We start from the raw sequence: 72,089 nt of genomic DNA on the forward strand, positions 1-72,089 counted from the left end.
TGTGTGTGATAGTGTCAGCTGGATGGGGACGCTTGCCAGGTGGCCATGTTCCTCTGCTCCATCATACCACAGTCAACTCAGAGACGCGTTGATATCCTCTCCACCTTCTCAAGATTCTTGGATACAAAAGGACTGGCAAGTTAGGAATGTTTATTTTATAGAAGTTTTGAATGTTTTTAATTTTACAATAGCTGTTTTTTCATTTCTTAAAGGTGGACCAAGACTTCACTCTCTTATTTGCTGACGACACATCCTCCATGCTGCTTCAGAAATACACCATTTGATATTCAAAGCTCATATTGTGTTTCAGATGACAGTTGGTAGATCATATCTTCATACACAATGTTTTAATGTGCATTGAAAAGAGTATAGTGTATATAGCCTGACACTTTATGGAGTGAAACCAACATTAACCAGGATGGGGATAAAATGTGTCTCAGCAGTGTTACTTGTATAATCCCTTAGTTTTACTCTGTCTTGAGTTAAAGAGTGTGCAGCTATATAAACCCACAAAAAGGTTTGAAATCAACTCCATGGGAGTTAATTCAACATTGGACTTTTTGGTATGTAGCTCAAGATATATTCCTAAGAAGATTGTCAAAATGTCATTGTGGTATAGCTCAGATAATAGTGGCATTGCTAATTGGTATTAGCCTATAGTAAAGTATGCCACTGAAAGTCACAAAAATGTATTTCATGAAAAAGTATGTCATTGGAAATGCTCTAGTTTATTATATCATACAACATTACATAAACAAGTCGTAATTTAGTATGTCATGAAACGTGAGATGTGGATGAAGTGTACATGTATGTACATATGCATGTATATGCCATACAAATATGGTTGTTTACTATGCAATTAAAACAATACATAGCATGCTTTAAATGTCATAAAAGTTATTGTATGTCACAAAAATGTCATAATATACTAATCTATGAAAAGTCATGATGTCATGAAAATGTCCTAGTATAGCATGTCATAGAAAAAGCCATTGGATAGTATGCCATAAATATTAAAAAAGGAATTGGATAGTATTTCATAATAAATGTAATATAAATAAATGAATCATATTTTTACAGCATGGCTTAAAGGATTCTAAGTATGACAAACCAACAGTCACAGTTGAGCCTTCCACAAAACTAAAAAAATAGTATAGTATAGTATGGTATAGTTTACCCCTGATCTCACAGAAGGGCATGCTGTAAAAAAAAAAAAATTGCCATTAAAACTATACTACAAATGTATTGTATGTCCAAAAATCCATAAAATTGTCCTAGCACAACATGTCAAAAAAGTATTTAAAAGGTCATCAAATACTGTGTCATGAAAACTTCTCAGTATAGTACATCAAAAAGATATACTATACAAAAAAAGTCTTATTGACAGGTAGGCCTATATACAGTATATTGAAAAAATCATCATTGGGTTAGTCAAAAAGTCACTAAAAGGATTGCAGATCAATCTCATCAATAACTTTCCAGCTGAAACCCTTCAAATTGGTCATTTCCAGGATGATCCAATGGCTGATGTGATGAACAAATTAAAGGTTGAAATGATGTCCTGGGCATGGGCAACTGCATATTTGGTGGGCCCTGGGCTCATCCTGAGGACGATTCTAGCATTGCCTTTCTTGGACCAGTACGTCTCTCTCTCTCTCTCTGCCTGGGGGATTTCTTCCTCATCATTTGGGGTCATGGAGGGCATTTGCTGCACCTGCACAAGGGTTTCAGAGTTTGTCCTGTTGGGTTGTCTCTGTTTTTCTGTGTATGTTGATCTTGTTGTGTTTTTTGTTGACATTAAAGGGATTTTATAGCTTGACAACATGTAACCTTTTTGTGCACAGCTGTTACGGCAATATAAACAAATATGATTTTGCAGTTTTTCTAATGTTGGAGTCACTTTGGAAAAAGGCATCAAAATGTGCTCCTTTAAAACTATTAAATTATAAAGTAACAAATTTGAGACTTTTTTCTCTGAATATTGCCCACCTCTCTCTGCTCCCGTTTTTTTTTCTCCTACAGTGGCTCTAATTGTATATTACCAGCCCAGTTGATTTGAAAAAAATCAAAATATATTAATACGGGCCTGGAGATGACCACAAACACGACAGATGAGCCTTGCATCAAGATTATTTTAGTTTGAATGTTTTATTAAGTTTCCTCATATTGAAGCCCCAAGACAATATCCAGTTACAGTCTTAGTGTAATTAAGATTCAATAGTCCTGAATGAATGAGCATTTAGAAGGACTGTGGTCTGGGAAATTCCAAACTTTAATCCTTAGATAGCAGTATATCGATTGATGCTTGGAGTCACAAGAGCATACAACCATATGTAGTTGTCTGCAATTAAACAGCGATGATGGAATAGTTTCCTGAAATAAATGTAATGGTGTATCATTAGCTTCCACTGTCTGTCCTTTTTTATTGGAAAACACTGAAAAAGGACATTAAAACCCCATTCCAAAGCACTAATACTTTAAACACCAGTCAGCTCCTGAATGTATGTTCACCATTCTTCTTGTGGAATTAAACACCGTGAGGGAGGTCACATCTGCGAACGACTGTGTATGTTCCACTCTCCGTATCAAACTCCTAACAGCCATTAATTAAGAATCAAGCAAACTAGATTTCACTGAGCCAATGGGAAGCATATAGTCTATCTCTCTAACCACAGGCCAGTGTTGAAGAGACATCAAATTGGCCTCTGAATGTGAATCTGGCTGAGGGGCGGAATGCAACTTCTTATCTAGGAAGTATTAGTACACATCATTTCAAGCACCAATTTATTTGGCTCTGAGCAATGAGGAGGGGGAAAAAAACGCAGCCGGAGCAGCATCTTTTCTGTGGCGAATATGTGAACTATTGTAATGAATGAAGAATTTACCAAAAGCATAATTTTGTGTCTGTGTGTGTGGGTGTTATTTAAAAACCAAAGAATGCAATTGAAAAAACTTTTTTTTTTCTTATCCAGTCATTGTGGAGGTAAACACTGCCATCTTATTTGACAAGGCAAAATTGGTCACACAGATGCTCGAGAGAACACAAATACATCAGGTGCTTGAGGTTATCTCTTGGGAGAAGAAAAAATAAATAAAAGCCATGACGAGCCATTCCTCAAGCAACTCATACAAGAACAAGAGCAAACGTTATTAGTAATTGCTTTTTTATTTGATCTTTTCATCATTTTTTTTTTCAGATAGATCACAATGAACACAGCCTTTAGACAATAGCAGTTGAAATAATCCATACAAATGAATGTCTCTGGTCTTTTCACCAGTTGCCCATTGTAGCGTGGAGCCCTATGCTATCAGTGTGGGCTTGAGGGTGAAGGGACGACACTGACAAACATCAGGTGCTTGTTTTAACTAACCAAAATGGTATGTTGTCTCTATGTGTGTGTGAAGCAGCGGCTGTCTGAGTCTGTGTGCACCTGCATTAGTGAGAAGTCAGAAACCAGAGGCGGTTAGCCACATTCAACAAGACCCTGCCCTATGCACTTGGCAAAACAGTCTCTCGTGGGCAAAAATAACCCACTCCAGATTTGAGTAATGCATTGCCTACAATGTATGATGATAATAATAATGATAATGAGAGGCCTTGCATTATGCTCAATCTCCAACTACATGTTGACCTCAGCAGCAGCCTCTGCTCTGTTAGATAGCAAAAAGCCTGAGAGAGGGGCCATGGCTTTAAAGAATTCCTTCCACCCACTGGACCCAACTCATTTCCTGCCCACAGTTTGTGATGTCAGACCGATGCCAGGCCGGGGGTCGGGGACGACACCATTCGAGGGGAGAGCACTTCAAATGCGCCTTAACAGTGACTGTTTGTGACAGCCAGACTGAGCAAAAGACAGAGTTCTGGGTTAACCTCTGCACTTTGTTTTCATTAATGCCCAAAACTAAAAGAGAGACCACAGCAAGTTCTGTCTGAGTTGGAATTGAATCTACAGTACTCAGGTAACAGAAATTAAATAAGAAGAAAGGAATTGTTTTGTCAAACAATAAAGGGGCATGAAAGTGAATCAAGCGCACACACACAGTAGACAATGCTTAATCCAGCATGAAGACTGAGCACAATAAGATAAAAAGAAAATAAACCATGAAGACAAATGTGGAAGTGTTACATTTGTCTGGGTATTGTTTTGCCCTCTCGTTCAGTCTCCGTGTTACCTTGAAGGGGCTATGCATTTAAATGAAAGGCAGTTTGCTGCTGAAGTGCCCGAGTGTTTGTGTGTATATACACACATGTAACAGCCTTTTTGTCATAGTTGCAGTTCACATTTTCAACGGCACATTTTTACTGCTCGTACGGTGTGAACGTCGGACTGGCTTTATTTATCCAGATATTTGAGAGAGTGACAAAAAAGGTCTAATTTAAAAATAACCATAAATGTTCTTTTCCTTCCTTGTTAAATCTTCCAAGCTGTCTCTAAAAACAGCCGTTGCTATCGCCAAGGAAAGGAGCAAGGGTAAACTGAAACCAAACACTTTGCAGACAAAGAGGAGCAGAAAAGCTCACAGTTGCTTTGCTCCTCTGAGGAAAAAGTAAGCAAATGAATAGTGAACAAAAAGAAAAAGTTGACAAAAGACACCGATATGGCAGAATGATGGAAAGTCCAAACATGTATCCAAAAAAAGGAAAACAAGCAAGAACAAAAATACCAAAATAGTTATATGTGACATGTCTGCAGGATAGAATGTAGGATATGTGTTATTTCTGCTGTCAAGATTCCAACTCAGCTCAGAAACACTTTGCAGCAAACACACTAGGAGCCATGTGAATGCAAGTCCCTGTTTCCTCTCATGGCCGCATCTTACATAGATTTGGTGATTGTGGTCATATTTTCCAAAACACATCTAGTCTAATAGCCTACTGTTCTGCTTATTTTACTGTCAGAGTATATTAGAAAAAGCACATCCCTTATTCCAGAGTGGCCAAAAATGTGCCAAAATTTTCAAAAATAAATGTCTGTATCATTATTTTTTTTTAAGAAAGCCTGAATGTGAAGACACCTGGTTATATAAACCGTGTACCTAAACAGCTAAGACATCTAATCCAAAGTAACTTCCGATAGAATTTCAGATGCCAAGTTTCTCTGCAAAATATGATAAGTCTAACATGTTATCGAGAAGGAGTACACACATAAACAACACAGACTGCTGAAAAAGAACCTCTTTTGGTCCTTAATAGAAAATGCACATTCTGGTGGACCAGGGCTTTATAAGCAGTCACAAGCTCCACAGATACAAGAAGCTCTCCGCAGAGACAGTAAGGCAGTTTTATGATCACCAAGGAAACCACTCCACTTTCAATATGGCAGGTTTCTTTTTTGGAAAGAAAGTAAAAACATAAAGTAACACAAGAGATACGCATACGAGTTATTGTTAAAGAAAATAGCTGCCGTGTAAAAATCTGCTCAGTAAAAATATTCAAACTGTTATCTTGTGGTTGTTGCTTTTTGTTGTAGGTTTGAATTATAATCTAAATCAGCTGGCTCGTTAAGCTTTCAACAGTTATTGTATTTGATCCAGCCGGACCTTCGGGTAAAAAGAGGCGACATCTCAAAAGCACTGAAGCCAGCCTGCAAAGACGCAGAATAGAGAGGAAAAGAACACCAACAAAAACCCAAACTAAAGCAAACTCACAGAGTTCGACAGCTACTAAGGCAACTTTTGCCAAATACAATATAAGCCCATGTATATTGCAACACAACTATATATTAATTTAATAAAATACACAATATAGCTTTTGTACACATAACAATTTGGCTCAAATGCACAGAAATTGCAGTAAAATCAATAAAAATATGTCAGTTTTTTTGATGTAAACACATCTAAATTGAATACATTTACACATATAATGATATTATGTATAGTGATAATGTGAAGGGACATTTTCTTGTTTATTAATATTTTTGGATATGTGTCTTCGAAACAATGGCAGTCTCCTTTGCAGTACTTTGGAGTTAGTACCCCGCACTCAACCTTAACCCGAGGACACTTTCTGCTGAGATTCCTCTTTTTTTTTCTTATAAAATGTATAAATATTTGTTAATATTTGGACACTATACATGGATTCATACATATAGTCATCTATATCATCATATAGATATCATCTTTTCACAGTTGAGGAAAAAATGTCCCTTTTTATACAACTCGTGATTGCCTTAAGGCATAGTCACACACATGATAACTCACTGTACACAAGGGACTGAAAGCTGATGATGTTCATGTATAAGACAGTTACACAGATGGGCAGTAGTGTGTAAGCATTGTGTGTTTGTGTGTGTGTGTGTTTGTGTGTGTGATTGTAGGGGCTATCAGTGCATGTGAGTGTGTCAGTGCGTGTATGCGCAAAGTGTAGCGCGCAGGTGTAAAATGTGTGTACAATTGGTGCATGCAACTACACCAGTCAGCAACATGAATGTTTAAATAGAGGCGTGAGACAGACACAGCTTACACATGTGGCTACAATGACAGGTGACACATGGTTACACTGTTAATAATTCTCCTTCAGCGAAGCAATCAAGCCTTCTCCGTCCACAAGTCCATAACCGACGCCGGCGAACGCACATCTGATTAACCAATCTCTTCACTTTCACATACAGGATCCATCACACATCAAACACCTATGTTAAAGTCAAGAAAGATAAGGTTGTTTTGTGTATTTCGGTCACTCCTTGTTCCAAATAGATCAGAATTGGTTTCACTGTTTCTGCATCGATTGTCATGTCTGACCATTAATAGTCCTCCTTCGTTCAGATTCTATGGCCATCACACAAAACAGATATCCACCTACACACGTAGATAATGTAGGATTTCACGAGAGACCATGAACAACACACTTATGAGCTGGTGGGCACTTAGATAATAGCTTGCAGGGTGCCAGAGGCATAAGCCTCTGTAATTTGCTTAAGAATCCAAAACATTTTTTTTTTTTAGCAGTATTCAGATGTTTGTAACCCAGTTAATTTTTCTTGGTAGGTATCTTAGCACAAAACTGCTGCCAAATGACTGACATTATTGAATGTTCCCATTGTCCGTCCAATGTCCCTACTTTTCAACAACAAATACAGAAAGAGTGGCAGGAGCTCCTATCACAAGAGCCATTTAACCTTTTTGATTTGATTTGGTGACAGTTTTGGCATGAGAGTTTTTTGGAATAGCATTATATTCCCCTCTCTACCCCCATACTTCTTTTTGTTGCGGCCCTTTGTGTCACTTCCTGAGTGTGCCGGTGGCCTCACTTCCTCTGCAGTCCTGCAATAGTTTGTCGATGTCTCTCACCACCTGGTCGGCATCCACTCTGTCGCGATTCGCATCCGGCTCCACCTGTTCCAGAACACGCTCCATTTCGCCCGTCGCCTCTTGGCTGATCCTGGAGCGGGCCTCTGCGAGCACCTTGGCAACTGGGTCTGAGGGAGGCAAGGGTGGGTAGACCCCCTGCTCTCTGGTTTGTTTGGTTGGTGACAGGTACTGGCCATCAGGAGGCCCATAGTGGCCGGAGCAGGTGGCGGGGGGAGGTTTGCCTTCAGCTCCATCAGCTGGGCTTTTGACTGAAGAGCAGGGTGACATGGTTGAGCAGCCCTTGGTAGGACTGCTGGAGGCTGAGGGTACCTCTTGAAGCAGTGGACTGAGGGCTCGTTTTGCTTTCAAGTAGGGCTTGACATTGGCGACCAAGATAGTGTGGTCACGTCTCTCTTTTCCAAATGTACAGAATGTCTTCTTGCCATTGGGGTTGACAGTCTCGTAGGTCTCGGTCTCAGGCACGGTCTCCATGCCCGCTGGCACGAACATGTTGTTGCGGTAGTCGACACCCTCTGCCTGGTTTCCTCCAACCGGGAACTGGGGCATCCAGCAGCGATCAGAATGACCCAGTACTCGGCACTCCTCCGTACAATTCACACAGTCCTCATCTGCACATAGAAATAAGGGGGGGGGCACAGGTGGAAAAGAAAGTGATTTTGGGTCAGTACTGTAGAATAGAATAAAAGCACACAGCGACAAGGTAATAGAATCACAGAACCATGATGAAACTAAACTGTACAAAGAGTCGGAGCCTAAACTTGGTGTCCCATTCAAAACACACACAATGCATAAACATTTGCACACACACACACACACACACACACACACACACACACACACACACACACACACACACACACACACACACACACACACACACACACACACACACACACACCTTTCCAAGGGACTGGAGGACACCTGCTAGCATTTTCCAAAGCTCTGATCAAGGGGATGGCAGAGTATACAGAAGGGTTGGGGAGGGAGTGAGAGAAAAACAACAACAGTTGAGGTTTGGCAAAGGCATAGTGCCGTTATCATAAATTCATGTCAGTGGGCTTTGAAGCCCTCCCTAGACAGAGAGCTTGTGCCAAATGGCTTGTGCTTCCTCCCCGTGTGTTTGTGCCTGTTTATTTGTGTGCTGTTGTTGTGGTGTGTGGGCACATGTGTGTGTATACGTGTAAGTGTGTTCCCTTCTTTCATCTCCATTGAGAGGGATGCACACTCTGGCTGATTATGGAAGTATTCATGATCCAGAACTTGGTTGAGAAATAATAATAAAATAAAAAGGGAGCCCATTTTTTCTCCTCTTGGGCGCAAAGTGAATAATAGAGGAAAGAAACGGAGCATCTGTTGTCCCATAAATGGAATTTTTCCATTGGCCGGGTGGGATGAAACTGAGAAATGTCAACCAAGTTGGGACAGTTGGGACTATATTAATGAAATTGGCCCAACTAGTTCCTTGTTTCCCATCTTTAACTGACTGACAACAAAACATTAAAGGGAGATGGCGAGGGCGGCGCATTGATATGCAGTGCTTGGTAGCTCCCATGCATTTTGCCACATTTTTGTGTTTATTACTGGAGCAAACTCATCAACATTGGAAAAGTAAGTGTGGGGATTGGACAACGTGCAGATGACTTTGGAATGATCACCGCCTACAATGACCGGCCAGCCAGATGAAACGCCAACAAGTTGACTGCCTCGGGGGGAGACCCGAGATGAAAGCTAAGCAAACCCCACAAGAACCTAAGACTCCTCCACTACCTGGTCTAATCCTCACTGTCTGATGTTCAGTCTTCAGAAAGACTTCAGGCCAACCCAGCTATAGGAGGTAGCTGATTGGTGTGTCCAAATCAGAGACCTGGCTCCGTCGTGACATCCCTGATCAAGCTGCACTTGACGGGTGGACCAAAGGACGGATTGCAGGAGAATGAGAGGAAGTGGACTGCGTTTACATCAATGTTTGGTGAGCAAACATAATCAAATTAATATGCAACGTTTTCCCCGGCCATATTATCTGCCAAGATAACTGTTTTTGTCTCTGTTTTTGTTTTGCTGCTGTTTGCATTCTTTTTTTCCCCTTGTTTAGCCAATGGGCTACGAATACTTTTCGTTGTATGTTACCATGTTGCATTATGACAAAGAATGATCCTTGAATCATTGAAAACAGATTGTGTATCATGTTTGGCTCGGCTGACATTTACACATGCTACTCGATTATTTCAGTTTCTGCTTCTATGAAGCTCCATAAATCAAACCATTGGTTAAAGAAGTGTAAACTCAGAAGGTGCAGGCCAGAGAAAGACAAGTATGCAATTAAACCGCAGCATTTAACACGGTTGTCGACTGGAACTCAAAGGTTGCTTGCACAGGCTTCTAAACAAATGCAGCATCTCAGGCCAGTTTGCATATTGGTTTTGAGACATGCAGTGCATCTTTGCCTGTTTGTGAAGTCAAACACTGCAGACAAACACAACACCAATTTCTTATAGCATTGCAACACTTGCTTGTTTGCTAAAATACACTTGGAACATAAACTGGAACAGAACTGAGGCAGCTTTCTTTGTTAAGACGAATTAGGCAAGTCTATTCATAGGAGCTTAATTCCGTCATTGTTGATGATTTTATAGCTCGATGAAAGTGTCACAAGCAGTTGCAGGCAGTAATATTTGAGCTTATACATAGTCAAAGACTTTACAATTACCAGAAAAAACAGCTTGTTTTCATCTCTAACCTTCCCTGCTGAATGTTAACGGTTCAAACCTTAATTCCTCATGATGAATCTTTGTTCTTCTATTTGGAGCGTGGAACAAAAACCACATCATACATCGGTGTGATTTGTCTCCCTGTAACAAGCCTCTTGTGGTTTGAACTCTGACTAAAGTCAAAAGGTGACATTTTGAAGGGTATGTTAATGCAAGGCCTGAACATATTCTCTAAGGCTTTTATGAAGGTCAGGTTAGGAGTATGAATGAGGTGAGTCAAAGCTGTACAGCATATCCACTGTTGTTCTCGACTGAATGTAAGAAGACAACAAGTGTGTTAGGTGTTGCTGTGAAGACCACATACTTGGGACTAATACACTATTTCATTGATGCAAATGAGTGGGCAGAGTGGATGTGAGTCAGTGCACTTGGTTAGGCGGTCTTTGTTGTGTTGTGGGTCAGCAACCCAGATTGCTGAGAGACGGCCCTCCTAAACTGTAGCGATGAGCTTAACACTTCACAAATGTTCGAAGAAGCCACACAGTGCTGGCAAAGAGAGCTTGACATGTCAAGGCAGTCATCTGAAGAGGAAATAAGGTGAGCTGGAAAGCGGAGTCCAGAGCACTTTGAGATGGACTCAAATGTAGTCCATCCGCATCTACACACACTGAGAAGCATTTGTACGTGTGAGTGTTTGTGTGTGTGTGTGCCCTTTGTTTGCGCACGAGTGATTCAAGATTTGAGTGAGAAAATACAAACATGTCAAAAGCACAAAGATCGATGATTTGGACAAAGGCTTGTGCATGAATAATACAAACCAGAATACACTTTCCAACCAGCGCACGCCACTACTGTAATCCATCACCGGGCCACAAACTATAGACCCTACGAGTAACCAACCCAGCATGCATGCATTCCAGACACACACAATTAACTCGGCCCCTACAATGTCTTCATGCTCTCTGAGGTGATTGTCCATTCACCGTGTGCATATTAAAGCATAAATAATCCATGCAGACATATTTCCCTCTATTTAGTTGGAGGAAACCTCTGATAGATTATTTATGTCTCAGCCGCACGTTCAACCTTGAGGCGTTCTCCTCATATCTATGGTTAACAATATGACATATGAGAGCAGGGTTGACATTCATCTTCCCCCCCCCCTCTCTCTCTCTCTTTCCACCATGGCTCTACCAGTTCTCTGGGACTGGCGGTAGAAGCCTCCACCAAGGACACATTTGCCTGTGATGATGTGGCTGCTAGGGGAGGGCTCAGTCGCTCCCTCTCCAGTTTCCCTCTCATCTCTGTCTATGGTCCAAGATGTATTCCACTGATGGACACACTGAAACATGCAATCATTTGTCAGAATTTAATTCACCTACCAGTCGATGATTTGATACGGTACAATGATGAAGCACACTAATGATCAGCTTTATTCAATTTTCTTTTGATTTTGCATAAATCACAACGAAAAATAATCATATTAAAACATGAACTATTACTATATAAGTGATATTTCTCCATCACTTAAGGCATGCATACTGTCCAATCACTTTTATGTTTTATGTTGATATCCTTTTAGTAGATGCCCTCAATTTATTACGGCGTTAGGTTTATTTTTTTAGCAACATTATTTTTTTTAAGGGAAATGATTTGTTATTATTTGTTGTAAAAGCCGAGCCTCAAAATAACTTGAAACCCAATATATCAATCTGCGTTCACGGCAGTTTTTTTTCCCCCAGTGGTCACTCTTATCAAGTTTGCAATCTTGGGCAGAGATATGGTATCGCTGAAGAAAATCTCATCTTCCAAACAAAGCCTGAAAAGGACAGGACATCGTATAGCCACTATGCACTGAACCAAATGGAAACAAATGTAAATGCAACAATATGTATCAAGAATTTTGGATTACTCAATATAAACCGTGAACAAAGCATTTCAGGCATAAGAGAGAAGAGAAGAGGCAAGACTAAGCCTCTTTTACAAGGAAAGTGTCACTCAAATGGATTAAATTGCCCAGTCAGGAGGCATACACCGTTGATGGTTGTATCTTTGCAGCCCTATTGTAGACACTTGACTTGAAACCCTGATTGAAATCAGATATTTATTTCACCTCTATGGCCAACAAAAAGTTTAATTAACTCGACACACTATCACTTTTTTTTGTTTAACAGCGAGCAGAGATATCTTACTACCTCTCTTGCAGTTTAATTGCCTTGCTTTGGGGCAGAATAGCAAGACTGGGTAACAAGTTAGATAGCACTGCTACGTAACAGCTACTTAACTTTACTGCTAAGCCCACTTGAAACAAATATGAAAGTGCCTAAGCTGTTCAGAGAAGCCTGTGAGCAATAGAAGAAGGACACAGTGTCAAAGAAACGATTACGAATTCAGGAAGACCCTGAGTTCAGGGACGTAGCAAAAAGAAGTTGGAAGTTACCTGGGTCACTGTGTTATTTGTCAACATCAGATAATGTTGTGCCTCGTAACCACGGACGTAATTTAGGGGGGGGACACAGGGGACATGTCCCCTGCACTTTTTCAAAAGGCCGTTGTAGTCCCCTGCACTTTTTACAGTCCAAAAACAATGTTACGCTTTAGTAAACAGAGAAGCGTCAAGCACTAGGACCGAGCGGAAAACGACCGCTCAAACTGAAGCCTGTTTCCCTTAGTCTAGACCGCCCACAAGCTCCTCGATTGGCTCTGCCATTTCTTGTGTGATTGGCCGTCCCCGCTGTCACTCCATCTTGCTTGCACACCGACCGGTCTTCTAGTCTGCGGTCAGGAGTCCTACAGGAGTCCGCTACTGGAAGTTGGGAGTTTGTTCTGCCTGGTTCACGTCTGCTAGAAGGATTGTAATATCAGAGGTTTCATTTACATTTACGTTTGAATCGGTGTCCATGTGCGTATGTGCGCGCGTGAGTGTGTGTTTGGTAATTAGACGCAGCCAGGATGTCTAAAAAAAGAAAAGTGGACATAAGAGACTTCTTTAGAAGTCAAAGTGTAAGTTACTCAAAGAAATGCGTTACACCCATCCTGCAACACCTTCACTGGCTCCCAATAAAGCAGCATATCCACTTCAAGATCCTCCTCATCATCTACAAAGCTCTCAATAATCTGATCAATAAAATGTATTATTATTATTACTATTGGATTAGAATTCGGTGATAATGTTTTGCTACATGATTTACAACCAGTCAAACCAAAAAAGGGAACAGTAAACTTAAAATTAGCAATAGAAAACTAGAAGAACTACTAGAAAACACAGTGAACTGAAAGAGTTAGAGTTTTATTAAAAATACTTGTGTCCCCCCCACTTCTGAAATCAAAATTTCGTCCTTGCTCGTAACAGCACACGGGGTGTGATAGATGAGTGAATGAAGGATTTGTTAATTACTTGTGGAACCAATGAGGTGCCTTATCTAAAATGCAAAAGAAAAACAGTCCCTACATGTATCTCTTTAAATTTACTGGGGCTTTTTTAGAGGCAGAATAAATTAAGGAATAATTGGAATGAATAATTCCATTCAAAAGCGGAGTAGAGCATCTAAAATGTAGTGTGTAGTGGCTACCCGGTGTTACAGAAGAAGCAGAAGAATATATATATATATATTAAAAAACAATGCTGTCTTCTCTGCTGTTTGTTGGTGGAACAACCTGATCACTAGCATCTAGCTCTCTGTTGTGTAAGTGGATCTACAGGAACAGGAAATTATTATTGGTATTTTTCAACCGTTTTCTAATTCTCCTTGTATAACTCCTTGAGTTGCAGTCGGATGGGGATGCACACACACACACACACACACACACACACACACACACACACACACACACACACACACACACACACACACACACACACACACACACCACACACACACACACACACACACGCACACACCTGATATGATTCACAACCCTTTTCTCCAATAACCCCGAAGGGGTCAGGAATAAATGCTGAAGGAAAAAAAACAGTGAATACAGTTACACCCAGAGGACCATTAAATTACATGTTCTGCTGTCATTTAGCTCATACACATGTACAAACAGACACATTTTTTTTTATCATCATCTCATATCATGAGAGGTTTCAGTATCAAGGAAAAAAAAGTTTGCATTCCAGAAAAAAATGTCTATCACTTACGAGGGCAACAGGCTACGCTCCAAACACATGTGGGCACCGAAGTCACAAGGCTCCCCTCAACACAGATAAAAAAAAAGTAACCGGTCAACATTCCTAGAATTTTCTTTTCTCCTCTCCTCGATTGCATTTTTCAAACTTTCATGGTGGAAGCTTTCAGCACAGCGCATGAAGGATGTGCACCTGAACCTGTGACTGTAAAAATGTGCCTGTGTATCAGTGTGTGTCATAAAGCATGGTGTGATTTCCCTAAACACCCTTTTCTCCCTCTAGACGCCTGCACCCCCCCCCCCCCGGCCCTGCATGCCCATCCCTCCTCGCTTTATTACCCAGCCCTGTGATTAATGCCCCTCTGTCACACACTGTGGTTCCTGTGGTGGGAGGGAGAGGGCAAGCAAGAGAGAGATGTACACACGAGGGTTACTGCACTGCAAAGCAGCAGTGGCGAGCTGCACATGCAGACTCATAGTCTGGTAGAGTGAAGTTCAAAACGGTGCAGGGAAGTAAAAAGGTAAAAACACGTAATAATAATAGTAAATTAGCATCCACCACAGTGGTGATGAATCATTTCACCATCACGCACACCTGGCTAGACATGACGCAGCTCTATGAGCTCCTACAGCAGCCTATGAGAACAGAGAATGATCCAAAAGAATCTGTGTGTTTGTGCCGTGGTTGTGTTGTGGTGAATGTCCCCCAACCCACCCAAGGTGGACAGGAGGAAAGGCAGCTGACGAATTTGCGCGGAGCATCTGTGACAGACCATGACTGCACCTGTTCACCTGAGGGAGCTCACAGTGTGTGTTTGTGTGTGCATGCGCGCGTGTGTTATTGTGCTTTTAATCTCCTCGCCTACTGCTATCCAGCTCAGCTGATCCATGCAGCTCCCCTCCCCCAATCTCAACCAATCAGAGTGACTAAATATTTGGACTGCACAGATGAGAGAGTCTCCACTCCGACTGAGCCTAATGTTTAGTCAATATCTCCTGACTTCTCAGGTCGCCAGCAAACTTCGGGTCCGTGTGCACAGTGTGGAGATTTGAATATGTGGAAATTACTTTATAAACAAAGTATTATGAAATCCGCTCTATTATTTAGTCTGCTGTGAATTTATTTTTACCATGACCCAAAGAAATCAAAACGCTATATTTCTCATCACTTCAGAGTTATGAAGCAAGTTATTTTGTATTTGTTCTCCTTACACAGCTCTGTTGTGGCAAAAATGAGAACATTACTCAAGTGTATTGCTGAATTGCAATACATTATTATTCGATAGCAGAGTGCTGCTGGGAAAGCAGGTTGTTCTCCACAGTTGGAAAGTCTGTTATGTCAACATGACTTCAGCAGGTTGCAATACAATAGTATTTCCACGAGCATGCTGTTTTGGTGTATTCACCACAGTTTGCTGTGGGACCTGCACCTTAAACTGGCCTGCTGCTCGGAGTCTATAAACAACAGTAAATGGTGCCCATGGTGCAATTTAAAATGGTAATTTGTCATTCGTGCAGTTTTAAATACATTTATACCTTTTTTATTTTGTGGAAGCTCTCCATCCATGGCTTCAGAGCCCACAGACAATATGATGTGCTGAAATAATGTAGCTGTATCCAAATTAAAACCATTTTATGGCATTATGTGATAAATTGTTGGTTAGCGTCCAATTATTGATTCAAAGTTCTACTCTGAGTGTGGCTGTGTGTTGAGGGAATAGGTCTGGATTGTTTTTTTCAGTGGGTGGCTTAACACAATGAGAGGGATACTTCTCTCCAGTGTAATAGCTTTTATCACAGTGGGAGGCAAGAGAATACCGATGCATAGCAGGAAAAAGCTTGGCAGAGGTGGCGGGGGTGCCCGGTGGCTGGCAATGCCGAGACTGAATCAAGGACATGTATCTCAAGATCAAACACGTCCTCTCTTCAGGCGTTCCCTCACAAACTGCAGGCCCCTCCGTCAGTTAATGCCTGGCTAAGTTGTTCAAAGAACACCCTGAGGAGAGAGTATTTATGCATAGGAGAGAGAGAAGGGGATGAAAAAACCAATGAGGTTGAAGAAGAGGAGCATAAGCTCATATTCAAACAAAAACAAGCACACAGACCCTAATTAATGATGAGCAAGAGGGGCTATGTGCTCTGGGTGATGAGAGAGGTCTGTGGGTTGTAGAGATGAGGGGCATCAGGACAGCGGTGCTGCTGTTCTCAAACAGCACTTTACCCTGAACAGAAAACGGCAATGAGGGCCTTGAAATGCACAACACGGCCCTTATAAATGCAAATTAGTTTGCAAGTGACCTAGCTGGTTATATAAAGGCTGCCACGCACGTGTACACCTGTGTATGTATGTTTGCCACATTTGTTTTTGTCTGAAGAGGGTAGAACATAATGTGCACTTAGACTCTGCCAGGGTCTGCAACTAGAAGGAAAACTGATTGTTTTTTTAATGAAGTTCATTTAAAGATACTCCATTAAAATATGAACAGCTTTCATTATGTGTGTTGCCACCGTTCCCGCCTGGAATGAGCTCAATCATAAAGAGTTCTGTTCGCTTTAATTGATAGTGAAGGTTCAGCCTAGAGACAAATGTGTAGAAAAACATTTCTCTCCGTTATCTGTTGACAATCAGATCTCAGAGTAGGAAATAAATTTAAAAAAAACTAGCAACCTCAACAAACAGGTTTAACAGAAAACAACGGCCATGGGAACCTATCCAAGGCCAAAAAGCGCTGAGAACAGGCAAACTGATGTTTATCTGTAACCTCATCTGTGACGTGTGACAGCACTCTTCAGGAAATTCCCACTGCTACGTTTGAGCAGCTTATTCAACCGAGCTCTAAGTGTTCTTCATTTAGCTGCATCCATGCTGCTGGAGACAGAAAGAAACCCCAGAACTAACACGGAGAATAACTTGACTGCATACTTTTTTTTTTTTTACATGCAATCAGAAGCGTGGATAGTTCACTGTTCAAAGCAGTCAGAGGCACTTCATAAATATTGCAAGGTCAGTCAAAGAAGATCCTTGCTTCAGCCAATCAAACCTTCTCCAACCTGAGACTTAAGACCTTGTATAATTCACATTTCCTCTGGCTATAGTTCACTCTTCTACCCCTGTTTCTCTCACTGCGTAAGTGTTCTAATGGTGGGGCAATTGCAGCAGAGCCACAGGCAAGCTATTAGATATAGATGTCTGGAACAAGCCTTACATCATCCTGCTAAAATAAAGCTATTTATACCTATCAAACACTTAACATGAAAAAGCTATAACCTAGATGAAAATAAATATCAAGTGATATGCAATGTACTCTTACCCTAGCTACATATCATAGACAGCACTTTGCCGAAAAGATATGGAGGCAGAACTATACCAGCCAACTACATTATATATACTATATAAAATGTACAAACCTTCACAGATAATCACTCAAAATATAATTATAGAAAGGTTCGAAGTTACAGAAAAACTTTATATAGTTTTAATATACACAAATACAACAGAAGACTGTAAAAAATTACTATATTTACTATACTATAATAGTCTAAATGTAAAAACAAAACTGATTCAAACTTGTTTTTTTGCATTAACATTGATAGTAAATACCATTGGACAAAAGTATATGATATGAAAATGCATATACAGTATGACACATGGTGTGAAAGCCCCACATCTGCATTTTCATCTGGTTTTCTCAGCTTGTCTTTACAAAATATATAAATAAAGTTATTGTGCTGAAAACTAAACCAATGAATAGATGACCAGTAAAAAAAAAGTGCACTAACCCTAACCACAACATGTGCACATGAGAATATTCATGAAAACAATGTTTTACATCCAAATATTGAACACCAAATGATGAGAACAGCTAACAAAAAGCAGCCTACTTTTAAAATGGGATGATTAGGTGGTGTTGTCTGAGGCAGACATGTTAAGGAGAAGGGACAAGCAGAAACAGGAAGTTATAGGTCAATAGTATCTTGCTACCTTTACCTGGAGAGAGACATGGAGGGTGGCACAAAGGATGGCAAGGAGACAAGAAGAGAACTTATTAGAAGATGAGGAGAGCAGCGTGGTGAATCAGACGCTAATCCTCCATTTCCTCTAAGCCTGTGTAATTAGGACATGGGGGATTGCACCGTGACAGGGGATGCTTTTGGACTGCCTTGCGTTTTTTCCCCCACTCTCTTTTGTTTATTTCTTCCCTCTTTAGCCTGGGTTTATGGCAGTTTGTCATCTAAATATAGCATGCTCGGGTCTCGTCTTTACCGTGTGTGCATCGCAGCATGTTCGCTCATAGGCAACATTAACAGAATGCCTGCACCGTGTCTTATTTCTACTCCCTACAACTTATTGTTTGCAGACGTATGAGAGAGCACTCTGCTTTGGTCGCTGTGTGACGCCCCTCAGATTGCATTCCGGCATGTTTGCGGGAGTCAAATGCTGTTTCAGTCAAACAACAGTTTCTCCACCAGACACAAAATACAAACACATCATGCCCCCGAAGGGCCTTAGGAGAGAGCTCGCAGTGTGGATCAGACATGAGACCAGAGACAAGAAAGGCCGATCGGCATCCTTGTGTGCGTTAATAGCCTTAATCTACTCCCTGTCCCCAGTAGACGGCAAAGAAAGTTGCCTTGGCCCATTTAGTGAGCGCAAGAAGTAAAGAGGGAAAGAGAGAGAAAAGGGAGGGGGCAGGAAATAAAAAGAAGAAGATAAAAAAACGGCAAAGAGTGTCTATGACTCACCAGCTCATTACAGAAACCCTGTTTCTATCCAAGGAGAAAACAGGTTTAAAGTAGTCCATTAAGGAAAGAATGAGAGGAAACCTTTTGTTGCTAATTGGGTCGTCTTTTGAAGTGCTTCACTCCAATATTTTTCTTTACATTCCAGCCGTACTACTTCAATGATGCCATTTCAAATTCAACAGATCTCTTCTTCAACTGATTTAGTGCCCAAATTGAGGCACCCTTGCCCTGTTCTGATAATGTGACTAACAAAATGAGGACAAACACGTCCAGCATTGTGAAGGCTTCATTCAGATGATCCATACAATAACAAGATCCACCAGACTTCATGCAATCCTGTCACATTTGCCGAATTAAATCGCTTTCTTTTATTGTCTCCCTCCGTCTCTGTCTGCCTCTCTGTTTGTCGCTCTCTTTTGAACAAAGGGGATTTGAGGAACTCAGGGTGTCATGGCTTTGTGCAAGTAATCATTCCCATGTGTGCTGCTTTAGCAGGATTAGGGAAAGTGCTTCTGATTCTCTGTCTCAACAGAGCCATCACTGTGATACCACAACACATACAGTATATAGCATAGTAGTGTCCTTAGTGTTGTACTGACTATTGGTTCTGCAGTATCAAATGACCTTGACATTTTTTTTTTTTTGCGTTTTGTATTAAGAATGGACCTAAGCTCTGAGACACGTAAATTCATTGAAAAAAGAATAAATGGCAAATTATATGAGCCTAATGCTTATTTGACAGCTCGCTGCCAGTAGCAATAGCTTCCTGCTGGCTGAAACAGGTCAAACACAATAAAAACCGGGTAGCTAGGTGAAACATGTCAAGAGGCTCGACACTCGAGCCAAAAGCCATCCAAGAAGGGGCCAATACCTTGAAGAATGAGTCATAGATGGTGCTGTCTTGCGGTTACATAAAATGTATGATGTACACCAGAGCTATTCACTTGGCGGCCCTTGGGCCGAATCCAGACAGTGAAGGAATATTTGCTGGCCCTTTTAGTGGAAATTAACAATCCTCACCGCATGCTCCCGCTTTGTTCTTCTTCGTGTACTTTCCGCACCTGATGTTGTTCTGATGACCGTTCCGTTTGGTTGAATCACAACGATGACGCTTTCTACTTTGGAACGTTGACACAGAAAACACTGTATTTTGATAAGCTGTTGCACTCTTCAGACTCGTGGTGTGAGTGGTACCGGAGCTGAACCGGACCGGCACTTTTATAATAAAAATGCCACTGTGTGTCTCCGTCTGAAATCCGCTGCGCTCGCGCTGCCTGCTCGCTCAGATCCGCTCGTGCTCACATGTGCTTATGCAGGTCGAGTGTTTACTCGAAATATATGCAGACGGACTTGTCAGTAAAGTTTCAGTCATGTTCTCCGTGTTGTTCTCTCTTGTGATGACTTTGAGACGGCGCTCCTTGAAAACAACATCAAGCAATGCGTTTGTCGTATTACGACGTGATGATGTATGTACAACAGGCAATCAGGCATGTGACTGCAAAGCGGCGGGGACCCCTGTGGGGGGGCAATCATGCTGAGGCACAGTACAGATCGAATGGCCCTGGTGTGAGTGTGCCCTTAGTTATTTAGCCTATGTAAATACAATTTTAAATTGTTTTTTAAGCTGTGGAACTGAGTTAACCTATTTCTACCTGTATTTTTATGAAATGTTAAGCTGTTGAAATTTGAGTGAACCTTAACTTATATTTTACCTGATAAAATAAAGAGAACGACTCATTGTCGTTTTACTGCTTTACAGTATCTGTAACTATAAATGTGTTGCTCATCATTTTCAAGCCATATTTTTCCGGACATTTTGGATCATTTCCATCAACCGGCCCTCATTCAAAACTAATTGATTAGCCCTGATGTACACATCACAAAGTGATGCACAAAACATCAGAAACCATGTTTTCTATTTAGAAACCTACACGTGTAAAAATACCGTGCACTTTCACACAGACCAGAAGTCTGTTTCCTAGTGTGTGCGCCCGCTGGAGCACATGAAGTCAGGCATGTCCACTGTGTAAGTTATCAGCATATATTACACCGTGATCTATACTGAAAAAATTGTAAAAGTTTGACTCAAAGAACTATTTCTTTGTAGCGTACGAATACCACCGACACCGAGTGAGGTCTCAAATTATCAGGTGCCAGTATCATCACTCACTGTACTATAATGGTACGACTGCCTGTTACATCTGCCAAGAGGGAGGACACAAGTGTGAAGACACCTGTAAAGCTACCTGCCATGTTGCGTAGCAGCACACCAGTCAAAGTGAATTCACCGGTACACTCATGAGACTAATACGGGCAATGAGAAAACTGCACACTTTAGCGTGTAGGCATTTGATCAATTGTGCCAATGAAAGCAGTCTAGCTCCCCCTAAGGATATTGGCCGGTGTTGAACAGAGGCTAAGTGGAAAGGTGGAGAGAGGTAGGTTGAGTCGATGGTGTTGGCTTTCTCAGGCCGGGGGCCTAACACATTTAGAGAGCTAACTGACACACTTTGGATGTATTAGCCACAGTGAGCTCTGCCAACCTCTTCTCCATGTCTGTTGCATCTCCTCCTCTTCCTATTGCCATCTGTCTGTCACTGCATTCTCCCCTCCATGCAAGGCTGAGGAACGTGCCTTGTGTTTCAGCAACATTGCTTTAGCATTGATGTTCCTCCGTGCCCCAGCCAAATTGGTGTTTGCCGTCTAGACACTGGTTACTTGTGTGTCTGTCTGGATAAACATGCGCACACGCTAACACTCTCCCATGTCTGTTTCTAAGTATGATGAGATTAGAAAGAAATTGACGAAAATGAAATACCAGTCTATTAGTCTACCCGTCGGGGTAATCATTTCAAATAGAAATGTGTTTTCCATCTCACTATCTAATTTACACATTCTTTTTCTCTCCATCTGTTTCACTCCTGAGACTAGCACAAGGCTTTAAAATAGACTGGGTTCAAGTCCAGGCCACTGCAATAAAACACAAATAAATCGAAAGGTATAGTCATAAATACATCTGGCATGGCTTTTGAGAAAGAAACCCCAAAGGGTAGAGGACCCCAGCTCTCTCTCTCTCTCTCTCTCTCTCTCTCTCTGACAAATGTATGCATCAAATTTGAAGGTGAGGAAAAACAACTCTCCTCAATCCACGCTGCCCCATTCTATGTGGTGGTTTAAGATTAGGGTCAAAGCTTAGAAGGCTTACACAAGATAAGAATAGGATTAAAAGAGCTCAGAGATGTAGAATTACAGATCAGAGAACTGCTGAAAACACACCTGAATTGTAAACAAATTTGGCAGCCACCTGTCCTGGTGGACAATCCCGGCATCATGGGGGGGCAAAACAATGTATTCCTGATGGGAGAAAGGGAAGTGAATATTATGGAAGCAGCATCCAATATTCCAGAGAGGGATTCAGCACACATCACAGAATGCCTCTGCAGTTAGTCTGTTAGATTTGGGATTAATGGACTCCAGAGGGGCCTGGACACACACACACACACACACACACACACACATACACACACACACACACACACACACACCAACTACCACAACCCTGCCTGATAAGATTCACAACCCAGGCTAGCAAAGCACTGTGGTGCAGAGTACATCTATTCTAGTAACTCTCCACAGTAGATGCTCTACTGCGGCATGGCACCGTGTTACAACACGTTGTAAGTCAGTGAAGGCAGTTAGCGTAATTTCTGAACAATCCAGTCAACGCTGGACAACAAAATGCTTCGACTGTCTAGTTGGTTCGGGGGCATGATTTCCATGAATGCAGCACAGGCTCTTTCCAGTCATGTCTGGATTGTTTGGACAAGTTCTTTATTTTGCTTGTCAAATTGCGAAGCACATGTCCAGACACACACTCACACACACGTGCATGCATGCATACGTGCACACACAACCGTAAGTTGCCTCCGAGCTCCATTGAGTTCATGCAAATTACAAAAATGCAAATTCTGGTCGTGAGGCTCAGCTGTCCTCTGATGCATTTTGAGGAAAACACGACCAAATGGAGAAAACGCACAATGAATCTATTCCCTTTAATCTCGACAGACAGAAAGACAGCCTAATCCCAAACCTGACTGCCTTTCCACCTCGATGCCCAGCCTCTCCCCATTCCCCCATTCCCCCATTCCCCCCCCCCCCCCCCCTCCTCCCCCCTCCTCTAGCATCCCCTGCCCTCTGGGCTAAAATCACAGGTGCAGGCAAATGCAAACCACTGAGTGGAAAATGCTCGTTGACAGCATTCTGGTGTGTTTGCGATTGGTCAGTGAACAATGAGGGAGTTTCCCGAACCACTTGTCGTGCTGACGGAACAGCTGGGCAGCAACACCAGACACGGATCAGGGTGGGAAGAGCCCAAGCGAAACAACAACTTAAATGAAATTTAGCAGAATTTAAACTCACTGTCATTTCACAAACTGTTTGTGAGTTGCATAGGAAATAAGACTTCTCACAGTCTCACAGTTATTCACGGGGCACTTTCCGACATTCAAACTTCGAAATTAGCTTCTTGATGCAGTAGGATTTGTCTAATTTCCTTGGAAATTGTTGCTTTCTAATTCGTATGTGAGTGGAAGTGGTCATAATTTTGCAGCTCAAAACTGAAAAAGGAATATGGTGGCAGTCACCTGTTGTTCAAAACATCTTGAATTCTGATGTAGTTGCCTAGATACAGCAACAGCGAGTGTGTATCTTCTATTGTCTGTGGTACTGGCTGGCTCCGCAATTGTCTGCCTCATCTCTTTCTTGAGCACCAGCATGCAGACACACAAGTCTACGCAAGCACGGGCCCCCAGCCCAACACAGCTCTCATCCACATGCTCATCCTGAGCAGCATTATCACAATCTAAGGAACTAGATTATCCCTAGGCTCCAAACTTCATCCTCTCTGATCCCCACGTGGGAGGGGATGAGAGGGAGCACAGGGGACCATCAACCAGATTTGCCACTTGTTAATCAAGGCAGATTTTGACCACCTTCAGGGACAGATGGGCAACTGTTTTCAACCCCCCCCCCCCCGAAATGGTCATTATGCTATCGAGGATATCCTCCAGCAGCAACAACCAACCATGTTTTTAAGAGAATCGCAGTAATGCTTATTTTAAAAGTAAAAATCAATCACAGGCTGCCGACATTTTTAAATTAATATGATGCATTGCCCTTTTCTCAGAGGAAAAATGCATTTTCTGCATTTCACAAGGTGTAAAAAAATAATAAAAAATATTGCTACATGACACTTTGATGAATATTTTCAACTTGCTACAAATAATTCCAACTATAGAAACTGAAAACATGAGTGAATCTATTCCAAACTGGGAGTAACATATACCGATCGAATGGTGTTCTCTTTTAAAAACCGGTCACAGAAAAAAAAAAACTACAAATCTGCAACACATCCAACCATCTTCCTCATCGTGGTCTGAATTTCAATGAAGCGTGTGCATGAGTAAACCAAATGAGGAGGCGCAAACACCCATAAGATCTGTATGAAGATCCATCACACTTAGTTGTTTACACTGCAAGCCTTCTAAATCTCCATAATAGATCTTTGTTGTGGTTTGGGGTGGGGTGGTGAGGTCAGCTGGTAATTGGCTGCTGGTAATTACAGATGCATCTTAAGCTTGCTGACATTGTCCGTGGGGCTTTGGAGACCCGCTACCACCTAATTCACCGCAGAGATTACCGCGATGTACAGAAAATTACACGATGCCCATTCATGCATAATGAAGCAGCAGTTGAAACTCCTCATCTCAAATCTAACCTGCTGTTTACCCTTTCATGCCATTGAAGGTGTCACATGTTTAGAATAGAATGTATTCAATGTTATAAATTATATATTTAGCTGCATGTTTTAGTTTTTTTGCACATTTAAGATCCAATCACCCTGTTCTTGCCCCTACTCTTCTCTAAATGTCAAAGCTCATCACTCCTCCAACTCTTCCATCTTTTGCCAGCAGCCCCACAAGGGTGTTTTCCCCCTCTGTGGGGCTGCTTCCTCGGGACGGGAGGTAGCGCGGGGACAATAGCAGCCACCCAATTAAAGCTGTGTTGGCCTCGCAATTCCTCAAGGTATTGCCATGTGACAGTTTAATTAACCAAGCCTCTTATCTTAATTTAGCAGGATCAAAAAGTAACAAACTGAGGTTATCTGAGAAAAACACTACCAGTCGCCATCCTCACAAACTCAACAAGACGCTCACACATATGCACACTCTTTCTTCCTCTCTCTCTCTCTCTCTCTCTCCCTTCCCAAGTGTGTGACACTATGGTACAGTGTCACACACGTTAACAGAGATGACACTATGGTACAGTGTCACACACGTTAACAGAGATGTTTGATGAAGTCATACAGCAAGACACTGCAAAGCACAATTTATAGTACAAATAATCTGCTGCTTTATGCGATATCTAAGCTGCAGGGGTCGGCCTAATGACAGACTTACACGCACACACTGCCACGAGTGTGTGTGTGTGTGGGTTCAGGCGTGTCTTAACATGGTGAGTGTTTACGTTGACAGGTTTTTCTTTTGATTTTGAACCGATGGCTCTATGGCTGCAGGAAGTCAGGCACCATGCTACTTAATCCAATCTCCCATGGAGCCTGCCTGCTGTCCCGCCCCTCTTCATCCATCCATCCATCCATGAGCTCATTCTTCTCATCATCTGATCTATCATCAACTGGTTGCCATGCCTCTTACTTCCTTCCTTCGTTATGACCGGGTTTTAGCCTTTCAATCCAATTAGTTGAGCTTGTATTTATCAAATACATACAGCCCTGCGACTATTGCTCCGTATACCCCTTCATATATCCAATGTGTCTTCTTTTCTGACATTGACATCACTGACATCATCCCATCCGCTGTAATCGCACAAACCACATCGCCTTTCGTTGTTTTCAGCAATTCCTCTTCTTCAAATAAATACTCCATTATCTATAGCACTGCAGGCGGTGGATGAAAGGACATTACTAGTTATGGTTGAGCGGAGAAGAAGTCCTGATGCCTTAGACAGGCCTAGGCCCATTTATATCTCTGGTTCCTGATGCAATGTAACATGGAGAAACAACGCCTGAGGGCACAGCAAATATTCATTCACATGAGCGAAATAAACAGGCCAGACAAAGAGGCCCTTCACTTATTTCTTCCTGATTCAGTGGAAGTTGTGCTGAATCCACTGTCTAGGGAAACTTTTACCAGGCATTTCATTTTCACATAATCAAAACTGAACAATCTGCCACTTGGAAGTTTTTTTTTTTTTTTTTTTTTATAATGCTGCTGCGTACAATAAAGAATTACTTGGCACACCTTTTTTTTTTACCAAAATAAAGCATTGTGTGATTTGTGTGATCCAAAAAAAGAATCAGAAAGAATCTGCTGATTGTGGTACAACTGAGCATTCAGTGAACACACAAGTGATGTGTATTCGGGGAGATCAGTGTGAAAACAAAAGAGACATTTGTGATTTCACCTCCAGTAATATTGTTATGAGCTGACATGTTAAATAACTACAGGTGATCATTTGTCATGCGTAACGCAACACTTGAAAAGCAAAAGTGCTTTTCAGATGGAGAGAGCAAAAGTGCTCTCTCCATCTGTCTCTTTATAATGAAGCGGAATGTTGTAGGTGCTGATGATTTGACATCATATTTTAGATATAACATTAAAAAAAACAATTCAAAATACAAAACACAGAGAACACTCCAGTTCTACTTGACAGCAATGTGTTGCAAACAAATAAAATAAATAACTTTAATTTTGAATTGGAACATCAAAAACTTAAATGTAATTTCCTGTAGTCATTTGTGATGTTTAATTTATTATATGGACTCTTTGCGGATTCCTTTCTCGTAGTCTGACCTGAAAAAGATCCAACTCAAGAGACTACAGATGGCAACCTGCTTTGTGTGACGGCCCTCCTGTCCAGCAGGAGTGTGTGTGTGTGTGTGTGTGTGTGTGTTCCCCTTTGTTATTGTCTTGCAGGAACCTTGAGGGTGGAGTACAATCAGCTCACCTGGGAGCACCTGTCCCAGTGTCCCAGTCCTGCAGGTGCCTCTTACTCCCGGCACCGTGTCATTGTTTGCGTGGCTTTTGCCGTCTTAGTAATGTAGGTTTTGCATCGTAACTAATTCACTCAACCATCTGCTGGCACAATGACAATACTGTTTTCTTGCTGTCTTTTCATCTGTGCACCTTTTTGTTTAAAACTGTATTTTTTTTTTTGTCATGACATGACCTTTGACTGTTACAATACAGACAGAAGTCCACAAGGACAGTTAAGTTGCAACTTCAAACTTAAAACAAAACAAAAAAAATTCAATCATTTTCTACCAACTAATCATGTGCCTATAAAACAGTGAATAAGGACAATTAGCAATTAATCAAGCTATTTATTCTTGTTAAAATGTTTGCAACTCGTAAGCGGTGACTGTTGGAAACTTATCGTGATATGTTGCTAAAACAATCATAAATCAGAGATGAGAATAACGATTCATATCACTGAAAAATAATAGGTAGGAAGTCAAACAGGCTATAAAAGCATATGTACACAAGTGTGGTTAATGTCTAAAATGACATCACATACACAAACAAGCACACACACACATGCCCGGCTGTCCATGGACGGAGGACAGATGGCCTCGGAGTGGCTGTGGTCCAGGAAGTGACCACGTTCTGTATCATAATAATCTGCTCTGTCGTAGCCTCCCTACTGCTGCGCTGGACAACATGTTCCACCCACTGAGAGCAGACACTGGAGCAGCTCTTCTGCAGTCACACATCCTCTTAGTGGGGTGCTGTCACGACAAACTAAACTTGTATTATGAGCGCTCCTTCGTTTAAACCTGGGAAACCTGTCAAGGCCCACAGCTATCACGATCGGACGCAGCGAAGAAACACACGCGAAGGGCTGCAAAAGCACAGCACCAGAATTCTCAAAAACATATCCAATAAGCCTTTAACCATCCAGACGTGGAGTTATTTATGTCAGTGCAGCATGCGCATTTCTACCACACACAGACACAAGCAACGAGGTCCCACTTCATTTCTATCTTAAAATATCTCAGCCCCAGACTTATGATAACGTCCTCATTGTGTGTGCTGTGATCACACATTTAACAAAGCTTTTCAATGAGAGGTTTATGCTTGGGAAAAAAAAAAAGAAAGAAAGAAAAAAAAAACACACTTCGGCTGCACTGCCATGGGGCTCAGCCGCAGAATGTTAATTAATTTCATTTATAGCACGAACGCAAAATCTACAAGGTTGTTGTTCATGTGATTACAAAGAGAACAACTGGGAGCAGAGATATGTCTGCTGAGATGATGGAGCGGATAAAAACACTGGTTTTCTCTCTTGCTGTTGGTCTACATCTCTCACACATGTGGTCAAACACGTTCGGCAGGTTTTCACCAGCGTGAAAAACGCACATGCAGGGGGATAGCGTAGGTTACAAGTGTGTTTACAGCAAGCAAGTCTGTGTGCATGTAGAAACTGTAAACATGAAATATGCAAACTCATCAAACCGCCGAGCCCCACTTCCTGACTTCTATTACACACAAATGAGGCATTAAAGCAAACACATTCAAATCCATCAGCAGGTGAGGCTTCACACAAGAACGACAAATACAAGCATCTCTGTCTAGATCCACAGCTCAGCATTAAGGAGCGTGTTCAGTGCTGTGCGTGTTAAATCTGTGTTTCGGAGAGTTGAGTGAAAAAAAAAAAAGATCATAATGTCAGAGAGTTTGCTGGACCCGACAGCGGATGCAACTTTAACAATAGGGTTGAAGAGTGATTAACTTTAAATCTCCATGACTCCAGACTAATCCTTATACTCAGTGCGCCTACATGTTTCTATGAGCCTTGAATAACATTTCCATTTAATGGCAGTGTGTGTTTTGTTCAATGCCTCATATGACAGAGCACACACACTTGGATTAATACCCTGTAATGTTCTTATTACAGAGTGGTGCGAGGAGACAGCCGTGAACATTTAGGGGCAGCGGCCCTCTGCAGGAGGAAAGCTCATTCAATGTTTTTTTTAAAAAGATGAGTCAAATCATGCTATGATAAGAGGTTGTAATGGTGCTTAGAGTGAAATAAGACATATTTTTACGCATTGCTTCCATAAACATGCCATAATTATTCACCGCGGCTACCAGGGTGAAAGGATAATGCCAGAGATTTATGGCCCAATTGGTAAGAGTCCGAGATATTCATCAATCCTCTCCAATGCTGTGGTGCCACAGTGCTTGAGAGAGGCTTCACCGACTGAATGAGGATCAGGGGGTGAGCCGCCATGCAGGCTGCTTGAGGTTTAGAGGTGGAAATCACATCCTGCAGCCAGCCTGGCCCAATATCACACACACAGCGCAAGAGGGAGGACGTGAGAATGGACGTTATCCTTCACCAGCCGCAATCATAACAATGGAATTTAATAAAACTTTGTGTATTAAAGAAAATATAATCCCTAAAGCTTCCATAATGAGAGGGAAGAAATCCAAAGACTGTGATATTTCCCCTCCCTTCACCCCACAAGATTTTAGGCTTTCCACAGGATTCCACTAGCTTAGCGGCAAATCGCCTCACTGCTGTGCGATACCACCATATCCTCTAAGAATGGGGTGAACACACGATCTGACGCTGTGGGCCCACATAACACACACACACACACACACACACACACACACACACACACACACACACACACACACACACACACACACACACACACACACACACACACTCGCAAAATCGTATTTGACTTTGAGTGATGCTTCCTAGAGAGGCTGATGGTTCTAATTCTCCACACCAGGAAAGTAACTGGAGATGTTGCTATGAATCAGCCCGGCCAGGGAGAGGCCATGGTGAGCTCAGGAGATGAGGAGTGGGAAAAGATGAAGGGCTCAGGGACAAATCCAATGGCTAGCATCAACCAAAGAAACATGAGGATCTGGCGGCGGTTTTCAGATGTTGCTTGTTTCTATGAAATAGACTATTTTAGAAAATGTATTTTACTATTTGATATTAAAACACAAATAGATATGCCGAAACTATTCCAATTAATTTAATAACAATTATAACAATAATGGATGAAGCAAGCAGTCGGCGGGTGACTTCACGAGCGACATCACTGGAATGACACACGTGCGTGTCTCCACCGGATGTAAATGCACTCCGATGGCCTCCATTAATCACGTTTAAACAGACAGATGTGATAACGTCACATGAAATCATGACTCCTCCATATGCTGCCTGTTTGGAGTAATGTCTGTAAACTACCTCATTACAATGCTCTCAAAAGAAGCCTCTATCTCAGCAGATGGACGTCCATTAACCTGCAGAACAATTACTTCAGCGCGGTGTGAAGAATCTCACATTAACGATGTCCTCTCTGTACTGGACAGTACATCCAGACTTAATTGTCTATTGTTCCAACTTGCTTAAAGGAGTCATTAAATAATAAGTAATACAAGTTCTGCTTTTACCTTTGAAAACTAATGTTCTTGCTGTACTTATTTCCAGGGGTATACGGTCTTTTCTTTGACTGTAAATTGAAATCATGTTGACGCCAATGATAGATTTATTCACATCCTCTTGATCACAGAGCCAGAGTGTTTTAAATGTATGACTATCACACATCATAATATCACATCATATCATCTAGTCATGGTATAGAGAAATTGGAACCATGTCTTCCTGACAGCAATATAATAAGTTATAAGTTGTTTTTGGTCTTCGTCGGATGAATAAATGTCAAAAAGTCAGTTCTATGATTGAGTCACATTCTGGCCGTGGCTCCGTCACATGTCCACCCTAGAAATGTTGCAGGAGACGTGCGTCTCCAAGCAGCCAGATTTTGTGTCGCTTTGTTCATTTGGTGTTTTACATTATATTGTGTCTGAAAGGTGTATTTCTCTCTTTCGTGCTGTTGTTCTCTGGCTTCAACAGAAACTTTGCATTTAAACAATAATCTACACCCTAAAAGGGAACGCACATAAAAAATGACTATTTTAAAACGGCCAAAGGTATTGGCTGATTAACTAATCCATCAGATGTGCTAAACCATCGCCGACACAGCTGCAGGAGTAATCATTGTTTTTGCAGATGTTTTCAAATTTCTGAAACAACATGACCCAACCAAGTGACTCAAGAATAAATACATATTTCATGCACTCACAATAAACTACATGACAATCTTTATTAACTGTACTGGCCTTGGTGCAGTATTTGTAACAACAATGAAATGCACCCAATTGTGCTGCTTTTTGAATGCAAACTGATTCAAATTAGGTATAAAACGCAGCATCTAGCCACCCAATAAAACTGTGTCTGCATTTATCCATCCATGAAATATGAATGATGTTGAATGGAATGCCCTTTTCCAACAGTCAAATAAAGGTTTATTGAAGGCCAAAGTGAGTAGGATAGAGGTTGTCATAGCTACAAGTGTGAAAAGGGCATCTGATCTGACTTCTGACCAGTCAATTAATGTTGGAATTGCATTTTTTGTATCACAAAGGGTTCGTGATACAAAATTAATTGCTGTGAATAAAAAGGAGAAAAAAAGAAAGAGATTGTGGAGACTTGAAACACTTTGGAAAAATACAGTAATGCTTGAGTCTTAAGATTAAGACTGCCACAAGGGAAGATGGGTGAATATTTAAGATGGATTAAAGTCTGAATATTGAGTTGCTTATTCTCAGTGTGGCCTGCAAAAAAACCCTATTATTCAACAAAACAACAGATAAAGACCTCATTTTTCTCATGAATTTACAGATGAATACATTTTAATTTGCACCCTCTTCTTGCATGGATGTGTCACAATACCACAATGAGGACTATAAGTCCATTATATAAAATCACTTAAAAAAAAGATAAATTGTGCTGTTTGTTCTGGCTACGGTATTTAATTGAAAAATGCTAATGATGAGAATAACAACAGTGGTGAAATACATCAGCACTATATGATAACAGGATTACAAAATATTGTTTAATACCTAATGGCTAAAATATCAACTACAGCAGCAGATAGAAACGCCAATAACGGATTGAATAGAAAACACTCAAGAGCTCTTCCATGGCTTCAGCATCTTAGTAAATTACTTTTTTTTTTTTTTTAAATAGAAGATGCTTCTTAATTGACTGAAAGAGCCATATAAAACCAAGGACTCCTTTTTTTAGATACGAGCCAACAAGTGCTGCATCCAAGACACTAAAAGAGGTTAGGCAGTTTTTAAATGTATATTGCTACCAGCCAGAGAAATTACCAGATGACATGTTGTAGGAACGTCACACAATATATTTTTATTATATTATGATACAAACTGCACATGCAGTCGACTCGCTGACATCCTCGGCATCATAAATTATTGAAAAACCTGCAGCAAAGACAAGCCTCATATGAATATAGGGTTTACTGAGCAACTATTAAATTAAACACCATCCTTTATTTGAGTACAGTGTATGTTTGTGTGTGCATTCATATCATTGTTTAGGTGTGTGTGTTTTAACAATTGACAAAGCATGACAATTCCCTTATTTAAGCTATACACAAGATGAGGGATTATGTGGGGGTGGGGGTTTTCTATGGCCCTGCCACAAATAACTGGGAAAAGTCAATTTCATCGCCTTCTTCTGCACTGTCACAGGAGCACATATCATGCTGTCTCTCCTCACTGTATCCTCCCTGTAGTATCACTTCCTCCCCTGTCCCACTCATGCGTTCCCTCTTAAAACAAGGCAGGCGGCTTGATTATGACACTCCCAAGTGCAGCTAATTAGGACAGGTCAGCTGGTACACTCAAACAGTGTCCCTGTCAAACAGAGTCTCTCCACGCTCTTCCACTCCCTGTCCATTTCCTCGGACAGCCCTATCAGTGGGTAACATCTCCCTACACCACTGCCGCCTGTCTGTTCGGGATCCGGACTACAGCAGTCATCTCCACGGAGGCGAGCAACGCACTGCCAGCCCCTCTGCTGGAGCCAGACAAGCCTTCATCAACATCTGCTCAATAAATCACTGTTTAAAAGTGGCAAAAAAAAAATGAAAAAAATGAATACAAATAAATAAATAAAAATGCATTTCATATACTAAGGCTTAATTAATGCGTTGCTACCACATTTCCAGGGCTAATTAATCAATTTGAGACTGGTCCCTGGTGCAAAGATGTCCAGATTATGTTGTCTGAAAGAAAACGGCACAGAAAATCAGAGAAGGAGATGAATTACAAGCATGGAAACCGAGAGATTTTGTTTGTGCTACCAATGCATATAACCACAGGAGAGCATAAACTCGGAAAAGAAGCAGAAGTCGGAAAGAAAGAGAAGCCCCAAAACGATGGCAATATCCAAAACAAAAAGGAGAATGATACACAAGTGTGTGTACACTGTCGGCTCCCACCTCGTGACTATAAAGGCTAAGAGCTGAAACAGGGCTGGGGATTGATTGGGACTTGAACTAGATGCTTTGTGCACTTGTAGTTCTGTTTATACTGAGCAAGTGAATGAGGCCGTCGAGTCCTGGCAGGCAAGCAGAGAGAGCTAATAATTGGGAGGGCCATGCTTGGAGAGAAACAGAGGTTTTAAGATGGGATGAAGGAGGTACGGAGGGAGGGGGGTCGAGAGAGAGACCTATGAAGTAGATGCTAAGTGCAGAGATGTGAAGGAAATAAGCCTGCAGGAAAACGACCCCAGCAACAGCAACCAATGACAAGCTCCCTTTTCCTTTTTTCCCCCCTTCCATCGGATAATAGACATACCTGTGTGCTTCCATGTGTACGGTTCAAGTGTGTGCACAGAGGGAGCTGAATTTAAAACCCACGGATATCAATATCAAAGCAGACGCCTTAACTCTTTTAATCACATTTCAGTTTCCTCAATTCACTCTCTTTTTACTAAGCCTCATTAATTAACCATAACATTACTATATTAAATTACCTGTACATGAGCTGTACTGTTTAAGACAAAGTAGCAGATGGGACTTGAGCTCACCAGGCACAAGGTGACCATCTTGCGATTCATCTCAAACAGCAGGAGGACATAAAGCATAAAAAAACAGACCTTTTTAAGCAGATGACACGGTGATATTGTTACAACTTAATAAAGATGCGCTGGAACCCTGCCAGAGTGATGTTTGCCACCCTTCACTCGTTGCTGCTCTTGCACCTTGCCTTGGCCTCCTGCCCCTGCCCTCCCCCACAGCACAGCTAAACCCATATGTTATTGGCTAAACACAGCCAGCTGCAGCCAGTTAACTGTCTAATCTCACATCAATTGATTTCCCCAAACAAGGAGAGGTGGAGAAGTGGAACGAAAGTCGCGGAGCAGGGCTGAGTGTGGGAATAAATGGAGGGGCTCCGGCGAGTGTGAAACAGGCGAGGGCAGATTGCAGCCCGAGTTTCCATCGCTTGTTTACGTCTCTTGGTGTACAGGTGTGACAATATCTTGTTTCGAAAAGGAAACTGATGGTAGAAGACAAACAGAAAACCCAACGGTGGATGGACAGGCTGCGGTTTGCAGTAGCAGTAAATTTCCACCAACAATTGGGACCGCTTTCACCAGCTGACTACTGCCGCGCACACTCGTGGCTCCGTTTGTCATGCGCTTTGTGTGTATATATGTGATTCTTTATGTCCCTCATGGACAATAAAATGGGAACATTTTCAAAATGAGAAACATATGGAGCTTTTTAATTGGCCAATTTCTCTTGCCTGTGTGTGGCTTTTTTTTTTTTTATTAAAAAAAAAAACAATGAAAAGGGGAAAAGAAAAAATGCTAGTCAGACACTCATATTGCAGCACAAATTGTCATAGTCCTTCTCCAAAGAAAAAAATAAGCAGACCTTCTGTTCCCTGGATTAATAGCTCCATTACAGAGAATCCATGTTCGCTATACCGCACTGTACTTCTGGATCCAGTCATTGAGATACTTCTTGGTGTTGGGACTTTACTGGGTTCGTGTTTCTGTGGGAATATCTGTTTTGCCATGCAGGTAATGGCCCACACTGAGTTACATGGCTGGACGGAGCGGCAGTGTGGAATTTACCATACCACCTCCTGTTCCATTCCTTCCGTCTACACCGATGTATAATCTTGGCTTTCCCGCGACCGCTGACCCTGCACTAATCATGCGAGGTTGCCTGGGTGGGGTGGGACTGCAACAACTCATATCCGGGGAGTTATTGTTCTACACATGTCATGTGTAATCTGCCCGACCCACAGCGCTTAGAATAATTATTCATATTTAATCACCACACTACGAAGCTACATCTCCTGCCGCTCACTAAGTCATTTTCCATGTTCCATTATCAAAGTTTCAGAGACGGGTGCTCAGAGAAGAAGGACTAAATGGAGAGGCTGAAGAAGTTGGGCTTATAAAAACATAATGGGCTTGTCTGCTTTGATAAACTGAGGACGTGTAGAGAATGCACACATGCGCTCGCTCTCTCTCTCTCTCACTCACACACACACACACACACACACACACACACACACATTAAATGAAAGAAAGTGCAGAGAACAAAGTCGGGGAGAATAAAGTAGCCAAGTACAAGTTCAGATTGTGAGCATTCAGGCAAGGAGCTCAATCGCTGTTACAAATAACTGCAGCACAGGGAAAAAAAGCAGTTTGAAATTCGATTTGAATGTGTCTGATTCGTGCGGCGACATTCATTGCTCATGCAGTCAAATTTGCAGATGAGGACTCACCTTGTTCCAAAGGAGGGGGTTTCACACCTGTAGCCTTCAACTTGAGGGCTTCTTTTGCAGTCATATCGCAGCAGGAGCCTTTGTTGGTGTCCTGGTCGCTGTCAGCCTGGTCACTGTCACCATGACCACTGTCTCGCAGGCTCGCTCGCTCCGGGTCTTTGAATGTTGAGCTGCTACACACATGAACAAAGAAAATAATGTTACTACAGTGTTTGGAGGAGAATCTGTTGAGGATTGTTTTCCTTTTGTTAACCCTCAGTGGAAGTTTAGAGACAATATGAAACATTGATGAGTATCCCTGAATGCTTCAGTAAAACAAGTGAAACTACAATAAATAGGACTCTGAATGGAATAAAATGCTTCTAAAAACAGCAGCACTGACTGCTAAAGGAGACTAAAGATTAAAAAGAAAAGCAGAGTATGTGTGTGATTATCTTTTATGTATTATAAGGAATACTGTAAGTGACCACTTTAAACCCAATTAAATGTACATACCCCTCCTCTCCCTGCCACAGCACGGTATAATTAATTGTCAGGTTAGTTACTGTTGCTATATTACTCTGCTGAGACTATTGGAGAAAAGAAAACAATAGTGTGAGATGCAGTGACTGTTATAGATCCAATCTCTTACCTTTGAACAAACTGTTGTCTGCTACCCATATAATTAGGCTCAGTGGGGAAATTGTCCGTCTGTGGAGAAGAGCGAGAGAAAGCGAGAGAGAGAGAGAGAGAGAGAGAAAGAGAGAGAGAGAGAAAAGGGTATGTAGTGGACTTTAAAAGGAATGAGTCCTGCTGTGAAACAAGATCTCCCAGTGACACATGATTAATTATGCAGAAAAAATGAGGTAGAGGACAGAGTAGGGGCAAATGAAATACTGGGGATGTGAGCTCCATATCGTTTAGGTTTGAGCATTTCATTAACCACATAAAGCAGGCTAATTAACTACAGAGCCCAACATCAAATCTGGCAGGCGTAATCAATAACTGCCAGGACAATAGCCTTGATGAGCATAAAAAACATGTCAGCTAAACATCTAGTTACCAAACTACACTTCTATTTGTACACTTAAAATGCAATTTGCGAGTTCCTTTCACAATGCATCTTTGTGAGTCTGTTGACCCAGCATTTAATTTCCATTTTTTTTCTCCAGAAACACAGAAATTGTTTGTGAGGATCTGTGTGTTGAACCGTTTGGTGTTTATTCGATATAGGGCTACCAGATCATACACAGGGGGCTTCATGCTATGTGAATAGATAGAAAAAGCACATACTGTACGGTAAAGTCTTAGTCAACGAATAAGAACTATGGTAAAATACATCCGTATAATGGAACGCAGGTACAAAGCCTATACTGCGTAAACTGCACAAACACTCCTCAATCCTCAGGCCGGCATGCAGCAGAGCGTTACAGACTGTATCAATCACTTTGGCACTAGAAAGTATTCTTTATCACTCTTGTTAAATATATCCAAGTACAGTATATGAGGGTTTTTAATCATGCTAATTAATCTTAAAGGTCACAAATATCCCAGTTTCTCTCTGACATTTACAGAGGTCGCTGTCAACCTTACTAATAATGAAAACAATGAATGTAAAAGCAATCAGGTGTATAGACTTTGCTATAAGCAACAAACAAACTAGAAATACAGAAAGGAATATGTTTATATTTTGTTGCAATTATTTCAGAAATCAGATATGGAGATAATACTGTAGCATTAGAAAACATTTACACAATAATTGTTTTTAAATAATTACCTGCAAAGTAGATATAATGGCTAAGTGGGTAAGGGAAAATGATAGAATAACAAGAGCAGTCTGGTACGTTCAGGAAAATACATACTTTTCCTGTAATGCATCCTTTAAAATCAGGTTAAAGACCTGACTTATGTAATATTTCCATATTCAAAATCCAAGACAATATCTAGTCTCATTTCTTGATATTGATATATCGTGCAGCCCTAGTACGAGGGGTGAAAACAATTGGCTTCAGGACAAAAATTGCTTTCGTACTGTTGTAGTGGTATTAATCGCAGTAACACAAATAATAACCCTATGTATTGTACAACTCTGTCCTGAATTGATAGGATTAAAATGTCATGTTTCGTGAGTAATGTCTCCATGTGCCAGGCTTTTTCACATGCACCGCATGACTCACAGTCGATAGAGTATTTCAATGTCATCCGTGCTCCGCAGTGGCTCAGTATGAAAAAAGGGTCGGTGAAGGTCAGAGCGACCACCTCAGTACTTTGACCTTCCATGGTTTTGCCAACACTTTTATCACTACGTAAACACTCCATTCCAAATCAGCCTTCGCTAAGATTAAAAAAAGAAAAGAAAAGAACACCCACAGGATATATCAAAGGCTGGAATCTGACCACAGAGTAAGGAAAGGATGAATTTTTCAAATTGTTTGGCATTGACATTATAACAGCCTGAGTTTCTCAAAAAGAGGAGATAGAAGTGTCTATAATAATGTGCCCCATCTGTACTTTTATGATCAGGGACTCATCCTTGGACATAGTTTCCAATAAACTCACACTGAATGAATGGACAACAGAAAAATAGTTTTACTTGATTTGTTATAGGATTCAATTTACATCCTGCACCTGTACACAAATATCCAAATATTAACTAAAAAATAATATTGACTAAAAGTGTTTTTTTTTTTTTTTTTTTTTACCTACTATAGTGTTTCCCACTGATTAAATAAATCTGATATGGCAATGATCTACTGTACTTTGATAGTGTGATAAATGGAAATCCACCACTGAATCCTGCAGCATAGTATTTGTCTGTTAGTCTTACCAAAAGAATAAGAAAACAAAACACCTTGGTGAAAGTGAAGTAGCATGTGCTCTACATCCATCCACCACCCCTACCAGCCAATAAAAAGCACATTACGCCACTTCATAGAAACCTCTTTCCTGCCAATTAGAGTCCAGGCTGATCTTAAGCTTCCATCTCTTCTTGTCTGCCTATAACTGCCCAGCCCTTCCACTACAACAGGCCACTTTCCAATTAATGGATCAATAATGGCCAGTATGTGCTGCTTTGTACTCAGACAGTCAGAGCCCACAATGAATACAGGATAATTTGAGGGGGGAATGATACAGATACATACTGGCTGGATGTCCAGCAGTTTTATTATCATTATTGAACACTGAATTATATAGCGCATAAATTCACTTAGCATTGCAAGTATCATTGAGTATTTCATGTTGCATGCTTGCATTTCTTGCCTCCTAATTTCCCCTTATGGGACTTCTTGAAATTAAATGAACTGAATTGAACTAAAGTGAATTGAATTGAGTCAAACTAAGCTGACTGAAGTTGAATGGACCCAAACGGTAGCATCTGTATATTTGAACAGAAGGAATTTAAAGTCTGACTTGCTTATGGATCTGAAATATGAGCCTTTGACATTACAAGGTTGAGTAAATCACTGGATCTATTCATCACTAGAATCCAGCAGTTCTGTGTGGCAAAGAACTTTGTGGGGAGGGGTTTGTTTCAATGGACGAGTGCAAAAGCCAAGTGTTGAATCGAAGGCCTACTTAATGATACGTTGTGTCAGGTCAATGCAGCAAGGCCACAAAAGGTCAGAGAGATACCAAGTACAATGAGGATGAGGTGTAAAAAGCAGCACTCTATTCTGTATTCCCATTGAGGCCCTAAGACTGACCAAGCAGACAGCAGGCCGATTGAGACGAATGGCACGAACGCAGTGGAGCACCGGCCGTTTCTACGCGGACTGCGTTTGTATGGACTCTCGTGTTTGATACCTTAGGTATAGGTTGTGAAAGAAGACAAATTGCAGCTTATTTTTCACACATCATTGGACAGCTCTCTTTTATTCACAGGAACGAGAGCACACCCCCTCCCTCTACCTTCCCTGCTAGGTATGATACATGCATTTGTCCTTTACTGTCTTCCAAAGACAGGCGTAGCACTCCTCACACTGCGTGTGTGAGTGTGCGAGCATGTGTGAGAAGGTTTGAGTGGTTCCAAATCTACCATAACCTTGTCAGTAAGTCTGATCTGAACTGCAGTATTAATTTTGATAAAAACTATGTCTCTGTTGTGTATGCCCATGTGTTATGTTACCAACAAGTAAACTCTAGTTTATTCCTCTTGGAAAACTGTCAAAGTAGCTCAGCACAGCCTAATGGGAAGAAAGGGTAGGTAAAGGGTAAAACAGAGTCGTTGAAGGGAAAGAAAATACGCCAGTGGAGGAAGCTGGAAACAAAAGAGGAAAACAGTGAAACGGTGAACATCACAGCAAAGTGAGAGGTTGATAAAGGAAGTAAGGGGAAAGGGGGCAGAGAAACTAGACAATAATTAGACTGCATTGATTACCAAGTGGCTGAGTAGCAATTGTAAGTGATCAAATCTAATTAGTTCGTCCTATACATCTTCCAGGAGATAACAGAGCAATCAATCAATGGGCTTAAGTGAACTTAAAGCCATCGCAGTCTACTGCCTGCTAAATATCTCCCTCTATCTTCCACATAACTTACCAGAGGTCAGGTCCAAATGAATTTCTGAGAAGTAAGAAAGTGCGGCTGGTGCTGGTAAATGGAGACTAGAGAGATTTCAACCACAATGAGGTCTTATCAGTCCAGATGGACACCTTGCTAATGATTCTGGACGGTACTTAATCATAACAAGACGTGGACAGAAGATATCTTACATGAAAACAAGCTTGTGTTTGAAGTTCACATTGGATAATATTTAATGTTTATATAGTGATGGTATTTTCGAACGCCTTCTCTGAGGGGAAAAAAACATCCCTTTTTGCTAATTGAATGGTATGCTGCACTTGGACTTTTGCATCTTCCCCTAAAAATACAACAACAAAAGCCACTCATCTCACTAAGTCTGTAATTTATATAGGATAAATATATGTGGCTTCTCTTTGATCATTTGTAATTGTTCCACATTATCCGTACACTATTTTCAAATGATCCTGCAGAGAAACATGTGGTACGACAGGTAAAAAGAGTTGAACCTGGGCAACATTCTCCCAGCAAACTTCCACTTGAGAATAACAAAATAAACAGAAAAATTAGCTTTTTCCAAGGTGCCCTGATGAGCTGTGTTGTTGGCCAAGGTGCAAAATACTAGTTACACTGGTATCTCCTGAATGGGAATAGTGCGGCTGTATAAATGATGCGAGGCACAGCTGAAATCTAGCATGCATGTGTCGGAGGAAGTTAGGAAAAGGACTATAAAAGGTTTAGTTTTGCAGCGCAGAGCATCACCAGTGAAGGAGCATCCACACAGTTGTCTAGTGGGTTACTCACATGGACCATTTAGGTGAGCCACCTTTTACTGAACTGCTTTAGTTCTGCAGGTTTCACAGGACGATCTTATATCTAATCATATATTTTATGTTTTGGGCCAATGTTTAATGTCTTGAAAAATAAATTTCAATAAATGTCGTCTTTTGTTTTCCCTGCTGTACTGAGAAAAAAAAACTGAGTTAGAGTTACAGCCGAATGTGAGATGCAGGATACATTATTTCCTGTTGCTTGGTATCTACAAAAGGTGTAAAGCCCAGTTGCTGGTCAGACCACAACAGAAAATGAAAAAGCCCTTGCTCCAGGGCTTTGTGCAGAATGATTTGCTACAGTGAGTCAACTGCATAAGTTATGTTGATTTTCCTCTATACCACAATGTTTGTCACAGGATGGCAGGTAACCATAACTGTCACACGAATGAGTGAGCTGACACTATGTGACTGATGACCCTAAATGGACTTGATGCATGTGCAATTTTTGGCATTATGAAAAGGTTTCTGTTTTTTATGGATAGACCACTATGTGCCATGGAATATTTCAGAAATGTGTGTGTGTGTTCCAGGAGTGGAAGTCAGTTGGGCAAGAGAACACGATGGAATTAGTGCCAGTGTAACAATAACATGCGAGGAAAGGCTGTATGAGACTATATTGATTATTTGTCCGACTCCTAGTGATCAGTCATTTAAAGTACACCTCCTACTGACCGGTCTCTCCTCTCGTCCACATCTCTAATTGTACTGAGAACGACTGCAGCACTACAAATCTGATACAAGTCCAGCTGAAAACAGTAGCTCAGATCTGTGGACATATTTAGACAGTGTTACTATGAGGGTTTTTGTAAGAATTTCTGATTTATTATGAAGCTGGCGACCGAGGCAGCTTTAATCCATCTCAATAGTCTCATATTGGCAATCATGGTTTGCCATAAATTCTAACATAACCACTTTCCTTTTTATTTTTCTGTGTTCTTGTTTATTTGGTGGTTGTTTTTTCCCCCGTCATTAAATAGGACGAGGTGTCACTTTAGAGGCTTTTATATGCAGGTTTGTAAAAAGCACAACCCCTTACTTACATATTCACTGCTCACCAGGAAAGACACAAAATCATAATTAAAATGCAACCACTCACACTGATTGCATATTATTTGGCTTGACCATACACTGTCATTAGAGATGCCTATCAAGAGCCCTGTGGAAAGCACCCAGTTGTCATAGTACCATGACTGTTATTTATTTATTTATTTTTAAATCAGCTTCAGGCTCAACAAAAGCACTTCATATAGTGAGAAAAAAAACACGCAAATGAAAGACTTGACATTCTAACCACACACTGAGTAGGGCACTGAAATCATGGATAGGTGAGAAGCAAAAGAGGAAAGACAAAAAAGAAAGGATGCTCAGGGCTGAGGGAGGAATGAAATGCTTGTGCTTGCCTCTTTTCATCAAGAACGACGAGTCACTACTTCAAAGCTGATTCCCTTCAACCTGTGCAGTTACTGTTACTTTATTATTCCTTTTGAGGAAGAGCCTGAGCAAGTATGGGTATAATTTTCTCTTCTGTCTACAAATGACTACTTTGGTCAAATTTCTAAGATCTGCTGTACAATTGGGATTGCTGCATTTTCCTTAAGTTATGAACGAGTTGGTCAGCAAGTGTGGGTTTTCTTTTTTTCTTTTTTTTTACAATAAATTGCAAGCTTTGTGAGAGTATCTGATCCTTAACCCTGTTTTTCTCTTTGACAGTCCGCACACACAAGATTACAGGTGCTGGACATCTTACAGTCTAGCCAATTTAAAGATGCATGAAGAATCAAATGATTGGCTGAACTAAATTCTGCATAAACAAAATGGCTCAGGAGGCTTGTAATAATAAGCATGGAGTAATACAGAATAATCTGTTTACCGCAAATAAAAAAAAAATATATAGTAATCTGTTTTTTTTTAACTCCTATGCATGTAATTGATTCATTAATGGGCCGATTAAGCTATTGCTGAATCATCCTTATCTAACTAAAAAGGACAACATTACCCAAAAACCTTTATGATGTTGACCAACATCCCCTCGGGTGAAGATTACAATAAGCTGCCACATTGGAAACAGGCTCTATAGTACCATGCCAACTGGCTCTTTTCCCCCCCACTTAAATGGAAGTAAATTAAACCAATTTAAACTGTGACCCATTTTACAATGGACCTGTAGTTTGAAATTAAATAAATTAAATGCAAGTGTTTCAGTCAAGGAACCCATAGCTTTGTGACAAAATATAGGACAAATACAGTCAACAGTAGCCCAGACAAAATAAATATTAGACATGAAAAGAAAACGCATTCTAAATCAAAGTCTACTATTCAAATAAGAGTCAGGTCAGTCAGTCAGTTTTGATCTCCAGTTGAAAAGGGTAAGAAGCACACCTCATTCTATTCTTGCTTCTTCCTACCAGCATTTGTCTTTTAGAAAAACAAAAAATACCTATGACAATTCAGCAGCCAGTGTCAGCTGCCATATCAGGGAAAACGTCTCTGCTCTGAAGAAGGGCAACACAAGATGGCACGTTTGTACTTGTATCAACACAATCCACACCAGTGGCAGTTTAGCCCCAGGGGTCAATGATAAATGTTGCTTTTGGCATATATTTATTCCAACACATGAAAACCACTCCCTCTCCTAAAATAGCAGTTTTTCTCTCGCCACTCGAGAGGTTTTGTGTAGACAGATTGTACCAGCTGGTCTGGGTACACTCTTAGAAATAAGGATTCCAAAATGGTTCTTCCTAAAAGACTTAGGTGCAGAAAGGGTTTCTCAAGGTTCTTTGTAAGACTAAAGGTTCCTTTGAGAAACTTTTTCATCCAAATAACTATTTTGGAAGAAAGATTTCTTCCAAATAAAAACCCAAAATATTGTTGAAAGAATAAGATCCTTTAAGCTCAAAGAACTACCAGAAATATGATTGTGAACCCTGACTGTTGAGGGTTTCCCTGCACCTTGAGCCCCTGTCCTGTAGGAGTGTTGTGAAGAACTCTGGGTGGGTTCTGGATGACACCCTTGGAATATTAAAGGGTTATTTGTAGAAAACCTGGTGGGTTCTGTTTAGCACCCTTAGACAGTGGGATGTTTATGGATAGATCATCCAGACAGGGTTCTGAATGATGCTGTTCACAGATGGTTCAAGGTATAATATTTATGTTCTGTGAAATGGTTCAGCTGGTAAAATAAAGGTTCTACCAAGAACCAAAAAGGGTTCCTCCTTTGCAACTTTATTTTATTTAAGTGGAAAGCTTACAGCTGGGATAGGTATTTATGATTATTGATAAATGAAAGTCTTTGGGAGAAAAAGTAAAAGGCTGGGAAACAGAGGACTTCACTTGATGTTGAATTATTTATACTCTGTTGAAACTGTAGCAAAAGCAGTAAAAAGAAAGGAAAGGGTGCAGTATGTGAGCTTGGTGTATAAGCTACTAATCATTCAGTACTTGCTCATCAATAGTTACAGCTTTGGTGTTAACTGAAGGCTTGAGTCAGCATTGACCTTGCTTCACCCTCATTAACCCAAAGCCAACTCAGCCCAAAAATCCAAAACTGTTACTGTTTAACAGGCCTTTTATGACAGACATGCATGAATGTAAACAAACAAGCATTATACTAGGTTGTACTGTTTGGGGGGGGATTTATACAAATAATTTCAAAATACCACTGAATGAAACAATATGATCAAACAAACTGCAATACCAAAATAAATTACTAAATTGAATAAAATTATCTATCCTTCAGTGCTTAGACTTACAGTGGGAAAAACATTTGTTTTAAGTTCTTGACCTAATAAGAGCGTTTGCAGTCTTGAAGCCTAAAAATGGGGAGCCATTAAACCGTTATGAGGCACACCGTAAAGACACTTCAAAAGTGATATCAAGCCCTCTTATCCAGTATTTGTATCACATTTGTCTAAAGAAACAAGCATTTTATAATTTAGTGTTGAAACAAACCATCCACGAAATGTGGTCTAGTTTGCAGGTTAACAAGACAGAAGCTGAGTGCTCATGAGAGAAAACATTAAAAGATCCAAATTATTCCATTTGAATTGATATAGAAAGAAATGTTCCGTGGATGAAAGGATTTTAGATATTTCCCCAAAGCCCAGAACCGAGGCCAAACGCAGCTAAATAAACACACAAACAAAGACACGCAGAATGCAAGCACACATCTCGTCTACTACCAATACATGCACAAGTGCACATGCACACACCTGGGTTCTCCCGCTCTGACACATGCAGCAGATGGACTAGGCGTAGTTTCAGCTCAAGGTGACCTATACTGCTGTATATGTATCAGGTCAGTGGTATCTCAGCAGAAGGAGGGGCCCGGGAAAAGCAGGGAGAGAAGACAGGAAGGATACTGTCCATACACCTGGGTAAAAACTGACAGGAAGGGCTTTAGGATAATGCTCCTTTTTCAAAGTGCTGGACGCCAGCTCCGACGAGTCTCTTTTAAGTGCGTCCATGTTGCATTAAGTATCTGTCAGAACAGATTTAGCATTAATCAGCCAGCCCACAGAAGAAACAATCACACATAATCTCGAGCTCTAAACCCTGCTGACCTTCTCTTCAAATGCACAGATAAACCCCCCCTTCAAGCCACAGTTATTTAAAGACACACACAGGCCCAGTCTCCGGCGCTAGTCATTTTTTCCTCGCCGTTCTCTCTCCCCTGTAGTCTATCTGATTAGTTCCTCCCACAACGGCACCCATGTCTCCCCACCTGGGAGTACATCGACATGGCGTGTCAACGTGACCTCAAAGAGGACGCATTTCAGACACTGTGTGTGGGGAGAGGGGCTGTTTTACCCCATCAATCTGGAAATAGGAGAGGAGAGGAGGAAAGAAAGAAGGAAAAGGGAAAAGAGACGAGAAGGGCAGAACACACACGTTCCATTCATCATTTTAGCAGTGTTGAGGGTGTATACATAGCAAGATCTCTTCAGAGTTATCATTGAGCCAACGCTTCCATCGCGGTACTTCATTTATTAAGACTGTGCGCGGATCAATACGGCAGACATATACTCTGTACTGTTGACAAGATAATCTCATCATTATGAATTTGGCTTGGATCGTCAGTAACATGAGCAATTGCGTCGCTTATCTGAGCTGACAAGAGCAGAGAGAAAGAAAGGGATTCCCAAAGAGAGTGAGGGGGGAAAGTGAAGACGAGAGTGACCAAGCACTGGTTCTCTTTATTTTTGACTAAACAAAGCTCAGAGCGATAGATAATGAAATACAGTATTTCAGTTCCAAACAGAGGAAAAATCAATAAGAAATGGAGCAAACCAGCGATTGATCTGAATGCTTAAGGCCTAAAAATATTTATTTCTAAGACATACACCCAGTGAGGGGCCAATTGAGTACATTTGTTTAGTGCAAAACCAAAAAATGCAATCGGCCAAATATACCATTTTCAATACGCCATTAGCACTCAGCATCACAAAAAGCTACCCTGAAGAGTAGACAGTCAAACGTTTGATGACAAATCTTGTGCGCCCGCCACTTAGTGGGCCTTTTGTTTAGGCAATAACATGGAGGAGTGCCGACTCATCCGCCTCTGTTGCCACAAACACATAACAGCCCACTGCAGAACATAGTGGCTGTCAATTCCCTTCAGGCTTTAGACATGGGAGTCAGATTTCAAACTGTGCTACAGATATAAGCAGGAGCACGGGAGACAGTTGGATCTCTCCTATTAGAGTGCCGGATCTTCTCAAATACACATACACATACACAAACGTGCACCGGCACAATTACATTGTTTATCAAAAAATACTCCTCAAATTGCAAAGCAAACTGTCATTTTTTGAATGAGGACCTGCAGTGTCCTCCAGAGGTTGTATGGGGCAGGGGAAGCCTGTCCTCTAGTGATGTGATTTTGTTATGTAGTTAGGCGAAATTAGAAAATATAAGATGGCATGCATGGTATATCCCCCCAATCAATTAATCACATTACTGACGAAGCTGAAGAAGTGCTGAACACTAAGAAGGCAAGGACAGAGAGACAGACTCGGGGAGAAAGGGATAAATCATTTCTCTTATACTAATGAGATAGAAGGTGAGAACAGATTCACATAACTCATTCTTTGAGCTGCGTGTTGTTTCTACAGCACATGCCTAGGGGGCACAGTGAAGGAAGATGTGGCAGAAATAAAAGCTCTCTACAGTTGGACAGGTGCCAAGACACAGCGGAGCGAGTTCCACTTTGTTTGACTTTGAAAGTGTTTGATTTACAGCAAGGAGACCCAGCTGCTAGCAGTTGAAAGAATACATCGCCATGCCATGTATGTCAATGTAGGCCTCTGTGTATTGTACATCTCAGGGTACATTACTATATATATACTGTATATACACATATACACACACACACACACACACACACACACACACACACACACACACACACACACACACACACACACACACACACACACACATACTGTCTAAGTCTAAAGTCCCCAGGAGGTATCTAAGAGCCCTCAGTGGGTAGGCAGCCTCCACATGGAAGCCCATTCCAATCTGAGGGAACCAGCAAGACCGGTGCTTCAGAGCACAGCTGGCGGTAGCACAGGTGCGAGTGTGCGCACGTACATACCGACTTGCACAATACACACGTCAGGCTCTCGGTAGCCTTGTAAGAAAATAATACTAAAGTAATTACCATGTCTGATAGGACTTGATCTGAAAGACCTTTCAAATGTCAGTCTGCCTATTCCAGCTAAACCAAGCTAAACAATGGGCCATGCTGCTCAACAGAATTACATGACAGCATGACGTGATATTTTGAAGCTCTGTTGTCTGTGAATTATTGTGACCATCCACTTCCCCTCTATCAGAAACATACTTGTGTAGCTACTCACAATAACTCAAGAACAAATGTCTACTGCTAATCTACCATTGTGCCCATGTCATCTCCAATAGTCTGCCTCTTCTTGAACCGAGCAAATTGGTTTAATGTGTCCGGCCAATCTGGCTAGTATCACGGAGGCCAACTTGTGTTCTCATATCCTGTCTCTTTCTCTACACTTGGAGAGGAAAAAAACCCATAAAAATCTCTTTGTTTCTCTGCATTGCCAGGTCAGGACATCTGTTAAAAATAATTAAATTATGCAGCAGAGATAAGTGCTGTGTGCAAATGAATGCACAACAGCCTGCTGAAAAGACCATTATATAGTATACATACATAATTGTCTTCTATCTATCTCTATATATTTGGACTCTATTGAAGAGGTTACAAGGGGAACTTGTGTTTAATGGTGGGCACACTCAGGGGCCTGCATATATATTCAATTATTTAGCAGGGTTACTTGGATTTTTGAGAACTTGCAATAAATAAAACATCCACTTCTACAGCTGCCTCCGATCTCAAACACATTTTCTGGGTACTCGTAATATGTTCCTGTAAACAAACTATTAATCATGCAAATCTTTGAAGAATTTTCAGCCCGACTCCGTTAATTGTTTTTCATGGAAATAGTGGCTAAAAGGACACAGGAGTAAAAATGTAGGGTACATTGGTGGCATTTATTACTACCAGAGCAGATTTCTCTCTCTCTACTACACTTGATAGGCTTGCATAGGTGTCAAGAGAGGAGAAGTATGGAAGTATGAGCTCCTTGACATTCATCACCACTTTCATGCCGCCTCACATTGCAAACAAAGACCCAAGGAAAAGTAAATGAAGACTTAAATGCTGCTTATATCAGAGAGTAAGTAGCTTCTGTTTCCCCGCTTACCCTGTGTTCTGCCCCCCCCATGTTCACAAATGTGTAGCCAGAGACCTCTGATGTTTATCGTGACATCTTCCGCTTCCCTCCCTGATTTGTTAAACGGTATGACTTATTAATGAAAGGGGATGCAAATATAGCTGCAGTTTTGTGCTGTGCGTTACACTTCTGTTACAGCTTCAAGACATGCTGATGCATCTGTACTGAAACATGCCCCTTCTGCAAAATGAAATACCTCTAATGGCAGCTAATAAATGAAACATTCATTGACAAAAAATGTCTGTTTTGGTTGTAGAGACATTTACTTTTCTTTCTTCCCCAGAGCAACAGCCTAAAGTCTGACTACATGTCCTCTCAGTAGTATCTATGAGCTACGGGGGAAACAAAGAAAAATAAAACTACCCATTAATAATTCAAAATTTCAGCATGTAGTAGTATGTACAGTAGCAATAGGTTTATTGGAAGAACTATGAAGATGGTGAGATGAGTCGATTTTTTTTTTTTCATCTTTTGGCATTCTGAATTAAAATAAATCTTGCCGAGTGGCCCAGAAGAGCCCAACTGGGGGACTAAAGTACACAAATTACAAATGGCTTCTTGAACCCTCTCTCTCGTTCCAATAAATTACTGTTGAGAATGACTGTTGAGCTGCTCAATTCTGTCAGCTAGCGGGCTTCAGTACATACAGGTTTACCAAACTCATTCCGTAGAAAGCTCCAGAGGAAAGCAGTTATCTAAAGATGAAGGGAGAGGGAGAGAAATGAAATAAAGAGTGCTTCTCTATTCATTGCCTCAGTGGCCACTGAATTGTGGGAGCAATTTCAATACAATATACAGCGGAGGCTTTGATAAGACTTTTCGGTACAATCCTTAAAAACAGCCGAAGCGCAGTTATGTATGTATGTGTGCGTGTGTGCGTGTGCGCCTGTTGGAGGAAGGGTGTTTCAAGGTTCGGACAAATGCAAGATTGTCCCGCTCATAAAAGAGAGGGGCTCTGTCACAGAGCCTGCCAGCTAAAGGCTTAAATCACATGCCTGGAATACACAATGACGTTACACCCACACAATTTCCCTAAATTATGCAGAGTAAGACCATTCCTGGAAGCACCCATTTTCAACATCTGTTTCATCTTCATTGTTGGCATGCACATGCTCAACCTAAACAGATCAAAAGAGTGAACATTTTATATATTGTTTACGTGCCGCTTAAATGATCACAGTGACACCTCTTAAGTGCTTTTTCCAGCATTCTTTAAATTCACTAAATGTGTCCATGGCTGCCGGTCATTTTTAGAATCCATTCAAAAACGTGTATTTTCAAATGTGACAAGAGACATCTGCCTTTATTTTCTAATTTATATGCACACACAAAAAACTGTGCGCATATTTTACATCATGGATTAAGTGTCTTCTTGGTAAATTCAGTGATTGTTATTTAAAACAATTGTAACAAAATAGTGCCATGCAGACAATTCCAGAAATGCATCTTCTATGTCTTTGTAACATATTCACGTCTGACATTTTTCCATTGGAGCCACAGCAGCCTCCCTACCAAGTGATAAGTGACAATGTCAAGTCAGCAGAGACTAGAGCCCCCTTTCTCCTTGACACCCTCATCTCAATGCCACCGCACACAAGGCAGAATGCCGCCACCTAAAGGTGGCTTCTATAGCCTTTCAGACTCCCACACTTCGCCTCTGTACCACCTGCACCTTATTAACATGGATGGTCTCCCACCGAGAAAGGATTTGGTTTAATTAGTGTTTCGTGGTGAATCAAATTATCACACTCAAAACTTATCAAAACAAATCAATATAATAAATTATAGACCATTTAAAAGTAATGACACAGGAGTCTTTGAATGTTGGGCAACAATGCGAGCAGCTTCTCAGGTGTGAAGAAAGCAGCAGAGACACTTATGAACCAGTCATTGGGCCAAAGCCTGGCACAGCTGCGGATGCTCAACATAATGTGGGACAAAATCATAAAAACGTATTCAAGACAGAGTGGGTGCAGGCTCACTCTTTGGATCAATTTACTGAAATCCCTTCTTCCTGAGCATTGAGGAATTTTGCAACAGATTGGTTTAACCTTGATTCCACACTAAGTAATTCCCTTCAACGCCTTAAGCAGAATTAGGCATCATTAAGTATCATCCATCTCCTTATCCCGGGAATTCTCTTTCGAGATGAAATGAAGCTCTCCACCGGGCCGGGTACTAGCATGGTGGTGACAATGATAAGGCCAGCGGAGCTCTGCTGATATGTTCACATTATTCCTCTCTCCCAGCTCGAGACCGAGCCTAGACTGTCTGCCAGTGCACCACTATAAAACATCATTAGAGGCCAGCAGCAGTACGGAGAGAGACCGGGAGTTGCAGGCGGCTACATAGCCTCACTAGATGCAGATGAAGACAGCAGCACTAAGGTGCCCTTGTGCAACGGACTGAGCGGGCGATATACTCTCCCGCTTTATCCATCCCTTTATTTCTTTTTTCCTATTTAGCCTCTCCTCCCATGGCAACTGTAGTGACAGATGGGCTGAGAGGCCTTGGGATCGATGGGAGGGGAATTCTGTCTTTGTTTCCTGACATTTTTCCCATAGCCACTCTCTCCTCTGACTCAGGTTACTCACTGTCCACACAAGCGGAGAGAGGAGGCAGAAGCAGGGGAGGAAAATGATATGCCTCTGTACAGATTCTGAGGAAACTCAATGCCTCAAGCCATCTCCCTCTACACAGGTTTCTGTTGAATAATACAATAGAGCACCCTGCACGCCTGATGCGTCGAGGGGACCCTCCGCAAACAAGACACCGAGGGATGTGTTGTTGCCGCTCGTGCTTGTTTTGCCTTTGAAAGTCTGAAGGGGGAGAGAAAAGTAAGTGCACAAAATGGATGTGCAACAGCCTAACACAGTATAATTCATCATTACTACATTAGCAGAGAAACGGCCTGCAGAATGGACCAGCAATTAATTTGTCCCTCTGATTAGGAAGCCTTAACGGTCTGTGTGCTGACCCTTGCCCTATGCAGCTGCTTGATAATAGAAGAAAGGGCTGAGACTGAGAGTGGGGACGACAGACAGTGGCCTTCCTCCCTGGTGGGAACACGTCACATCTGATCACAGTCCTCGTCACGTCCACATCCACATCCAGTGTAAATAGTGGGATAGAAAAGACAGCAGAGGCTAATGGAGAGACTAATAGTTTTAGTCCAACAGGGTATAACTGGAATTGTGCCAAATTGTATAAGGTCATAGACAGAATGTATTTATACAGGCACATATTTTTACACGTAAACATCAGAAAAGGGGGTTTGCTACAGCTGCCCATTATTGAGCCCAGTGCTGCCCCAGTGTTACGTACCACTGTCTTAAGCAGGCCTTAATCCTTGTCTGACACGACAGACTTTTAATGGGCTTAAGGCCAAAGACACAGAGAAGTTATCACGTTAGGGGCTTATATCCAAGTGCTCCTCACAAAGACGTATAAAGTAGCTGTGAAAATAAGTACCGTCTACTAATCTCTAGGATTTAACATCGCTAGAATTAACCATGAGGAGCTATAGAATTTGATGACTGATGATGTTAAAACATGGTTGAACAGTAAACACGCATCTGTAACTGTTTATGGCGTGACTTTATATATATATATATATATATATATATAGTCAAAGTCAAAACACTTTTGTGGGATACATAGGTAGTTTAAATGGGATTTGTCCAGAAAAACCTGATTAGAACTCAGCCACAGGCTAAACTCTGTATTCCACAGGAATTCAATGACAGTGATTAAGTGATTAATGAAAGATTTCTTCATGAAAACCGATTTCAAAAGCCTGCCAAGACATATCTGAAGCACAACTGATTTGTGACTATGTCACTGGCTCTGTTCTATGCGAACACCAGAATGACTGTTTAATCCTTCAAATGCTCACTTCTCCTTCCCTTCTTTTGCTTGCTATGCTTGGGCCCTGGGCCTCCCTGCCTCTGCCTGTCCTCATCTTCTTTTTCTTTCGTTTTACAAAACAAGGGGCAAATGTGCTACAGGATACGGGAGCTTTCTATAAGTTGTGATGTGGAAACGGGGGCATAACAGTGAAGGAGAGGAGTGCAATTTATCTTACCTGTATGATGGACATGCGGTTAGTAGGTGTGTCTGTAGTGCTGGTGACTGAGCCTGTGAAGCTGGTGTGGCATCCCACGTGGCCTTGGGGCACGCTGAGGTTATTGGCAGTGGGCTTGAGGTACATGACCTCTGACCTTGGTGAGCTGAGTGGCAGGCGTGTCTGGTAGTCAAAGTACATGGGAGAGGTGGCCAAGGAAGGGCTGCTTACCACATTCATCACATTCATGGCATCCCGCTCCTCCACCTCGCTCTGCACCAGCATGATGTCGTTCTTGTTAATCTTCTTCTTCTTGCCTTTTCCCAGCTGAGGGTGTGAGTACTCTGCAATGCGACAATTATAAGTACGGATCTCCTTGTTTTCCCGCTTGCACTTGATTGCTATGGTCACCATGGCGGCGAGAAGCATGATGGATATGATGCTTAGAGTTACAATGAGCGGCAGTGACATGTCCCAGTTCTGATCATCTTTTGGGTGCAGCAATCCATCTGGAGGACGCCCATTTGACGCCTTGATGATGAGCCTGGCGGAGGCAGTGAGAGTTGGCTTGCCGTGGTCTGATACGCGGATGATCAGCTCCACAATGGGGTTCACATCATCCCAGAACGGGTGGGCTGTTCGCACCTCCCCAGTCACCGGATCAATGTCAAAGAGGTGCTCCTCATTGCCGTCCGAGATCTCATATGTGAGCCTCCCGCTCTCACCGTAGTCATTATCCACCGCCCTCACTGTGGTGACGATGTAGCCCACACCGACATTACGCGGCACGTGGATTTCAGCCGTGTCGTTGAGGAGCAAGGGCAGAACTATGACTGGGATGTTGTCATTGACATCCAGGACACTGATGCGCACTGTAGCGTTACTCTCCAGGTGTGGAGATCCTGCGTCTCTAGCCAGAACCTTAAAGTCAAAATACTTTATCTGTTCATAGTTAAACGATCTCACAGCATAGATGGCTCCATTCGCAGCGTTAACATTAACATAGGTGTTTACATCACCCCCACTCACATTGGAGTTGACAATGCTGTAGTACACGGTGCCATTCTGGCCAAGGTCTGGGTCATGTGCCAGCACGGAACCTAGGTACTCCCCAGGGATGTTGTTCTCTGGTATTTGAAGGAGGTAAACTGATTTGGTAAAGCGAGGAACATTGTCATTCTCATCCAGAATCTTTACAGTGAAGGATTTTGTGGAGTTTAGAGGCGGGAGGCCGTTGTCTTTGGCAACAATGGTAACATTGTACTCATCCTGCACCTCTCTGTCCAAGGGTCTGTCCGTCACCACAGTATAGAAGTTATCGTAGTTCTCCTCAAGTTTAAAAGGGACGCTGCCCAGCACTCTGCACTGAAGCTGCCCATTCCTGCCCGAGTCCTTGTCTGTGACACGGACCAGAGCAATGACAGTGCCTGGAGGTGCTGCCTCACTGATGGCTCCCTGTCTCACAGACACAAAGCCTATAGACGGCCAGTTATCATTCCTGTCAAGCACTTTAACAGAGACTTTACAATGGCCTGGGATTGGATTGGGACCGAGATCCTTTGCCTGGACGTCAATCTCAATAACTGGGCTCTCTTCGTAGTCAATTTCACCCTGAATCTTTATGACCCCTGTTCTGGAATCTATGGAAAAGAGCTCCCGGATCCTCTCTGGGGCATAGCCACTAAAAGAATAGACTACTTGTCCGTTGTTGCCCTCATCAGGATCAGTGGCGTTTAAATCAATCAGCACTTTACCGGGAGGTGAATTTTCAGGAATTTCCACAACATATGAGGGCTGGTCAAACACAGGGCTGTTATCATTGGAATCAATAACTTTTACATTTATCTGCATGGTACCTGACCGAGGATATTCTCCCCCATCCGTGGCCGACAAAATAAGGGTGTGATGGCTTCGTTCTTCTCGGTCCAGTGGTCGTTGAATAACTAATTCAGGAAATTTAGTCCCGTCCCCACGGGATTTTACCTCCAAGGAAAAAAGATTGTAGTCATCGCGTGTTATTTGATAGGTTTTCAGGCCGTTCTCTCCCGCATCTGGGTCATGTGCGCTGGTCAGCGGAAAGCGTGTCCCTGGCACTGCGTTTTCAGAGATGTCAATATCAATCTGATCCGAGGGGAAGGTGGGTGAGTTGTCGTTGATGTCCTGAATATCTATTTTGATCATGCAGATCTCCTTGTCATTGGCAAAGACCTCCATGGAGAGCTGGCACTTAGGGTTTCTCTTACACAAGGTTTCCCTGTCGATGCGCTGCTTTGTATACAGCAGTCCGCTTTGGGGGTCCACGTCGATGAGATGCGGAGCAGAGTTCTCCAGCACCCTGAAGTTGGCTTTCTTACCCTGTCCTCCTGGCCCAACCTGTTCAATTCCGAGTCTTGCATCTTTGGCAATGTTCCCAATCACTGTCCCCGGACCCTGTTCCTCCGGGACAGAGTAATTCAAGTTTTTCAATGTCAGGGCTTGAGCCCATAAGAGGAGGAAAAAGAAAATAGAAAGATACATCCCCACTCCGTAAACGCTGCTAAAATCTGTGTTCTTTACGCCTTCTTTGACCTGCTGATATTTTTTTCAAATTCTAATATTCAGAATCAAATAAAGAGTTCTGTTCATCATGCGAGGCCTTGGCATTGGTCATAGATTGTCTTTGCTCCGTCTCCCTGGTCCTCTGCCGCTTCCAGCAATCTGTGGTGCTGAACACCTAACTTATATTCAGCTGAGCGCCCAGACTCATCTGAGCAATAATCGCGATCCAGTCTCCAAACAGAATAGTCATTGTAAGTGTTTACTCATACCACCTATGGAGGGAAACAGAAAAAAATATATAGATTTGTTATTATGTATGTGTCAATTAGTCACACAAAAAAACCCCAGAATAACACACACTAACCATTCTGCCAGTTACCAGATCCCTGGCTGAGCCAAAAATGAAACAGGGCTCATGTGTAATTAATCTCCACAATTATGGGGGAAGCTTGTCAATTAGTTAACCTTGGGAAGACGGTCGACGCAGCCCAGATCAGGGAAGTAACGATTCCCCGTGTAGCGTATTTACTGAATGTATCATTACAGGCATGGATGCAGTTTAGAATCTATCACTAATGTGCAACGCACGACCTGACCCGGGCGAGACGACGGCACGTCGACACACTAGGAGTGAAACTATAATAAGGCAACTTTAATAACATGGGAACACTGCGGCTCGATATTGTGACACCATTTGAATAAATGTGTATATAATGAGCCTCTTTCACGCATTAACAAATCCGCATAATCCGGATATTTACAATGGGCCTGATCAAAAATTCGGAAATGAGCTGCCAACATCTCAGCATAGCCGTGTAATTCTCTCTCTCGCTCTCTCTCCCTCACAACGGTCCTTGCAATAAGAAGCTGTTGCTTCCGCCTGCATAGGGATGGCTGTGAAATAACAACAGCTTGAAAATGAGCAACAGACGCGGCTTCCAGTGGAATATTATCACAATAAGAAACCCAAAGAACATAAAAGGAACACTTACCAAATAAACTGCTGTAGGCATAATAGTCCCAAATATATATTTATATAAAAAGGTTAACTGTAAAAAAAATAGTCAGTTCCAGCAGGGTTCAGGCAGAGTTTCATCCCCCGACCACTTCAGCGGGCTGCCTGTCGTCTCCTCTTTCCCCTTCGCCGTGCAGGAGGAAACAGCCACGAGCCTCCGCCGCACGCGCAGGCTACAGTGCAGCGCAGTGGAAATAAAAAAAAGTGCTCCAGAAAAGTATGACTGTAATGTCAATGAGCTGAAGTCCTCTCCGCTGTCTGATTAGGATGCAGCGGCTCGCCTTCTGCCCGCAGTGAGTCACCGTTCTCCAGGAGAGGGGAAACTGTTCGGAGAAATAGCCGACTCTATGAAGAGAAGCGGGGAGGAAAACAAGGAAATCCAGATGTGTCGGTAAGGTAGATCCAAAGTGGATATTTATGATTCCCGTGGTGGCATTTTGTCCTTGTCCGCGTCAAAGTCCACACAGAGAGAGAGTGAGACAGCTGCCGAGGAGGTGCTCAGCAACAACCCCGCGTTTTGCCACAAGTCTGTCCGCAGCTGTCACAAACAAGAAAACGCTTATTTGTGTCCTTCCATACATACGCACAGTCGTTGTTTGGTATTTGGCGCACGTAAACGCGCAGCCCCGCAGCACACAGAACGCTTCCTCTCACTGACTGAAGTCCGGACACCGCATGGTGCATTAAACATTGTCGCTACTCCTCTAGCAGCCAATGAATTTGAAGAGGTGGGAAGAGAGGGAGGGATTCAAAAGCCGCTTCGGGTACAGACTACAAATGATTGGTGGCTCGCAGTTCACCGGTGGTGCAGCTGTGTTTTTTCAAATATCACACTTCATTGTTGTTTACAATAGAGATGAAACGGTGCGCTCTGACGACACACTTATACGGGACAGGCTGACGTGGTTGGAAATGTCGGTTAGGTCATTTATAAAAAAAAAAAAAAAACAGCGACATTTGAATCCAGGGATAACTGAATTGTGGGTCGGGGTGTGTGTTCCCTTCTTGGATATTATTATTCTGTAGTACTTAGAAGTATAGTAGCCTATTCTGTAATTCATTTGAATGAATTCAGAGAAGAGACTGAACGTTATGTGAAATATTAAGAGGAGTGCAAATGAAGTATTCTTAGAAATGTAGTTGCTTAAGAATGTAACGTGTGTTTGTGCCACCCATAACTTGTGTCATTCGTCGTTTAGAGTTGTGTATGAACTAAAATGTTAAGTTTTCTAGTAAAAATGTAATTCCCCGTTCCAGTGACTGGATACTGTATAACCACATGATTTTAGTGTTTTAATGACTTTAGTATTTCCACTGATGACCTAAACAGGGCCTAAAGCTATCCTGCAGAACAGCTAACCGTTATCAGGGGCCCTGTGCACATGATGTCTTGTATTACATGTTTTCAATGACGCGTTATCTCCTGTGCCTTTAAAAGACTCAAGTCACAACAATGATTGGAGCACTTCCTCTGTAGCATCCTCACACGTTGTTGCACTGTAACTGCTCCTCTTGTACAAGAGTCAGACGTCGACTTTACTTATGTCTCCGATCTCCTCCTTGGGTGAATTTATTCGTTTACGGAAAAATTCTTTTAACAGATACCACGAATCAATCTGGCGTTATCTTGCTGTCTGTTGTCCCCCACATTAAACATTGTTCTAGGAAATTAAAAGTGTGAAGTATGTGGGAAAATAATGACAGATTTAGAGTATGGCTTTTTATTGTACTTTCAATGTTTTGGTGAAAAAAACGGTGGTGAAAAAAGCCTATCTCCTCTCTCATATTCTTTCTAAAGAGAAGAAACAGCAGAAATGGTCCGTTAAGAAATTATTTCCTAGTCCTGCAAGTGGAAATGATAAGTTGATTCATATAAATGACTGGGCAATTATTTTGGTATTCAATGTATTGAAAGTTTTCATGCAAAAAAGAAAGAAAAAAAAAAAAGCCAAACAGCTCCTCAGTGGTGAGATTCAAAGATTTCCATTGTCTTATGTGATGATACATGGAACATCCTTGTGTTTCAAACTGTTTGTCAGACAGAACTTGGAAGGTGTCACCAAATGGGCGTTTTAAAGACAACAATTAACACAATTAAGAGAGAATATACTAACAGATGATTCACACACTGGACAGGTTGCCAGTGCATCAGGGTGCAAACAGTGATGGAAGCTTACCATCTTGCTGTGGAACAATATTGATAATAACGGGGCGCCGTGCCACCCATATTTGTATAATTTAGCATTCAAATACATGCTAACTCATTACACATCCACAGAACTGCCCCGGGGACTTGTAGTCAACTTTTCACTCGACTGTTGTCATAGAGTTGCAGTTTTGTCACACTTTAACCATGCCCTTCATTTGGTATTGCTATTTCAACATGTCAGCTTTGTTCAGTATAATCTTGCAGTCGATCCATGTATAAACAACCTCTATGACTTTCCCACTGACCTTTCTCTCTGACAGGAGGGAATGACACGAGTGTCAGAACCATCCGTTAGTCAGAAAGCGACTGAAGCTCATTACCACACAGCAGGTTTGATGTAGTAATGTCAAGTGAAGGTAACTGATGAAGGTAAATGCCACAACACTGTCTCTATCTGCATAGAGTGTGTGTGTGTGTGTGTGTGTGTGTGTGTGTGTGTGTGTGTGTGTGTGTGTGTGTGTGTGTGTGTGTGTGTGTGTGTGTGTTTGTGTGTCTTTTGTCAGTGTGTTCAATATATTGAGTATGAGCCAGATGGGTTTTTTTTTTTTAAAAAGCACATTATTATCAGCATGTGTGAAAAATGATGACAAACTAATTAAATTTGCTCTTTAATGAAGTTAAATTATCCATTTTCCTCAAGACCACATTGTTCCCACCACATGTGTTTTCCAATAATTTTCCTCAATAACATTTTTTTTCTTCTTTTTCCCCTCGTCAATTACACAATGCTACACACTGAGCTTAAACAATGCCTGGAAAACCACCTGCCTTGATGAAATGTCACCAGTGCTGCCAGAGATAAAGCCAGCCATTAGCAGCTCTCTTTATTAGCCCAATTAAGTGGCCCTCAGGAAATGCACTGACAGAAAGCATATTTGGAATGGGCTGGCGGTGAACAGTTGCATTAAAACACTGTTTCGTAAATTAAATTTCAATCTAATGGCAATGGCCTTTCTGCAGGTGGTAATAAGAGAGAGAAGGCCTCTCCCTGCCTGCATTTAACCCACTTTTTAATCCTCTTTTCCTCCCTTTCCTACACTCTCTGATTTCACTTCTTCTTCCCCTTGAGCAATAAAAATGTGTTACACTGTAAATTTAAGCCATGAAGACCATTTGGAGTCTGAGTGTGTGCTTTCTTCTACTACCTCTATCAGGGAAAAAAAGGAGGGGGGAACTGTTTTGACTCTTAACATATGGGTGTTTTTTTAGGCAGCAAGCTGTCACCTTCTTCACTGTGACTTTTTTATTTGCTGGCTTATTGTTTGTCTCCCACATAAATGTTGCAATCGGAATCTGTGTCTTTACGCTGTTCAACTCTTCGCTGTGTTGGAGGCAGGGAGAGGGGGAGCAACACTTTACTGTTGTAAGTGATTTAGCAGTTGAGAAAATCAGGTTTCCAACCCAGTTCAAGTAACTCTTTGTCTTATACCTATGATGGTATTAAAGCTGAGACAGCAGCACTGATGATATTTTTAAGTGAATGTGTCTCTTTCATTCTTCAAAGACATAAGTCCTCTGTACTGTGCATTAGTTACAGTACCCATGTATAATGCAGTCTGATTGCTCTAGGATATCGATATTAACACTGTTCCTACAGGTGACCCATATGACATGCTTTTCTGGAAGTCAGTTCAACCCTGCATTTTACCCCATATAATATGTTATCACAGGGTGAGTGTCAAAAAGAGACTGTTGAAGCCCTTCTATGTAATGGCAAGCCATATAATTAAACTGGATCAACATTTCAGTTTCCCTCCTCTCCTAATGGTAGGGTGAAACGTCTAGAGTCACACATGCATCAAGAAATGCGGACAATGGTGCACACTTGCAGACATGCTCTCTATAAATGCAATTATGATGCTGCTGTTGGACACATGAATTGTCACAGAAGTAGCAGTTTCATGGACGGAAATAGAGAAGTTGAGACACTAGCAATTCGTCTGAGGTTGACCTTCAATCCTTGATGTTGAGTGTTATGTATACCTCAGTGATAGTGAATAAACATGGTCCCTCCTGGAAGGGGCGCCTGTTCCGCAAAACCAAGCTATGTCCAACCCACATTTAAGGTCAGGAAGACGGTTGGAAAGCCTAGTCAGATGTAAATGCATCGATCCACTCAGATGGACTGCCGAGGCTTTTTTAGCTTGCTTCACTGTGTTGGTCCTAAAGCGGTATAATAGAAGTAAGTAATGACAAGCATGGTCACGGTTTACAGTCTCAGCCACGATAATCTATCTATATGTTCACTCTTTCTTCCGCCTTTCTTTTATTCCATTTCTTACAGCAACGGAGCAGCTTAAATCCCTGACCCCAGCTCATCAGTGTCGTCAAGCCTTGAGAAAAACAATGATTTATTCAAAGAGGTTAATAGACAAAATGCTAAATGCTGCTGCTGCTGTGTGTGTGTGCATGTGACTTTGTGTCCTTTTAAACGTGTCTATATGTTGATTTCTAATTTGTCGTTACATGGGCTGCAGGTAATGAATGCTTCTTTTGCAAAGCGTATTAGACAGGATGAATGTGTTTTACGGTGAAGCACAACCCAGATCTCTCAGTGTGCCTGTTTGCACATTCCAAGAAATATTCCCTGATTAATGCTCGCTGTGTAACTGATTCTGCCTCATCACAATCCTCACTGTGGGATTGTGTAGCCGTAATGGGTGTCAGCAGGTGCAGGCCTGGATAATGGATTACCGCAGTGAAAGACTGTTGTTTATTTTCGGGAAATCTTCAGTGAGGTGTCCATAAGTATGGTTTGTATAGGAACTAAGTTTCATTTCCATCCAGTTTTTATTTCAAAAGAAAACTGCTTGACAACCTGCATTTCTACACTGATGCAGCCGATCCGTCGGATGCATACATTAATGCTCTGAGCGTGCTCTTAGTGGAACAACACGCTTCTCTCTGGAAAGAACACTAGTGAGAGATGAATTGTAATCATCTCCTATTGCCTTATTAGCATCCCCAAGTGCTTCTGAAGAGCCAAATCACATTTGGCCAGCTGAGACCGGACACAGGAAATAGGTGCATTAATGAGAGTCCTGCTTATGGTTATGTCCACAGTATGTCTTGTATTCACCCTGAGGTGCAAATAAGTAGCACTCCTCACACCTGCAGCGCCAGGATTCATGCTGAGACAAGAAGATGAGACCAACAGCTCCCTTCGGCGTAGGTGGGCTTTCTAAATTTCTTAGCCTAGCAGCAAATGACCCACCAACACACATAATGCTATTTCTGATCACCATACGCTGCATTAAAACATGTCCATCAACCATCTGTTTTCTTCCGGATCGCTTCAGAAAGGAAGACTCAGGCAGTTAAAGTGCTGCATCTTTATCTTTTGGGGTTTTTTAAACAACCTTTCTTTACTCAACCGCCACATGCAGAAGGTTCCAAAACACTTTACTTTTCATATAACGATTTCAAAACCCATGGAGGAACTCAAGCTGTGTAGTCATTGGTGTTAGCATCAGTCACTTACATATTTTCCTGCAATGCTTTTCTTTCGCTTCTTTATATTAAAGACATTAATTAAAGCAACAAAAAACAGACAGAGGTTTTTATTAGACGGCATAGAGAGCTTTACCAAAGTGACAGATGAGGCCCCCCTGAGAAGAAAAAAACTAAGCAGGCAATAGCATTTCATCAACAATTATTAGCAGGATGTGAGTGATGTTTTTCAGGGCTGGCAATATAAGACTACTCAGACTCAGTCAAATAGCTTCATTTTTTCCATGTTCATTTAGCAAATTGAGTTATGCAAATGAAGGCACTCATGGTCCATTGGACAAAAGCACCTGACAAATAGTGATGAAACACTCAGGTGTCTCAGAAAGTGAACTAAAAGCTGGTGAAATCAGTTTGGAGTACACATCTGGAAGATCCGATTTTGAATATGCAATTGAGCATGCTTAAATATACATGTTAAAATATGTTAAAGCTTACTGAGACATGTCTATTTATTGCATATTACCCATGATGGGACTGATGGAATACATGTTTTGGGACCATTTAATAGGAAGGCTTAAGGGTCTGTGGTTCGTTTTTGTTTTGTAGGCTGTAAATGTAACTGTAAAATACATGTACTTAAAAGTAATTAAAAAGTGGGTGGGCCCCTATTCTTAAGATTCAGATAGCTTATCAGCGTCTGCCATTTTGCATATCTCCATTATGTCTGTTTGTTTCTGAAAAAAAAATTAAATGAAACTGAAGCTTTTCTCCCTTGACTGTCTTTTTTGTTTCTACAAATATCAGCCAAAAGACTACACATTTTTATGTTATTTTGTATGTTGTCCCACTTCCAAAATTAATTTTTACTTAATGAAAGATTGCTTTCTGGTTTCATGAATGTGCAGACAGCAATAGAGGAAAGGCACAGTATGACACTGAAAACCTCCAGACAGAATGACTGACGAGCACTGTAGCCTGTGTGGGCAGGAGTCCATGAAAAAAAGTGACGTCGTACTCTTGCAACAAAAATGATGAGAAGTTCCACAAAGAAAACTTGGAGCTGAAATAAAGTCCACTAATAAAACCCTCAGCCTCACAGTGAATTGCCACCTTATCCCTCACTACAGCCAATGACTGGCAATTGCATCTGCACAGGGGTGAGCTCAAACAAAGGCAGCCATTTCAAAACTACATTAAATACAAAATAGTAATTTAAGTCATACTTAAGATGGATATTGTTTATATCTTACTTTAATTATCTGCATTCATTAGTTCACATGAGCTACATTTTTAAACTGGTAATCTACTGAGCAGTTTTAGGTTCTGATAAGACACGGACACATATTGCGGGTGAAGTGCACGACATTGGTATAATGTTGCCCAATCAGACGGAGCATTTTTGAGTTTGCTGATTATTTTTTTTATTGTTGCTAGACAACTAACATATGAATACTAAAATGATAACTTTACCCTATACCTTATAGTTAACTTACAAGAAATATCATGGAAGCTACCACACTAATTTACCTCCCGCTGTTTTCATTATGCGAACTACGGTTGTTAAAGTCCTACAGTTCCGGGTATCTGGCAAAAGTCACCACAATGACAAAAACACTTGTGAAGTTTGGGCACTTTTCGTTTCGGAGTATTTTTTTTTCAAACGCAAAGTGTCCAGGCGTTGAGTGGAAAGTAATTCTGATACAAAGATGCAAACCTGTTTTTGATATCACAGAATAAGCAGGTGATCTGCAACACCACAAACACAACTGAAACAAGCTTGTGCTCTGCTATTTATAAAACTTGACTGATCAATGTACCGAAACAACACAATACAATGCATGACTTAACACACCCTGTGAAAAGAAAAAGAAGCTGCCTTTTCACATTAAAGACGCAACACAAAGTAATATTAACGTTAAAGCACTAACCACCGAATCAAACCCGTTACAGTACACATCAGTTCACCAGTCACCCAGGGAGATAATTGTAGCAAATATTTTAAATATTTTTGGATTATCATGAATAATGTCTACTTGCTCTACTGCTTTCATCCAATTCATTAATTTATGTCATAAAAGGTAGACATAAGAACATGGGCTACTGTATATTACATCAAAATAGGCCAACGTGATTTTCTACAGAGGAGGTAGAATCATATGGGTCACCGCATTATTTCTGGAAATTCAGAAAGAAGAAGTGTTGTAGGATTGTTGAAAATTACCAACCAATTTTATATAGGTGACCTAGTAGAGCGTCTATATTTGTCTTACTGTATGTGGAGGGAGTGGATTACTCTCTCTCTCCTTCTTTATCCCATCTCATCTCACTTTATTTGGACTTAATCGTCTTCACTCTCTCCCTCTGTACATGGCTGCCTGTCTGTATTCGTCAAGGCCACCACAATAGTAATCACAATAGATTTCTTTTTTCAAAGCGATTTTACTCATCTCATATTTTCACATCATATCTCAAGATCTTATTTGTGAGAGTTGGGAATGACGACTCTCAGTCATGTCTGATATCAAACAACTAACCTTGAAATAATCCCCATATTAACTCTTTTTCTATTCAGCTCAAAAACACTTCTGGGTAGCGTTGTCATTTTGATTTCAAGAGACTGGGGATTTGAAGACAGGGCTGGGGATTTCCGCTTTGGTGTTTGGCTTGAGTTGGACTCAACTAGGCCAGCTCAGTTTGTCTTGTCTAAGGCAATTTTGACTCTGGGGATGGTCACAGTCTCACCCTCTGTAGTTGAGTGACCCTGTCCCTTCGTCTTTATCTCTCTCTCACAGCTACTATCTCATTCTTTCTGTCTGTGCATGTTACCGCCACTTGTCCTTCTATCTTCCTCGTCTCCTTCCCTCTCGGTGCCCTCTGTCTCAGTCACCCTGTAGCGAACAGGTGTATCTGTCTCTCTCCTGATGAGTTTATTGCTCTGAAGTGTCTCTAGAGTCCCCGTGGACCCCCTGCCTCCTAATACGCTTAGCCCTCACAGCTTATGTCAGCCAGAGTGGGTGGTCTGATAATGCTCCACTTGATCAAGCCATCCACATCAGGGTCCATCTGGTCCACAGTCACTTTGGTCAGCTGGTATGTCAGGAAGTGGACAGACAGACAGACAGACTCCCACACAGTGTAACCTTCCAACAGCCATTAACGATGATGAGAGTGACACTGCGCTGTGGGTGCCATGGTCACCAGGCTTCCAGACCCCGGGAACATTTGCAGACATCTTGCCTTTTTTTCATTAGTGGACAGGTATGGAGATTAATGCAGAGTGACTCAGCTTGGTTTCTTCAATACATCAAACTGCTGTGCTCTCAAGAGGAATCAGGAAGTCCATTATACAGCAGCTAAACAACTGAATCCTCAGGTCGAGCTCAGAATGTATATACTATTATATCCCAGGTTTAAGTGAGTCAACTTACAGCTGCTGAAGCATTCTCAAAAGTGGGAAAAATAAAGCATGGTAGAAGGATAAGGTCATGGTTATAAAAGTGTATGAAATCAGAATACACTAATAAACTGCCCCCTTTTAAATTCATATGGTAAACGTGTAAGCAAGCAGTTTTTATTTGATACATACGTTAAATATGCAGCAACATTAGAAATATTCAATAATCCAATCCAATATTCACACTCCTTTTAGCTCTGTTTTTGGTCTCCACCAACTCATGGGAGAAATAACTTTCATCCTAGCTTGTAAATGCTCCACTAGGTTTACAAGTTAACAAAAAAACTGGTGAGGGCGACGAGAATTTGTTGAAACAAGAGAAGTTGAGGGCCTGTAAACCAAACCTAAGTTTGAAATATGTTAAAATACAGTCACTGTATAACTGTAGAGTTGTTTGATAAAAGCGACGACTTCCACATTACACTGTGATTTCATCCATTATTTATGTAAAAATATTGATTATAGCAGCTTAAAGCCATATAATATCCCATGGTAAGTAATACGTTCACTGCGTCATGACAACACAGCTGATGAGACAATAGGTACTGTGGATTGTAGCAACAAAAACCAAATGGCACGGAGCACATTACTGTGACACACCAGATCAGGATCACATCTCACAAGATGTCTCGAGGATTATAATGTGGTTGCACTGGCACTGTTAAATGTTCTATATTTGAACAGGGGAAATGTGAGACAGTATCATTTTTGCATTCATGATGTTACCCTTCACCGTGTCTTACTCACAGTACAGTATATAAATAACAGCTAGTTTAATCTGTGGCGGCTCTGTGCTCTGATCCTGGGTAGCACAGGAGAAACAGGAGGTAAATGTTTCGCTTGCCATCAGTGTAGGAATGATCCCACCTTCCACCTGACGTGTCTTCTTCTCTCACTCTCTTTCTCTCCCTCCCTTCTGCATTATTTCCCCCTAACCCCCCCTCCCCACACCCACCCACCTTCCAGGAGATATCAAAGGGTTTGAAAACAAGACAAAGACTCCAACCCCTCCCTCATAGAGCGGTGTGGTGCCTGCTCTTAGATGTGCATCATGCTGAAGTGAGAGTGCAACACCTGATTCCCTCCGAGCTGCTGCAAAGTCTTTGTAGACTCTCAGGGCCTTGAAGTATGCATATGGGTGGTATTCATCATCAGTAGCAGGAGACAACCTTCTGACTCCAAGTCTAAGTGTCTACAGGTGTTACTCACAATGACTTTTCACATGCAAAATAAGTCACTGGCTGCGGCACTTACATTCATAACGTTTCCCACAAGCCAAAGCTGCTTTGCACTCCCATAAGATGAATGGGCTGAGAAGTAATAGCTCACTTACAGTAATATGTTGTATTCAATTTGCACTGTTGCCATTATCCATTCCCACAGTTTTTTTGTTTTTTGTACTCTCCACAGTCCTCATCAATGCAAGGGGAAAAAGTGCTCTCTATACTTCACACTATACTTTAATATCTGGTTGTCCATGGCAACCACACACTATTTTTTCTTCTGTTAGAGGACGCACACATCATCCATACAAAGCTGTCTTTGAATTTTTTTTTTTTTTTTTGTCTTTGTCTTCTTTATCACAGTAGGAAATTCATCCAAGACATTTTAAATGAATATGTTTATTTAATGTATTTAACCTTAAATGGTTAAAGCACTACAAAAAGAACATCCATCTGCTGATATCAATGGGGTAGGAAACACATTACCACCATCTAGTGGCGAGTTTAGAAGAGCCTTTCTGTCCTCTTATAGGATCTCACATGTCATTTTTGTTTTAATGTGGCTTCATTGTAGCCTCAAAAATGACCTGAACACACAAGGTTGCATGCCATCATGATTAACATTGATTACGAGAATTGATTACAAGAAATCTCAAACTAGAGTTAATTAACTGCATAATAAAGCATTCTGAATGTCAAGTAAATTATGAATTTACTTCCAGCGTGTTCATGCAATTATCACCAAATGTGTCCTTTTTCATCACCCTCTTTACCTGAAAGTGCTAGTGATTCATGCTGTATAGATCAGTCCATTTGCCAGAGCATTTAGAGACTGCTAATAAGCAAGCTTGCTCAGGAAAGGCATGATTCCATCTCCAAACCATCTAAATCAAAGACGCCACTGCACATAACCAGCCACGCTGCTGTGATCTGTATTGATTTGACAGTCATGATGGTGTGGATGTTTGTTCCCATGTGGGAAAATGGGAGTTTAATTCCATTTGAGAGTTCCAGTTACTTTCTTGTACAGTTTTATTATTTGTCTTTGGCTATAATTTGGTGTTGTATTTGTGAGAGCAGGAACAGAAGGCTGAAACAAAGGTAAGGTAAATATTGAATCAGTCTGGGCTAATGTTAAACCACTGTCTTTGTGTTTGGCTTTGTGCGATCCACATTTAATCATGAAACACGTAGTAGCTGGTAATTAATGTAGAAGTCTAATTGCTTCGAATATGTGAGTTGATTAATGCTTTTGACTCCAATTATATATATATATATATATATATATATATATATATATATATATATATACACAATATATACAGTATACACACACACACAGAATTACATATAATATAGAATTATTATCACACATTGTCAGTCATGAAATGTCACTGTGTGGTCTTTCAAAATGGATTTGTCTTTTCCTCTGTTCTCTGTATTTTAGTCTACCCTTTTTACCAATTCCAGTGCTCCAATACCTGTGGAGAAGGCATGAGTAAACCTAGTAATTTAGTTTGTTAGTGTAGTCTTCTAGAGAGAGAGAGAGAGAGAGAGAGAGAGAGAGAGAGAGAGAGAGAGAGAGAGAGAGAGAGAGAGAGAGAGAGAGAGAGAGAAACCATGACATAGTTTATATTGTGACAGTACACACAGTGAATTTGTCATGCTAAATCACAATATATTAATGAAAGAGTATTCGCAGTAGTTTCCTCTTCTTATTTGAAGCACAAGTGATATCTGAGTATAGGTTGTGATTGAGATTCATTTTTGATTCAGCATAATCTTTCAATATTTTTTTATCTGAACAGGTGTGGTGTCAATATCTGAACATCAATTATATATAGCTTCTGCCTTTATCTTTCTTTTAGGTTCTGCCTCCCATACAGTCTGCAACATGAAACAGAGAGGAATAAATCACATTACGGGTTAGAAATGTGTTTTTGCAACTGCATTACCTAACTTTCATAAGATTGGATGATTCACTCGGGTTATTTATTTACGTATTTGTTCAATTTAATTCATTACCTTTGCCTTTGTGTTTAGTTTACAGCTCAACAGTTAGATTACAGCAACATCATGTCGAGACTGTGTACTGTAGCGCTCTCCATGGTGCTGATCTTGCAGCTGGGACTGACTGGCGCTATCCTCGCTGATCTCTCTCTCTCTCTCTCTCTCTCTCTCTCCCACCCACACCGCTGGAAAGCTAGTGAGAATTTTCAGCCAATAACGTGCACATATACTGCATTTTTCACAAACCACTATATCACATGAAAAATGAAGGAAAGGTACGCTGATTTATCTCATAAGGACTTTCACCTTTCTCATCGAAAACAGCATTGGTAGTTTGTTCACACACATAAACAATATTTAGGTTTTTGTGAAGAATGACAAATGCTCATATGGGTTAATGACGGTCTTTTTAATGTTAATGTTTAATTGATTTAATGGTTTAATATGTTTTTCTCTCACAATGATAATGACTATCACAAAATGAGCATCTTTTTATATCCTTAACTTCGTTTGTCTTTCACTCAAAGGTACCTGTGGGGCGTTGCCTATTGGCATGCTTTGGAGCCATGTGGGTTTTACATGTGTTGCTATGCTGACCCTGTGCAAATGTTGTCACCACACCTCCAATGTCCAATCCACTCATTCAATGCTTCCAAGTCCTGGTGAAATGGAAAGTTTTCATCTTTAATGGGCGGGCTAAGGGGTTTGGTATGATACGGAGCTACAGAGGATTGGCCAGCCACACACACACACACACACACACCTCTGTCACTTGTTGAATAGGAGAAGGGTGAGGCAGATTTTCCTTGCCCATTTTCTATCGGCTGTGTCTGTGTCACTGCAGTGTGGGTAGTACCATCAGATGAACACCGCCCAGCATCCCACCACAGCGAGGGCCAGAGCCCCCGGAGCTCCCTTGCCAGCAAGACTCACTGTCAACCGGTGGATATTCATCTGCATGCAGTACCTGCGCTGCAGTGACACAGAGCCTGTTGAAAATTGGCAACGTTTCCCTTGAATGAATTAGACCTCAGCCGCATTGTTTTGGAACTGAAAACAACAGTTTTGCCCACTTATATCGAAATGCACATCTCTTGCTGTCTCTGCTGTCTCCGTATTGCTCTGTTCGCTAGTTTTATATGACCGGTGTGGCTAGCTCACAAAAGGAGTTATTTTTGTTTCCCTTTCTTATTATTTGATACATGTTGTGTGTTAAAGCCACGTACATTCAAGAAATGTGCTAAAAAAAACAATCCAATCCAAATGCCATTTTGATAGTTAATGAGTAAATGGAACTTAAACACACATTTACATCTTCACTTCAATATAATAATAATACAATACATACTGTCGCCCGTTCTTTCCTCTTTTTCTTTACTTTTTTGGAAGACAGATTTTGCCTTTGAAAGCTCAGACACGATGCCCCACCGACTCTTTTGCATTTCTGTTAGCAAGAAGCGCTCAGTGGGAAGGACAGAACCGTAACCGTAATAACAGTATTCTATTGATGACAATCATTTTCCAGGACCTTCGTCAGTCACAGGCAACCTCACCCTAATTGCTCCTGACGAGCTGGCTGTTGCCCTGCATGGTTGACTCCGCCGTCGGTGTGTGAATGTGTGTGTGAATGGGTGAATGTCAGTCATTAATGTAAAGCACTTTGGATAAAAGCGCTATATAAATGAGGACCATTTACTTTACATGAAACCTCTAAATACATGAGTGGCATTTGATACGTCAAAGCAATTAGCATCTAAAATCTTAAAGCATATCTGATATCTAATCAACAAAAAAATGATGATGGCTCAGTGTTTTCATTTTTCAAAATTTTTTAAGGTATATTCGTTTACGTTGAATTTAATACAGATTTTCTGCCCACACATGGAATATAAATTCTGTTCCAGGAGTTCGAGGACACTGTTCCCCAGAGTTTGCAGCAAAAATCGACAGCAGTGACGCGTTGAGCACAGCTGCAAATGTGTAGATCATTTTCTAATAGATTTGTATTTAATTTTAATTAATGAGATTTTCTATCTTGAATAAATCTGGGACCCATGATGCATGTTGATAAGATGATATTAATAAGGAAAGCTAAGCAAGATAATTGATATTGTATCAGCTGTACAGAGAAAGAATGGAAATTGGAGGGAGTAAAATGTGACAAGAAGGATTTGTGATTTCTTAAATGGGTAAAAGCTATACAATGAACCCAAGTCCTGGAGGTTCAGCCCTCCATTATAAACAAGGAGCAAACAAAGTCTCTCACACAAGCTTTTGCACTACACTACAACAGACATTTCACCTGCATATTCTAAAAGACTAGTATTCTGAGTTGCCATTTAAAAACAATCTTTTTCAGTTTTTTTGTGGGCCGTCTGCAGCTGTGAGTTCCTTGAATTGTTATAACCTTTTATCACACACACAACAGCGCTGTTAAGGTTTGCACTACTCAAATAGTACCTATAGAAACAAAGTAGGAATTTTACAGGGATAAGCGAGGTTGCTCAGAAGAAAAAAAGAAAAAGAGAATTGTTCACCTTCAAACCGACAAAATTTTAGCCCAGATGCTCTTTTCCGACAGGATAGTTTCAACCTCGAGTTATTTCTGTTTGTAATGATGTTTTTCATTGCTTGTTCAAATAAACACACACGACAGAATGAGAAAGAAGTTATATTAATAAGAAATGCAATTCTTCAGAGAATTTGATGAGAAAATATTAGGAAAAGCTTTATATGTTCTCTCTTTTTGAATTTTTTAAAATTATGAATACTGTGCAAATGCACAACATTAGAAAGAAACATCACATGCTGTATGTATGTGATTCCTGTAATTCCAGTACGACATGGCATTAGTTCTGACAACATAAGGCTGGGTTCACTGTTCATACAGCTGCCTCTCTCTCCCCTTCGCTCTCTCTCCATAATGTGTTAGATATGAACATCAGGACAATGTGCTATAAAGCATATAATAACATAATACACAGTATATATATATATAAACTGACAAAAGTGTGATATATATGTGATATATATATGTATGTATATATATATATATATATATATATATATATCTTTCATGTTCTATTTTGTTCTCTTTTGGAAAGAGTTTCAAAGAGTTTAAGAAACGCTCACCTTTTTTAATGTTGATCTTTCACTCTGCTTCTCTCTATTCTGATGGTCTGCTGACAGTTCCTTAGCAACGGAAAACACACATTATCCCTCAATAGCAACATCCCCAATCGCACTCCGATCCCCGGTCCTCACAAAAACATGAGCATACACCTCTTCAGCATCTCTGTTTCCCCAGGTCTTCTGAAAGAGGCAGAAAATGAGTTTCCTCTTTGATGTCGAAGCGTAAAGCAAGCAGCACAGTGAACACTGTGGTAATGGTGAACAACGCCAGAGGAGGGTGAGCGG

At 41.3% G+C, this 72,089-nt stretch overlaps 1 protein-coding gene across 5 annotated transcripts; it reads right to left on the bottom strand.

The window, feature by feature from the left end:
• Nucleotides 1–6,276: 6,276 nt before the first annotated feature.
• pcdh17 (protocadherin 17) lies at nt 6,277–56,977 on the bottom strand. Of its 5 annotated transcripts, XM_084019093.1 has the most exons (5): nt 56,304–56,977; nt 52,795–55,583; nt 36,243–36,301; nt 35,612–35,784; nt 32,009–33,090 (listed from the first exon to the last, which is right to left on the bottom strand). In XM_084019093.1, the coding sequence occupies exons 2-5, from the start codon at nt 55,288–55,290 to the stop codon at nt 33,044–33,046; spliced, it is 2,775 nt and encodes a 924-aa protein (XP_083875219.1). In that variant the 5' UTR covers nt 55,291–55,583; nt 56,304–56,977; the 3' UTR covers nt 32,009–33,043. The 5 variants fall into 5 exon arrangements, with proteins under 5 accessions (XP_083875218.1, XP_083875217.1, XP_083875216.1 ...); XM_084019092.1 differs by lacking the exons at nt 32,009–33,090; nt 56,304–56,977 and adding an exon at nt 6,277–7,919 and having other exon boundaries at nt 35,612–35,781; nt 53,005–55,583; XM_084019091.1 differs by lacking the exons at nt 32,009–33,090; nt 56,304–56,977 and adding an exon at nt 6,277–7,919 and having other exon boundaries at nt 53,005–55,583.
• Nucleotides 56,978–72,089: the final 15,112 nt, after the last annotated feature.

This window comes from Eutrigla gurnardus, assembly GCF_963514095.1.
Source record: "Eutrigla gurnardus genome assembly, chromosome: 1".
Classification (NCBI taxonomy): Eukaryota; Metazoa; Chordata; class Actinopteri; order Perciformes; family Triglidae; genus Eutrigla; species Eutrigla gurnardus.

Bases quoted from the DNA above. Each gene is read 5' to 3' on its own strand.
- pcdh17 (XM_084019089.1), bottom strand. From the start codon at position 55,290: ATGTATCTTTCTATTTTCTTTTTCCTCCTCTTATGGGCTCAAGCCCTG. The intron at 36,302-52,794 runs GTAAGATAAATT...TCTTCTCCACAG, and splicing joins ACCGCATGTCCATCATACAG to ACGGACAATTTCCCCACTGA. The intron at 7,920-35,611 runs GTGAGTCCTCAT...TTCTATGTGCAG, and splicing joins ACCCCCTCCTTTGGAACAAG to ATGAGGACTGTGTGAATTGT.